Genomic DNA, 52,500 nt, shown 5'->3' on the forward strand with positions numbered 1-52,500 from the left:
CCTGTAACTACCCATCATTAACGATCAAATCAATGTACAGACGGTAACAGGCAGCCGCCAGCCGCCGTTCGATTCAATCACTGTTACACCAGAGATACCAAAAATACTTTAATTTATAAATTAAATCATTTACATCTTTTAGCCAAAAGGAAACAAAAAACATGTCTTTTTTTAAATAAACAATTTCAGTTCGGTTTCATGTTGATTCACGGAGAAACAGGAGACCTGAAATGGTTGCACAGAATCCAAATACAAAAATGTATTGAAGTTAATGTTGCAGAGGACCCGGCCTCCGCACGCTAAAAACACCTTTCCTCCCAAAAAACAGACGAGGTGGAGGTGAGGCAGCAGCAGCGTTACACTTTATTTTGATCAGATTGCACTTCGTCTCTTAAAACCTCCGGCTCCTCCTCTTTTTTCACTTCGGGAAGCTCGTCGGCCTCAGACTCCACTTCCTGTTTGACTGAGGCGGCGGCGGCGGCGACAGCACAGGAACTGTCCTCCTCCTCCTCCTCCTCTTTCTTTATGAAGGCGCTCAGCGGGTGGTCAGTGAGCACCTTGTTTGGCGACGGCGTGACGTCGAGATACGACGACGTCTGAGGAGACAAACAGCAGCATGTCAAATGACTGAAGGTTTAATTGTTATTATTTATGATTTATTCTTCAGTTTCTTACATTTTTATAATCTTCAAAGCAGGAGGGATGGAAGTTCTGTGAGAGAAAACACAAACATCAGTCAGACATAATCATCATTAAACACACATCAGTATTTCAGCCTGAAGGCTCTTCCAGACTCCACTGACATTTTGTCTCATTTTAGAAACTTGACTCCAGTTAAACTGACTGGAAGACTGGATGTTGTACAGCAAGAACATTGAACACTCTCATTGAACACTCACTTCAGAAACACTTGGGTCCATAAAATGTGAGAAAATATTTAAAAATGCACGTCACAGTCCAAGGTGACGTCTCCAAATGTCTAATTTCTTCTAAACCGCAGAGACATTCAGTTACTGTGATACAAGTTAACAGTAATGTTTCTGTGGGGAGAAATGAGCTGTGATCAGTGGGTTGGAGATGTTTTCAGACTTGTGTGTGGTGGTGAGGGGTACCTTGTCGTCGACCCTGACGGCGTTCTTCAGGAACCAGTCCTCCTCCTCCTCCACCCAGTACGTCTCAAACGGCTCCTGACAGATTTCACACGACTGCAGGAGGAAAAACACAAACACGTGATCATTATATTTGTTTCTGATCGCGCTCATCATCACCTTCAGTAAGTCACAGGAAACAGAAACACAACATGTGACCTGAGTGACGTTTAGGAATGTTTTAATATCTGTTCTGTGTGACTTTTCTACTCGTCATCTCTCTGATTTGTCCCTGCAGGCCACCGTACTCTTTGACCACCTGCTGATCACTGCAAAGACATGATTATACTTTTATACCTGTATTTTTACTTCAGTAACCCTTAAGTTAGTATTACTACTTTAACTGAAGTAAAGATCTGAGTATATTTACTGTCTCAGAGAGTATATCATCAATGGGGTCTCTGATTGGCTGACCAAGGTCAGTCAGCAGGTCTCACCTCTCCCACTTGGTCCTTGGTGGCTTTCACACTCTGGAACTCTTTCTCCTTCGCAGCCGCCTGGCTCTTCTGAACCTCCTCCTCGTTTTCCTTCTCAAAGAAGTGACTCTTGGCTCGCTCCTCCAGGTCGGCAATCTCCTCAAACTCTATCCAGTCCTGATGAACACACACACAGATGAGTTTAAACATCTGGACGGACACATCGGACCTGCAGCATGGAGTGAAGGGCTCAGGGACCAGATCTAAAGTCAAGACTTCAAGGTCTTTCTTTTTTGAGGAAACTGAATTCAAAGACTTTTAAGACTTTTCAAGACCTGCAGATCCCCTGGGAAACCTCCAGTTGTTGTTCAGCATCAGTACTGCAGTGTAAGGTCACCGTGTGTGTGTGTGTGTGTGTGTGTGTGTGTACTCACCCTGAGGGTGTAGTACCAGCGGCGGTGAGTGATCTTCTTGCTGGCGACCTTCCCGGCGTGGTTCTGTCTGAAGTGCCAGTCCAGGTGGTCTGCGTACATGTCGGTCTGAGCGGCGGTGAACCTCATGCTGCACAGACAGCACTGGTTCCCAGAGTACAGCTTGGTCACCACGCTCTCGTAACGTCTGGGGGGGGGGGGGGGGGGCACAATGTGTTACAACACTGACCCATCAAACGGCAGAACTACAGCAGAGGCTGTGCACTCTGTACTCACTGTTTCATGTCATCGATGGAGAAGCTGGTGAGGTCTGGGACGTCATCCTCCTCGTCCTCCTGCTCCTCCTCCTCCTCCTCCTCCACTGCTGGAGCTGCAGGAGGTGCAGAACAAGATTCTGGAAAAATACATTTAGTTAATATTTGAACTATATGTAATAAACAGCAGCTTTATTAAGGCCGAGGTTAAAGGTCCTGCTGACGACAGCAGCGCCTTACAACACTCAAAAGGCAGAGATGTCCACTGACCCGAGTCGGCGGGCGGCGCAGCGTCGGGCTGCGAGGGCTTGATGATGCCGTTGGAGATGAGTTTGGACAGCAGGTCGTTGACGTCAACCTGACCGAAGTGGTTCTCTTGAGGGACAACCTGCGGATCTGCAGGGACACAAAGGCCACCAGTTAGCAACACCTCATTTCTTAATGTAAGTGTCCCGTGACCTGAAGGATTTTCTTGGATTTCATGTATTTACTGTCTTTAACTCTAAAGTCTGCCTGGTGCCCTCATGTCTAATGGTAACAAAACAAATGACCTTCCTCCTCATTTACATTAATATTCACTTCATTCTCAGCCATTCTAAATGAAAACGGCGGAGGTTCTTCAGGTCAGATGTGAGAGAGGAGGATGATCTTACTCTGCGGTCTGAAAGGCACTGGGTTCTGAGGCAGGAAGGGCTGGTTGAGGTTCCCCATCATGTTAACCTGAAAACAAAGAGAGAACATTTAAGAACTGAACTTCACATTCAAAAGAACAAATGAGATCCTGACGAACAAAGTGGCAGCTGTAGATGCTGCACATTAATATTTACTGATCTTTGATAATAAAGGTTATGTTCATGAACAGTAAATTATCCAACAGTTGAATTTTTGACTCTGAAAACTGATTCAATTTCACTCAAACACATCGACAGGTGCGTCACTCACCGGCTGCTGCATGCCGACAGCGGGGGCAGCGGGGTTGTAGAAGGGGGCCGGCTGGCTGAAGGGCGGCGCCGGCTGCATGTTGAAGTTTCCTGTCTGCTGCGGGTTCGGCTGAGCCGGGAACGCCATCGGTCCCGCAGGGAACTGAGGGTTCATGGGTTCTGGGAAACGCTGGGGGGCCATGTTGAAGTTCTGCTGGGGGGCGACTGGATTTTCGTAGATGGGCGGGCCCATCGGCCTCATGGGGGGCTGCAGGTTGTGTTGGGGAGCAAACCTCAGGGGGCCCTGCTGGCCAGGGGTGCACTCATAGAGCGGGGGCCCGCCCTGATGGGGCACGCTGGGGATGTCAAACCTGGGCCCAGGTCCATCAAAGCGCATCGGACCGGGGCCTTCAAACCTCATCGGGCCCATCTGGTTTGGAGGGCCCTCGAAGCGCATGGGCCTCTGCTGCTGGAAGCCCATCGGTCCAGATCCAGGACCAGGGGCCATGTTGTTAAAGCGCTGCATAGGACCCTCAAAGTGGCCCGGTCCAGGCCCCTGTCCCTCAAACCTCACTGGGGGCTGCTGACCGATGGGACCATCAAACCTCCCAGGGCCTTGAGGGTGAGGCGGACCATCAAATCGCCCAATACCGTCTCCGCCTCTCACTGAACCATGAGACATGTGGAGGCCGTCACATCTCCCGGGTCCATCAAACCTCTCTGGCATGTTGTGATGAGGCAGTCCGCCACCATCGAACCTGCCGGGACCTGGGTGGTGAGGCCCGTCAAACCTGGACGAGTCATCGTAGCACCCGGGGCCACCACCTTCGTACCACCCCGGAGGGTGCGCTCTGGAGGGGCCCATGTGTCCAGGCCCATCATATCTGGAGGGGGGGTGTCCTCCGTCATGAGGAGGCGTGTGTCCTGGGGAGTCGCTGTGCTGTCGGACTGAAGACAACGGTCCTCCACGCGCCGGCGCCTTGAGGATGGATTTGGGGGGAGGGGGGGGATGAGGGACATCCAGATTGAGGGGCCCGTCGTCGGAGTGCTCACTGTTGGGGCTCTCGAAGCGTGGGACCGGGCTTACCTCTGCCGAGTCTTTCTGGTGTAGAGGCGACAGGCGCTCACGCTCGAACCTTGGGGCGGGGGCGTCCAGACCGGCCGGGCTCGGACAGTTCCTGTGGACCACGGTGCCAGAGGGTGGGGGTCCCTCCGGCCTCCTCGGGTCAGGGTGTCTGGAGTCGGCAGGTGGGCCGTACCTCCGCGGCGCGTCGTAGCCACTCTTATGCTCCTCGCGCTCGTCGTAGCGCTGGCGCTCCGTCAGTGGTGAGTTCCACTCTCTCTCACCTGGAAACAGACAGAAACTCGTCAATCTCACTTAAGATTGTTTAAGATAGAAACTACAGCGAAGAGATCTAAATAAGGACCAAACAGGGTTTCACCTAAACTCCTCCTCTCTAACTAATTACCGACTACAACTCCCATGATCTCCTGAGAGGCTGACTGTGGTGAAATGGATCTGATTCTGCTGTTGCTGTTTGTGAATAACTCAATAAGGATGAGTGTGTGAGCTTGACCCCTAATTAAATGTGTAAACTGTGATCTCTTTAGAAGAGTCTCTAACCCTGCTGAAGTATCACTGATCGAGACCCTGACACCCCGCAGCTCCAGAACCTGACCTCTGACCTCTCTGTGGATAAAGACGACAGATAACAGATAATATTTGGCTTCACAGATCAGTTCAAATGGATAAACACATCATGGGTACGTTCAGAGCAGTGGACTCACTGGACTCTCTGGGGTCGGCTCTCCTCCTGAAGCGAAGGCCTGGTAGAGATTTCAGAGTGGGAAACTCTTTGCCGTGGTTGTACTCCTCGATCATGGGGCCGAGCGGAGGCCGCGGCTCTTCGCGCTCCTTACTTCGCCTTTCACCTGTAAGAGTCATTAACAGACATCAGTGACTTTAACGCCTAAAGACTTCATAAACAAACGTCACATTGTTCCTTTAAAAGTGCAGCTGATTGTTGAATAAAGGTTGACGAGGGAGAAAAAAATGCATTCGCAAGTTTTGCAATTCTTGCAGAGCTACAATTCACAAGATACCAAAAATCTATTTTTGTTTACGTTGATGGAAAGAAAAAGTGAGAACTCAACCTGGAAGACACAGTGCAGCGAGCACAGTGGACAGTTTGGCACTGGGTGCATTTTGGATTTAAAAATGTAATAATTAGCTAGTGTTTAGTCAATACTTCGTACGCCATCACCCAGAGACTGATGTTTAATCACCCTCAGCTCACCTTGTCTGTCCCGTGGCGCCCGGCTGTATTTATGTGCTGCTGGATGTCCGGCGCTCCGCCCGCCTGTCTTCTCACTCAGCCCACCTTCCTCGCCCTCCTCCTGACTCTCCTCGCCCTCCCACTCCTCTCCGGCGGCTCGGTGGGTCACCTGCGTCTTCCTCAGCTTGGACTTGTGCTCGTAGTATGACAGCTCCGCTGCATCCATGCCGCCATGGGGGCGAGGCTGAGTGGAGGGGGGCGTGGTCAGCAGCGGCTGTTTCTTGGCGGAGAAGTTGCCGGAGTCGTCCCAGATGTCAGTGTGCTGCTGCTTCTCCTCCTGATACTGGAAGAAGTGTTTGATCTGGTGAGCCATGTTCAGGAAGTCCTCCTGGGAGATCTCCCCGCTCTCCAGACGCTTACTGGCCTGCAGACAGACATGAAGACGACTTAGAGGGGGAAAAAAAACACTTTTCCAGTAGTTCATTTGTTCCCAACGTTTTGGGCCAAGTTTTCTGAAAGAGCTCAGCGATGTTTGGCACCATCTTGTGACAGGAGACGGTACAGCAGTGACTACATATTCACATTTGGGGGTTAGATTTTCTGTGTTAAAAACATGTTATAACAGTGGAGGTTTTGAGGCTTTTAAATCTTTGATATTTTTCTACGCTTCTATAACTTCTGCGGACTTTGCAGCGTGCAGTAAATCTAAGTGAGCGGTGTTTGTGACGTACCCTCCTTAGCAGGTCCTTCTTGGAGGCAGAGTTCAGGACTTCAGGTATCTGCAGGTTGGCGTCCACACTGAGGCGATGCTTCGGGGTTCGGGGGGTGGTGGGGCGAGTCGGGGTGCCGTACTGTTTGTGTCTCTGAGGTCCGGGCTTCACATGAGAGTCCTCTGGCAGCTTCAGACTGAAGAGGAAACACAAATATGGTTTTAACTTGTTTAACTGCTTCAGAAACACCGACAGAACTGGAGAACTGCTGCGATCATTAGCTGATCCATCGACAACAGAGAACATCAACCAGTGACTTGGTTTGGAGAAGTGTGAGGGTTTGCTATTTGTTTCAGTGCATTCTGTTTTCTATATTCTACATTCATTTATCACCAAGAAACATTTCACATTCACATTTAAAGAAGCTGAAACCAGAAACAATTAATGTTACATGGTTCTCAGATGTTGAACGCAGCCAAAAAAGATCAAATACGTAAAACTGGTAAAATTCTAAAATGAGGAACAATCTGATCAAGTTGCTTTGAATCTGAGCAGACTCATTTTGGGATGATCCAGAGTATCACACCTCAAGTACACCATGTAAAGGTTTGTTGAGATTGGTACCGTTTGTGAAGACAGAGGTTAACAGATGAATGTGTATAGAATACTCTGGTATGATCAGTGCAGTTCACAGACTAGGAAGATAAATGTGAGTGAAGTGATGGACTCACTGTTTGTTCTCCTCCCAGCCGCTCCTCCAGCGGTGAGGAGCGTCCTTGGTCTCCTTGCCGCCTCCATCGTGGCTCCGCGGGGAATGAGAGTCTCTGGACTCGGAGTGCCGGTCCTCCACTGGCCTCTTTGACCTCCTGCTCTCAGATTGGTTCTTCTTTGGCACAAGCCGGTCCTCTCGGCTGGGCTTGCCGTGTTCTGGTTCGTCTGCGCGGACCCTCCTGGGTTTTCCGGGTTTGTGAGAGGGTGATGGGGACAGGGAGCTGCTCCTGGCTCTGCTCTTGGGCGACCGCCTGTCCTTCCTCTTTGGGGAGGCGGCAGGGGAGCGTGACCTGGACCGTGAGCGGGTGCGTTTCCTGGCATGTGTTCGGGCGTTGCCTCCGGTCTTGAACTCGGCCTTCTCGGTGGACTCCTCGCGGTCGTGTTTGGTCACTGAGCCGTTCACCAGCTTCCCTTTGCTGGACCTCTGAGGCTCTGCTCCCCGTGCGGCCTCCTCTCTCTCCTTCTTGTCGATGCATCTTTTCTTCTCCTTCAGCTCGTCGTCTTTGGCCTCTCCGGTCTTGTCCTGTGTGCGTTTCCTCAGCCTGGGATCTTTCTTTGTGCCGTCCGCTGACTTCTGAATCTCAGCCTCCACCTGTTTGTTTTTACTCTGGACACTTTTGGCCATCGGAGACGGAGACTTGGGCTTGGGCTTTTCCTCTAACACTTCTTTCCTCTGGGTCCTGGTCTTGTCTGGACGGGTGGATTTCTCAGGTGTCAGAGCAGGACTTCCTGTTGTGGTTGTGTCGGCTTTCTTCCCAGCAGGATGTTCTTTGGGATGGGAGGCAGCTGGGGGGCCGGTGCGGTTCAGACGGGGGTCTCTGGTGGGCGGCTTGGTATCTGTGTGAGTATGAGGAGGTTTCCAGGGTCGGACCACGGGTGCAGTTTGGTTGACTGGCTTCAGCGCTGAACTCGGTGCTGCTGGAGTGGAGACTGGAGTGGATGTTGGTAACACAAATCCACCAACCTGCAGATGCAAGAAACAAGTGTTGGTTTGTTTTGTATGTGAACCATGTGGAGGAACAGAAACGTTTACAGAAAAACTCTTTCAACTACACCATCACTGACAAACCCATATTCATCACACTAATTGAGTGCCAAATAACTAGGGAGTTAGCGAATAAGTACAAGAAGACTGAAGTTTCACTTTGTTTTCACTGATCAGTTCCTTAAACCAACTTTCCAGCACTTACACTGTGGCAGACTGGAGTGAGTACTACAAAGTGTGGCTGAGCAACCACATAACTCCAGGATGCAGCAGGTAGAAGAATACAGCTGTGTTTATGATGGCAGTAGTGGTTATAATGTCCCGGAAACATCAAGAAAAAAACAAGTGGAAAACATTCCGTTTCACCATTTTACCAAAATGTATCAGAAAATATCCTCGTCATGTATGGCAGATGACGGGAGCCTGAATGTGCTGAAAACACTGCTACTAATTTCATATGAGGAAGACATCTTCCTGACTAACAACTAGAATCAAAAAGCAGATCAACTACATCTTAACTACACCCAGTCCTCACGTGTCCTACCAGCTGTGCTTTGGTCTGCTCCAGCTCCAGCTCGATCTTCTTCTGCTGAAGCTCTAGAAGCTGTTTCTGTTTGGCCAGCAGTTGCTGCCGGATCAGCTGCTCCTGGGTCAGACTGGACTGGCTGACGGCAGGGGCCGGCAGAGGGGTGGGTGCCGGTGCCGCCGCTGCTGCTGCTGCTGGCGGCGGCTGCGGCTGCTGCTGCTGCTGCTGAGGCTGGGCGGGGGCAGGCTGCAGAGAGGACGCCTCCTCAGACTGGAGACAGAGGATAAAGACAAAAGGTTTCAGTCAGAACGCAACCAAGAGGAAAAACTTCAAAGATGACATTCATTTGATGACGGGAGTTACTGGTTAAGATTTTACATTCTACAGGAGACAAAATATTTTTTCTTGTACCAGACTAGTGACGGAAATCGAAACATTTTTAGAAAAGTTCAGCAATATTGTCTTTGTTCCTTCAAATTCACAAGTGTGAGTAGTGAGTCAAATTATGAACATATTGAGGAATGAGAAGTCTTTGCAGACAGTTAAACATGTTTGCTTAATTGTTTCAGCTCTATATGCATGGCATTGTGCTGGACAAACTAACACAATAGGAACTTCAAGTTCCTAAATCATGTTTCTCCCTTCTGGGGGTTTCAGGTCATGCTATACTCTACCTGGCGGACTAAAGCCACTCAGACCTTCTCAGTAAATGACATGTGGATGCACATATTTCTGCATTGTCCTGAACTGTCACAGAGATAAACCACACTTTGTCTCATGATAGACTTATTTATTTTAGAAAAATATAAATCTTAAATAAAGTTCATCTGTTTTAAATGGAGCTTGGATTTCACCGCAAGAGCAAGTTTTTGTTTAATCTCAATTAAAAAAAAAACTTTGCCAAACATTTAAGGTCCCAAGCTTTACCAGCTGTGAAAGAAGCCAATGAATCTATGAGATCTTCAGGTACAACAAGAAAGCAAAAGCAGTCTGATGTGGTGTTTGTCGCACATACACACCTGTTTTAAAAACTTGGGGTTGACATGAATGCTGGCACTGGCGTTGACGGTTGGCGGCAGCGGCTTGATGGGCCAGGCCGGGTCCACAGAGTTGACCCGGACATCCAGCGCATACAGTTTCTTCAGAGGAAACACATCGTCCCACGTCGATCGTAACTTGAACAGACTCTTTCTAGTGTTTTCATCCACCTACAAACAGAGGACATGACTTGGTCCACAGCTACAAACAAAAACCTAAAACACACTTCAGAAGCATCACAGAAAAGGCTACAACAGCACTGTAACAAGTGTTAGTACCATGTCCATTACAACTACAAGGGGGAAATGCACTTTAAACTGTTTTAACACTTTCTGGACAGGTTAAAAAAATAACTAAGTGTTTGTAGTAAACTTTTATTAGCAGGACTATGTTATGGCTGAAGTACAAAGGAGCAGAGTGCAGGAGAACACATAAAAAGCAAGCAACACAACAAACAGGAGGGAAGTGAAGTGGGCTGCTAAGAATTTTAGTGCTTAATTTTTAACAATGCTAAACGGCAGCAAAGAGAACTGTACCTTTTCAAAGACACATATAAATGAAGTCATTAGGTTTTTAGCAAACACTGCAAGGTACTCTCCTCCAACATTCTTCACTATGGAATCCACTAAGTACAAAACTGGAAGCTTCTCGGAAGATGGGGCCTGGAGCAATAGAGAACTCAACAAGTTTAGAAAACAACAGGGGTTAAACCAACATTTCAGAACAAATGCTCAAATTACAATTTGACAAGATTAACAGGGGCTGGCTGCCCTCCCCCCTCCCCCCTCCCCCGAGTGGACATTTTAAATTAGTGTGGAAAAACAAAAAATAGTCTGCATCAAGTGAGGAAAAATGTTGACACATCTGGTTGGAGAAAAAAAAAAGGGCATTTCCAGTCCAAACGATTTTTCTTCATTCTGGAATCAAAATAACACTGAAGAAAAAATACTCCAACAAACTCCTTCATAGTCACACTGAAGGAGGCTCTGTGATCCATCCAAAAACAAGAAACTGCAAAAAAATCTTCAATAGTGAGTCAGTTCAGAGTCTGCAAAGACGGGTCTCAGAGGACAACGATCTTTGCCCAAAGTCAGGAGAGAAAAAGAACAAAGGGTTTAAAAAGGGGGGGGGGGGGGGTCGGGTCCAGTCCTCAGGAACCTTTTTACCTCCAAAGAGGGCTTTTCCTCAAACTCACTCTTTGTACTTTACCCAGATGACACATCAGCGAGTTTTACCCTTTTACTCCACACCCAGTGAGTTTTATTCACTCTTTCAAAGTTTTACCCTGAAAAGGTTTTCTCCCTTCAGTTGTTAAAAAAAACAAAAAACAACACAGATAACCCATTAAAGAATAGGACACGTGATCTGTAGGCATTTAGTTAAAGAGGCTGCAAACTGCGTTTAAACTCTGTACACTTGAGCAGACGTCTACTGATACCAAACTGTGCAGCATCAGTTGAGTTAACTCTGTTTCAACCAGTCCGAACAAGCCGGGTCAGACTCAGACGTGTCAGTAAATGTAAACCAGAGTCATACCAATAAATTACACTGGGAAATAAAAAATGACAAAAAGCACATTTCACATTTTTTATTATAACATTTTAACCATTCAATGACATTTCAGTAATTCAAAATTCACTAATGAATTAATGCAGAGAAACGTTTTTCTGATCCGATCAGGCTTCAGGCGACCAAAGCTTTGTTTCACCAGGCGTCAAAGTGCAAACACTGACCACAGTAACTGAGCGAACTGCTGACTGAGAAGCATTTCTATAGAAGGTGGAGGGGCTTTAAAGAGGCTGTATCTCCTGTGTTTAACAATAGCTACCTGACAATATTTATTAACAATAGATTAGACTGAAAACCATTTAAAAAAACATCTATGTGCTCAGGAAACTGACTGCAGGGACAGAGTGACGAAGGGCACAGAGGCTGTGAATCATCAGGGCTGCAAATGTTAAGTCAAAATCCACCGTAAACCAACAAGTTAATTCTATCAGCTGAAGGGCTTGCTTTCCTGGGCTTATTATGCAAGTCTTTACAGGCAGTTGGTAATTTATGGCACTTGTAAAACATTCACTTTGATTATCTAGCTGTTACTGAATATATACAGCAGGCTGACCTAAAAGAGTAAATTGTGATGTATCAATCTAGGACCTTTATATTGTTTAAATGAGCATCAATACAGTATTTGTTGTTCTTAAAGACCATATTCTACTTCACAACCACATATAAGTTAATGATACTGATTCAAGGCTGCAGATGTAAAACACACTCAGTGACAAATTTTCCCACAGAGGGATTAAAAAAAGATTATCTTATCTAAACTCAACAATAGATTTAGAGCCAATTTACATATTCTTAAGTATAAAACAAATTAAAAAGGTACTAAACAGCTATTTGTTTTCTTTGGCTTTGGACGGTACACTCAGTTCTTCAGGTGTTAAAACATTGTCTCCCGTCTTTCTTTATCTCCCACTCTCCAGCTGTAAAGCACTTTGTAACTGCTGTGGTGTACAAATAAAGTTTGCTAGCTACTGTCACTGTGCCTTTTACTGTCTCAGTGTGCCTTTAATGAATTAACTAAAAACACTATTTTCTTCACAATACTACAGTGCATTTCGACCTCGAAGTTCTTGGTTAACATTAACTTCATGGTCATGTTTAGCTCAAATAATTTTATCCTGACCTTACAGTAAACTGTTTTACGGTGGACTTTAACTTCGGGCCAGACAGCACACCAAGTTAAAGCTAATTTCACATCAGTGCGGCGAGTTCCGACAAAGAGTGACTGTTCAAAAATAACTTCCTGTTTTGAAGCAAACTAAATACGTTAATGAATGAACGAGGTTTTCACTTTAATACACAGAAACTGAGTTAAAAGAATGTAGTGCCACTCGATAGTGTTGCTAACCAGAACAACAACGATATGTAACGTAACTAGGTGACATGTCGTGCAACACAACGCCTGCCGCCATGTTTAGCTAACGTTAGTGGCTAACGTAGCCGACAGCACATCGTCGACTGGGCCTACTACATTCAACGACATAAAGCATCTGAAATTGAAAGTATTCTATATTTATAAAAACCTTGCTTATTTGCGCTTCAATAATTGCGACGATATCCTTGGCGAAGTTGAGGTTTTCCTCGGCCAGAATGGTCAGCATGTTGATGTGCGGCTTGCTGTTGAATGTCAGGTCTTCCAGCGAGGACTGATACTCTCGGCAGGCATCTTCCCTCGCCGCTTTGTCGTCCATCTTTGAGCTGAGCGACCCGGGAAAACCTACACCAGCCTTATCAATACCATAACCACTGACCAACAGGCAGTCCATGAACTCATGTAGGTAACTGTTCTGCCCTGACTCGGTGAAAAATAACGCCGGGTTTGTGGTATATTTTGGCCGCCGCCTCTCGTCCTTCTCTACTCGTTTTCGACGACAACAAAATGGCGACTGTAACTGAAGGCCTCATACGTCACATAGAATATTTAATATCTGACATGACGTTGGTGTACTCCCATTGGCTTGTTTCAGGCCGCACGGACCGGGTTTTTGATTTTCATTGGTTCGATAAAATAACAGCCACACAAATAAGCCAATCAGATCGAAGCAGTGTGAGCTTATTATTGCATAACGACAGACACAACACAATCACACGAGGCCAAAGCATGGCGTCTCACTCCAAACCGTGGTTTTCAAGATTCATATTGCGATATTAGCAAATATTTTCAATGGAATAAATATAATTTACAATATAATGATGGGATATATTAAAATGTATTAAAATATCAAACGTGTAAACGTGATGTAATAGGCCTATAGACATGTGATCAGCATGCCGCTACATAACATGTATGCAAATGTTCAACACCTCCAGTGTCTTGAAAAGTGACATATGAACCAAAGTAATAAGATTACAAGACTGAGTTTAGCTGAATTATTGTATTTTTAGTTTCATATTCTGATTAAAGGGACATATTATCAGTCACTTTCAGACCACGTCCACACACTAACATCTGAAAAACACCCCAGAGAGCATTTTCAAAAAGAAAAACATTGGTTTTTGGGACTTAAATATATTAAAATAAACAAATATAAATGAGCAAGACCTGAACTGGACAGGTGTGTGTGTGTTTTTACATAACATCAGTTTTTTCCAGCATGAATCCAGCTGAAACTCTGCAGATGTGTGAGAGATGGACTGCACTTTCTTCTGCATGTCAGGCAGTTTGGTTCTTTTGCTGTCAAACTCTGAAATACTTTTTATTTTTTTCTTTGTGCAACACCAGATTTTACACTCAAGTAGGATTTTGACATAGAAACTGAGAGTTAACAGCATTTTACATATAAATAACTTTGAAAGAATCTGCATTTGTGGCAAGTCGACTTATTTCCACATGTTGCGATGAGCCACTCATAAAGACAGAGAGTTAACAGCTGCCATGTAAGGCTCCATACTAACTGTCTGGATATTATTAGACACAGTAATCAAACACCAGACTGGGTGGAGAGATGTTGTATGTTACAGTAAAAGTACTAATACCACTCTGTACAAATACTCTGTTCCAGTAAAGTCCTGCATGTAAAATGTTCCTGCAGTAAAAGTCTGTGAGTATAATCAGTCAAATGTCCTTGAAGTACTCCAGCAGTCAGATGTCCCCTGTGACTGTCCTCCTGTGTCTGTCCCCCTGTGACTGTCCCCCTGTGTCCGTCCTCCTGTGTCTGTCCACCTGTGTCTGTCCTCTTGTGTCTGTCCCCCTGTGTCTGTCCCCCTGTGTCCGTCCTCCTGTGTCTGTCCACCTGTGTCTGTCCTCCTGTGACTGTCCTCTTGTGTCTGTCCTCCTGTGACTGTCCCCCTGTGTCTGTCCCCTGTGTCTGTCCTCCTGTGACTGTCCTCCTGTTATAGATTCTGTCATTAGAGGATTATTCCTCCTCATTAATGTGAAGCAGGATGTTACTGTTGGAGTTGGTTGAGGTGGAGCTCATTCTGAACTATCAGCTAATGATTATTAGCTCATTGTGGATGAATCAGCTGATTATTTTCTCCATTAATCCATCGATTGTTTGGTCACAATGACCCAGAGCCCAAAGTGACGCCTTCACAAAGCTCCACATTATTAACAAGACATTACAGTTATTAACAGCATTCAGAGGGAAAGCAGCACATCTGCATCTGAGCAGCTGGAACCAGGAAATGGTTTCACACCAAAAATCACTTCAACCAGCCAAATAGTTGTATCCATTAATTTTCAGTTCCGCCTCATTTGTAAAGTAGTTACTGGTTCAATGTAGTGGAGTACGAGTACAGTACTTGAGTAAATGTACTGAAACTCTGTGAGACCACTGAAGAGCTCATGGGCTCAGTGAGTTCACATTAAACACACATCATGTGTTCCTGTCTGTCTGCCTGTCTGTCTGTCTTCATGGTCCCCTCAGGATGAACTGTAATGACTCTGGTGATCCTCTGACTCTTCATCTAGCGCCATCATCAGGTCAAGATGTGTCCAATACTTTGGTTTGTGACCAAATACCTGCAGAACTGATGACGTTCATCAGCCTGACCCCATCGTGAAGAGAGTCAGACTGGTTATCGGCCAGTCTGCTTTTAAACATCTGACAAATTCTCACATTTTTTTGAATGACTCCTGTAGCGCCACCATCAGGACAAACTGTACACGTTCAACATCATCAGCATGTTGGTTCTGTCTAGTTGGACTAGTTGATATTGGTTTTCCTAAAAAAGATCTAGAACATCTGTGAAATCCTTGAAGCACCAGTGTTTATTTTCTGGAGGCTGATCTGATCCTTTAATTCAGTTCAGAGTGCTGCAGTTTGATGTTTATTATTAACAAAACAAAAGATCCTGGAAATGAATTTATTACAGAACTGTAACACAGAGCTGTGTAACCGGTGGACCAACTCTGTAACGGAGATGCTGGTCTGCAGATTTACATCCCGACGATGGTTCGTGTATGAGTCTTTAAGTGTCATGTAATGTCAGCCATGCCTCTAGTTGATTAAAAATCATTTAGTCTGAAAAAAGACGCATTTATCAGAGGCTGCATGACGTCCTCAGTTAGCTTCTTTCATCAGACCAAGAGTCCAGTGGAGTCTATCGTCATCAAGCGACGACAAAGATTTAGTTCCATAAAGAAAGAAAGAGTGATCGAGTCTCAAACAGCACAAACGTTGTTTCACAGGAGAGGTTTCTGTTTTTCACACTGATTTGAAGTGGGCGGGTCACACTTCCGTGCACCAATCAGAGCTTAGTAGCGTGATCACACACAGCATCACTAGAGTTTAATAAACACGTTCATCGTAGAAAGTTTTTTCCCGAAACTTTAACTTTGATTGCTGATTATTAACTCATGAACGTTTCATCTAGGAAGCTCATTTCCACATGAATTCGCAGCTAAATATCGTAACTGCTGCTGGAGCATCAGCTTTCAGTTGATGTGTTGAACTTGTGATCCAACAGCTGCTTATTTCCACCTCCAGCAGCTTCAGAGCAACACGGTCCTCCATGTGGAGTCGTGTTTGACTCTCCTGATGAATGAAGTCCAGTATTCTCTCTCTGTTAGCTCTGGTTCTGGTCTCCACCACCTCCTGAGGGAAACATCTGGCTCTGTAGCTGCTAAATGCTGCACTATGTTCAGCAGACGGTCTGCTGTCTGTGAACCAGGACAGATAGACCAGGAGCCGAGAGAGAAGCAGGACAGACCAGACCAGGAGCTGAGAGAGAACCAGGACAGACCAGACCAGGAGCTGAGAGAGAAGCAGGACAGACCAGACCAGGAGCTGAGAGAGAACCAGGACAGATAGACCAGGAGCCGAGAGTGAACCAGGACAGACCAGACCAGGAGTCGAGAGAGAACCAGGACAGACAGACCAGGAGCCGAGAGAGAAGCAGGACAGATAGACCAGGAGCCGAGAGAGAACCAGGATAGACAGACCAGACCAGGAGCAGAGAGAGAACCAGGACAGATAGACCAGGAGCCGAGAGAGAACCAGGACAGACCAGACCAGGAGCTGAGAGAGAACCAGGACAGATAGACCAGGAGCCGAGAGAGAAGCAGGACAGATAGACCAGGAGCCGAGAGAGAACCAGGACAGACAGACCAGACCAGGAGCAGAGAGAGAACCAGGACAGATAGACCAGGAGCCAAGAGTGAACCAGGACAGACAGACCAGGAGCCGAGAGTGAACCAGGACAGACCAGACCAGGAGCTGAGAGAGAAGCAGGACAGATAGACCAGGAGCCGAGAGAGAACCCGGACAGACAGACCAGACCAGGAGCAGAGAGAGAACCAGGACAGATAGACCAGGAGCCAAGAGTGAACCAGGACAGACAGACCAGGAGCCGAGAGTGAACCAGGACAGATAGACCAGGAGCCAAGAGTGAACCAGGACAGACAGACCAAGAGCCGAGAGAGAACCAGGACAGACCAGACCAGGAGCCGAGAGAGAACCAGGACAGACAGACCAAGAGCCGAGAGAGAACCAGGACAGACCAGACCAGGAGCTGAGAGTGAACCAGGACAGACAGACCAGGAGATCAGGAGATCTCCCAGATCAGATCATTCTGCACATTCTGACTGATGTAACTCTGAAGGAACAGGAAGCCGACAGAGAAGAGCTGGAGGTCAAAGTCACGTCTGAACTTGTTTTACTGGTTTCACACGTTCTCTTCTGACATGTTTACATCTGTTTTTACACGTTTCCTGAACTGAACTCTTTGGTGCCAATAATAATAATAATGATAATGATAATGATAATGAACATGGGAATTTAAACTACAGCCGCAACAACTAATCGATTAGTTGGTCAACATAAAATGAATCTGCAAGTATTTTGATAATGGATTCATTGTTTGTTATTTCTCTGTTTCAGCGATCTGAAGACGTCACTCTGACGGGCGTCTTTCACTATTATTACATAGAACATATATTCAATTATATTTGACTCCCACTGTGACACAATGAGTTATTCTCCTGAACTGAACACTTTGTCTTTCCCTTAACTGACAAGAACATATTTATTGGTAATGAATAGTCATTAGTTAATGTGGGGCAGGGCTGCTGCACATCTGGATCCCAGATTTTACATCTGAATATGTAGATTTTTACAAACAAAAAAACCGTCTCAGAAGCTGCAGCCACTAAATGGTTTGTTTTGATAAATGACTTCAACTATCGAGAAAATGACTCGCAGATTAACTGATAATACAAAGAATTGTTGGTTGCGGCTTCATTTAAACCCAAATAATTATTCACTTATTATTGGCAACTTTATGATTGAGAATTGATTCAGAATCTGCAGAGAAAACATCAGCCAACATTTTAATAATCATCTCTATTGATGACCAGCAGCGATGTCACCCGGCTGGTCCTACAGTCACTGTGCCCCCCCCCCCCCCCAAAGATTCAATTAAAAAAATGAAAAAACAAACATCACAAGTTATTGGACTCCGTCCACGCAGACAGGAAGCTGGGAGGTTATTCAATAACAGACGCACACAGGAGGTGAATGAAAAGTGTCCCACATGTAGGAGGTTTACCATCAGACACTCTGTCTCTTCTGAGAGTCTGTTTCAGCAGTTCTTGTAAGAGGAACGATGAGTCTGGAGACGACGGTGGAGTTTTCAATCGCTCGCACTGTGAATCTTTGATTGATCCTCTTGTGTCTTTTGTCTCTGCATCTTCTCCTCGTGGTCCACAGGAAGACGTGACCGAACATCACAGCTCTGCTCAGACTGACAGTAAAACATAAAAACACCCTCTTCTTAAATGAAGTTCTGTACTGGATTTGACATCGAAGCCGAGCTGCAGCCAGGCGATGAAAAGCTCAAAGCGGAGGAATGAGGAATGTTCGAGGCATCGAGGGACGTTTGGGGGGGGAACAACTTGAACAGGAAGGTAGGAATGAGTCACTGATGGCCAGGTGAGAGGAGACCATCTGATCGGGTGTCAGTTTCCAGAGAAAACATCTTGTTTTGGCTGTTAAATATCAGCACAGATATTTGATACATGGACAGCAGTGTGGATGGATTATGAGACAACGGGCCCCTGGGCACAGACATGAAGAAGGCCCCCCCGACCCCTCAGACACAGGACCAAGACCCCTGAAAGAGGCGTAAAACGACTACAGCCGACGCGGCCAGTCTGCGGGTCACAAATAGTTATAAGCCGTGTCTGTGGTGGATTTGCAGGTGAACCAGAGCTCTCAGCTTCTACACCAAACGTAACGACACATTACTGAGTTTGTGTATTTGTGGTTGCAGATTAAAAAGACCCTGATCTGTGCCTGGTGGGCCCGTTCAGTAATCCATCCACGGACCACAGACACACGATATGAAACACTAAATGAAAGCCACCGCGCTGGCCTCAGACCGGCAGTCTTGGTGTCTTTATGTTACTGGACTTGGAGGACAGGGTGACCTGGAGGCTGACGGGCTGCTGGTTCACTTTCAGGCGTCCGAGTCGTCGCTGCTGTCGCGGCTGATCTCGATCTGTAGCGACGGCAGGTTGTCCAGCCGGCTCTTCTTCATCTTGTGGGACACACGCTCCTGTTTCTGTTTGATCATGGCGCCCCACATCTTCTGCAGCGTCGAGTCGTCTTCCTCCTCCACCTCCTCCTCCTCCCCTCCGTCGCCCCGTCTCCTCCTGCTGTCGCCGGCGTCGTTCCGGCCCGAGGAGGAGGAGGACGAGAAGAGGCCCGACGGCCGGCTGCTCGATCTGTGCTCGTGACGTCCGGCGCCGCCGTCGTCGTCGCTGGAGCCGAGTCTGCTCCACAGGCCGCCTGCAGATGGGAGGTGACGGGGTTAAAAACAAACGCACATCAGCTCTGTTGAGCTGAAGCTGAAGGAGAGACACATGCTATTAATAAACACCTTCAAATTTGTCTCCGATTCATCGTTTGGTGTCTAAAATGTTTTGTGAGATTCAGTTTAATGATGTCAGAAGCTGAACGAAGAATGTTTCACACAGTCGATTCTTTTTCTGTTGATCAGATAATCGATCAATACACCAATTGTTTCAGATCAAGTAACAATTAACTGGATAATAATAAACCATCAGAATTAATAGATATGAAGGGCTGAATATAATTTGGGATTATACTAAGTTTGCAGGGTAAACATTATGGATGGTGCCCTACACCAGAGTTAGGGATTTAAACACCACATTTTAGGGGCACAATGCCACATTTTTAAAGTAGTAAATATTTATATATAATTCGGGATATGGGAGTGCTGTAACAGATTGGTAGAATACTCCCCAAATGTGATATTTGTCAAAATCACACAAAATGTTTTCTTCAGGTCTTGGAGGGGCTACAAATTTCCAGATTTGAGATTATAACAAAAAAAATCTAATGTAGGGGCAATAACCTACAGTTTATGATTTGGAGGCACAACAACACATTTTGGGCATACAGAGCAAGTGTTGACTTTATTATGACACATTTTTGGGGGCTGGATTTGTGTTTGGCATAAAAGAGTTTGCCAGAAAGACATAGCTCCATCATTATTTCATGTTTCTAAAAACTAAATTTGGAAGATGACAGTCCAGGTGGTTTTAACATAACGCTGGAGGTGCTGTGTGTGTTTGGGGAAAATGTTAGATGCTTTGTTGAAAGTTTCAAATCCCTGTTAAGACCTCAAAAAAGCAAATTTTGTTTCCTTCATACTTGTCTTTCTGTCTTTGGATGAATTGGAGAAGAGGCCTCTGTTGTCTTGACTGGCCACGCCCAGTCTGCGATGGACGTCTCTGATTGGGTCTCTGGCCGGAGGCGTCTCTCTGGGGGAGACGGGGGAGGGGGAGCGTCGTCCCTCTGGAGAGTACCGTCTTTTCCCCAGCCGCTGCCGTACGTCTACAAACAGAGCAACAGTCAGTTTCTACGTTCTGAGTTTTCTCAAGGCAGGTAACAATCAGAGGCAGCCGACCTGTCTTTCCACTGGTGGCCACCGGGGGGGGCTGTCTGTGCTGAGAGAGTCCTTGTCTTTTCTCTTCCAGCAGCTGCCGGACGTCCGTCACCTTGGTGGGCGACGCCGATTTGGGTCTGCTCTGTGATCCTGTCCCCCCGACCCTGTTCCTGCTCACAAGACAGAGAACAGAGAAACTTTAAAACTGACGAGAAGAACGCTGATAACTGAGTTTCTGCAGGTTCACAAGTTCAACAAGAGTTCATGGACACACCGGCCAAAACATGGGGGCATGACAGGAACCCAGTGGGCACGATAGAATGATGCATTAGGACTACTTCATACATAATTATTGATTTGAAGGGACCTGGTCTCTGATGAGCAGCAGAAAGGGGATGAACCAATGAAACGCCTCCTGCAGCTCAATCAGCTGTTAGTTTGGAGGTGGAGCCTGCAGTCACACACACAAACTCTAAACATGTTATTACGCTTTGTGTTTCAGACTCTGACCGGATGCTCTTCAGGTGAGTGTCCAGCTCGTCGGCGTACATCGTCATCTTCTTGCTCTTCTTCGGCGACGGCGTGGAGATCATCTTCAGCTCCAGGTCGTAGTCCATCTCGTCCGACTCCGACCAGGGAGACGGGGAGCGCTCCGCCTGTCTGTGAAGCCCCGCCCCCAGAGGACGCGAGCCTCCGCCCCTTTCGCCTCGCTCCTTGTCCCCTCGCTCTCGGTACTCCACCACCCTGTCGTCAGAGTCCATGTCCTCGTCACCGGCCTCCTCCTCCTCCTCCTCCTCCTCTTCCTCCTTGATGGGCTCCTCTGGCAGGTTAACCAGGTCAGCTGAGGAGAGACGAAGAAGAACAGAGTGAAGATTATTAATGAGGACAGTCAGCGCTGAGAAACGAGTCTGAATGTTTTCTACAAAAGCTTGTGTTCCATTCATCAAAATAATCAAGTTGGACGACTTAAAGCAGCGCAGTGGAGCAACGCGTTGATCTGCCGATGGGTTCGCATTACTCCACTACAGGTGGCGCTAACGCTCTGACGAAGGCAGAGAAGAAGAACACCACCTCTAACTGGTAAACATGGATGTTAACAAGAAGACTCCACTGAGCAGCTGTTCCATCCAGTACTGCTGACCTCCAGGTTTCTTCAGACGGACCAGTTTGGATTATTCTGCTGTTTACCTCAGTCAGGACTGACAGGATGAGCGTGGCTGACGTTCAGCAGCTCTTTAAAGCATCTGAACTGCGCGTTGTTGCTGTTTACCGGAGTGTCGGTGTGTGTACGGCGGCGTGTGTCCCATGCTGTCTCCGATCAGAGGCTTCTTGCTCTTGATGACGTCTCGCTGGATCCTCCGGTTGTGATACCTCCTCTTCCTGAAGAGACCGAGGACATACGAAGGATTATTATACATCGAGCTACAGACTGTCTACAGATAATGAGATAATGATGATGAGTCTTCTGTGGAGTAGTAACTGCTCTACAACAGAGACCTGCTTCACAGACTGCTGTGAGACAAAGAGTCTTTGAATAACGTGTGAACTTATTGTCTCATTAGCAACAGAGCTTGTCGTTTGTTAGTTCGGAGCTTTATTCTCTCTCTTCAATAACTTTCATTGGACAAAACGCTCTGTGCCAGCTACAGCAGTGTCCCGTCAACAACACGGGGACAGTCCTCCACCTGATGGGCCAGCAAATGAAATCAGACACGACTGCTGTGTTTTATGGAAGGAAAACAGAGCCTTTAAATAAACTGATCAGCGATCAGCGTCCGAGTCTCACCAGGAGTTGCTGAGGATTCCCTTCATGCCTCCATAGTTTGGGTTTCCGTACTTCATGTAGTATCTGCTGCGACGAGCGGCGCCCAGCTCCTTCTTATCCTCTGCAGACACAAACAGAAGCTTTATCGAGCCGGCCGTCTCCACAGGGCTCACCAGCTCAGCAGTGGTGGAAGTGTCTGTGTGTCTGTCTGTGTGTCTGTCTGTGTGTCTGTCTGTCTGTGTGTCTGTCTGTCTGTGTGAGTGTCTGTGTGAGTGTCTGTGTGAGTGTCTGTGTCTCTGTCTGTGTGTCTCTGTCTGTGTGTCTCTGTCTGTGTGTCTCTGTCTGTGTGTCTCTGTCTGTGTCTCTGTCTGTGTCTCTGTCTGTGTCTCTGTCTGTGTCTCTGTCTGTGTCTCTGTCTGTGTCTCTGTCTGTGTGTGTGTGTCTCTGTCTCTGTCTGTGTGTGTGTGTGTGTCTCTGTCTCTGTGTGTGTGTCTGTGTCTCTGTCTGTGTCTCTGTGTGTCTCTGTGTGTGTGTGTGTGTCTCTGTGTGTGTGTGTGTGTCTCTGTGTGCGTGTGTCTGTGTCTCTGTCTCTGTCTGTGTGTCTCTGTGTGTGTGTGTGTCTGTGTGTGCCTGTGTGCGCGTGTGTCTCTCTGTGTGTCTCTGTGTGTGTGTGTGTCTCTGTGTGTGTGTGTGTGTGTGTGTGTCTGTCTCTGTCTGCGTGTCTGTCTGTGTGTGTGTGTGTGTGTGTGTCTGTCTCTGTCTGCGTGTCTGTCTGTGTGTGTCTGTGTCTCTGTCTGTGTGTCTGTCTGTGTCTCTGTCTGTCTGTGTGTCTGTCTGTCTGTGTCTGTGTCTGTGTGTCTGTCTGTGTCTGTCTCTGTGTCTCTGTCTGTGTCTGTCTCTCTGTCTGTGTCTGTCTCTGTGTCTCTGTCTGTGTGCGCGTGTCTGTGTGCACGTGTGTGTGTGTCTCTGTGTGTGTCTCTGTGTGTGTCTCTGTGTGTGTCTCTGTGTGTGTCTCTGTGTGCACGTGTGTCTCTGTGTGCACGTGTGTCTCTGTGTGCACGTGTGTCTGTGTCTGTGTGTGTGTGCGCGTGTGTGTGTGTGTGTCTCTGTGTGTGTCTCTGTGTGTGTCTCTGTGTGCACGTGTGTCTCTGTGTGTGTGTGTCTGTGTCTGTGTGTGTGTGTGTGTGTGTCTCTGTGTGTGTCTCTGTGTGTGTGTGTGTGTGTGTGTGTGTGTGTCTGTGTGTGTGTGTCTCTGTGTGTGTGTGTCTCTGTGTGTGTGTGTGTGTGTGTGTGTGTGTGTGTGTGTGTGTGTGTGTGTCTCTGTGTGTGTGTGTGTGTGTGTGTGTGTGTGTGTCTCTGTGTGTGTGTGCGCGTGTGTGTGTGTGTGTGTGTGTGTGTGTGTGTCTGACCTAGCGTGGCGAAGCGCAGGAACAGCTTGTTTCCTTTGAAGGGTTTGACGGCCGGTCGCAGCTCGTTCCTCAGCAGAGAGTCTCTCTCGGCGCCCGACAGGTCGTCCATCTGAGACACACGGACAGGCGGCGGTTCACGTCATCCCTCCGTTATCAGAGCTGATCAATAAAGACGATCGGTTTGTGTTTGAGTGCACTCTACCTGACCGCCCTGCTCCTTTTCTTTCTGCTCCGCCTCTCCGTCGCTGTCTTTCACCTCGATCTCCTCGCTGCTCTTCTTCACCGTTTCCTCCTCGTCCTCGTCCACCTCGCCCTCTTCCTCTTCATCATCCTCATCATCTGACCCTCGACCCCGACGACCTGCGAGGTGCAAAACACGCTTCGGTTTTCTACAAATTCAGTTTCCCCCTTTTAAGAGCCCTCCGAGTGCATCTTTGTACTGACCTTTGCTCGGCTCGCCCGACTGCTCGCTGCTCTCCGTCTCCGTGGTAACAGCCTCCGGGTCCGGCATCCGGCTGCTGTTGACGAGGGCTCGGACGGATGTGTTGTCATCCAGCCAAACCACGTTACCTAGGAGACAATCGGGTGGTGTTCAGACACACGGGAGGTCTGACTCACCTGGTCCTCGCTGATCTTTGTCTTTCCTCCGTTTGTCCCTCAGATTAAACTTCATACATGAACTCCAGGAGGACTAACTATGATATTCAGGAGTTTGTGGCTTTTTTCTAGATTTGTCATCGTCAACTACAGAGACGACCTGAGCCGGTCCTTAGGATCAGCAACAGGGCTCAAGTAAACCTGATCGAATCAAAGGTCCTGTCTTTATTGACCTCCGCGGTCTTTTGTCCTCCTCACCTGCTGACTCTGCAGCATTTCAATGAATATGAGAGTGAAAAATGATTATTGTCAGATACCAATTTAATCAACATTCAAGTAAATAGAACTATCGCATGAGACTCAACTTACATTGACAAATAAGATGAACCAAAGTGTCCATTGGTCTGTCGCTGCTTTCTGACTTCCTGAGAGGCGTCAGCGTTAGATGGAACTGAATCATTTTGAACACAAGGACGCATGTCTGCATGTCTGTCCTCACATTTCTCATCTCTTTAATGTTTCTTTTTTTTCTCCGTCTAAAGTCTTCGTCCTGCTGGTGCTCATGTGAAGAGACACGTTTCTTAAGGAGAAATGTTGTTGTCTCACTCTGGAAGAAGAGCTGAGACATGACTGGTACTTCCTCTCTTCTGGTGTGTGTGTGTGTGTGTGTGTGTGTGTGTGTTACACTCACAGGACATGTCATCGATCCACTCGATGTGGGCCGGAGGATATTCCTTAAAATATCCAAAGACGTCTTGCGTGCTCATGTCGTCCACGCCGGTCACGTAGATCGCCTCCAGGCGCAGTCTGGGGATGGCTGAGCACCACAGAAGAAGAAGACAACAGGTTGAACAACCAGAGGCTTAACTGACTGCGTGGTCGTGAGCAGCTCAGCTGGCTGTTGGCCCTCCTCTTACCTTTCTTCATGACGTCTTTATCCAGAAAAACGTTCCTCTGACCGACGCTCTCCTCCACACAGAAGTGGAAACGTCTCGCTCGCTTCTCTTTTCTCTCAATCGCCTCCTGATAAACACACACACACACACACACACACACACAAACACACACACACACACCATCACTTCCTGTACTTTCAGAACTTCAGCTGGTCTCTGCAGTGTTTGTGTTGTCAGCATGTGAAGCTCCAGCGCTGAAGTGGAGGCCTCTAACAGGCAGTGACAGAAGGAAACCGAACAACATGTTGACAACAGCTTTTATTTTGTATCTTTATAAGTGGGAGCACATTTTAACTTCACAAAAAGCCAAATGTCCAGCGGGGAAATGGACTTATTTAGACTTTTAGAAGTTACTTTGTGTCCAACGATCTCAACTCTAGTTGCTCTGCTGTCACAGCAACACCTTCTGTCTCAAGTCTCTCTCCTCAACATGTGAGTATGTAAAATAACTGTTATACACGTGTTCGAAAACAAATGCTTAGATATATATATAAATGCTGAAAAGTACACCTTCTCGTGTAAATGTGAATCTGTAGAAATTGTTCATCTCTAAAGTTTAACAGCTGGACACTAACTCCTTATTCAGTCTCACTGTTTGTGACCTGGAGGCTTCAGGTTTCCACACATCTTGTGTAAGCTTCATACTGGACTGTGATTGGCTCCAAACGAGTTGTGATGTCATAAATCCTGCAGGTACGTCCAGGTGTTAAACAGAGATTTAAGGTGAGCTCAAAGAAACTTTACTTACTTTTGTTTTTCACTTAAATATTGTAAATGTGTATATTCTTTATTTTTTATATATCTTGTACATACTCTCATTTCTAAATTTATGCTACTTTCTAGTCTTGAATGGGAGCACCGGTAACTGTATAGTTCCCCCCGGGGATCAATAAAGTATTTCTGATTCTGAAGATCAGGTTTCCATGAGTCCAGCAGGGGGTGTGTGCGTTAATATAACGTATAATCTGCTCTCTTTTAAAAAATCATCTTCTCCAAATGAACCAACTTGAGTGATGCATTAAGGGAGTTTAGTGAAGTGGATGGAGGACTGAGATCCTGTCGTACCTTTGAGGTGACATCAATCCCAGTGATGAACGCTCCAGCCTTGTTCTCATATCGCCGACTCGTATCCTGCAAAACAAAGCATTTCAATGACATTTGTCAGCATTTCATTGGTTTTAATTTCTTGTTTGGGGAAAGTTCAGTTTCCATCTCCACTTAGCGGTCCTTGTGTTTCAACCAAATTGACTTCACCAACACACATATCAGCAAGTGCTAAAAGTCACAAGTATGTGGTTGTTGATTGTTGTTGTTTTTTTTTTGGGGGGGGGGGGGGGGGTCAAAGAAGTCGCTGGAGAGCAATTTTGTAAATTGGATGACTTTCAAAATGAAAGCAATTAAACAATTTAAAGTAAAACGTGTTTATAAAGTGGATTCGAGACGTTTAAGACAGTCAGTTTGGCATAAAACTGACTTTAACTGATTTCTCCTACATAGCGTTACACCAAACTCCTACTCAAACAATCGGCATTTAAATTCTAATTTGACTAAGTAACGTTAGTTAAAATAGTGTCAACACGTATCCTGTCAAATACAAGGCAAGTTAACCTACGGCTAATGGAAGCCTTTACTTCCACAGCTGATATTAGAGACTCTCCGTTAGTAGGAAGATTATCAGACGACTAACAACAGACAACAGAGTTACCTCTAAAAGTTATCCTTTAAATTGGTGATTAGGAATAGGCCGAATCGATCACTGACTGTGTGTCTATCAGAATCGTCAAACGTTTTCTATAATTTTCAACCACCTGCGTTATTTTGCCCGTAAAACCTTTAACTTCCAGGTTACTTCACGGAGTTTGGTGGTACGATCACTCCATCCAAACACGGTGACGTTACGTGAGGAGGCTATCAGCAACAAGTAACTGAAATAAAGAACAAGCCACCTGCTAAACAAAGATGTCGTAAATTAAAACTAGTCTGTGTTAAAAGCAGCTAACCGTTAGCCCACAGCGGTCACGGTGCTAACAACTACTTCCCGGAGAGAGAGCCGGCAGTCGAAGTTACCACACGCCGACACTTCCCGCGGTTCCAACGGCCGCAAGAGACGCCAGTCCCCGGTCTGACAAGGCCTTGCTCGGACACTTACCGGCAGCAGCTCCTTCAGGGAACGGTTAACGGATATGTCCTCCGCCAGCTCCCCCTCCTCCACCTCCATAGGTTCGGCTTCGCGTGCATCTCTGTCCGACTCGGAATCAGAGTCCGATTCCGAGCGGTCTGACCCGCTGTCTGATTTCACCGACACCCGTAAGCTACGCACTGCCGCCATGGCGCTAGCTGCTAACAACGGCTGCTGCTGCGGTTGTTTTCGTAACCCGGCAATGGTTCTCTGTCCCACTTCTTCTTCTTCTTCTGCTGCTGCTGCTGCTGCTGCTGCTGCTTCTTCTTCTTCTTCTTCTTCTTCGGTGTTGTGGTGGTAACGTTACCTCGGAGCGTTAGCTCCACCTGGTGAATGTTATGTTCATTTTTTTGTCATATTTCACACATTTCATTTGATTTAATTACATTTATGACTGTTATTTATGATCGTATATATTGCCTTTGCATAAATATTATATCCCATATCCTATTGAGCCTTTATTATTTACTACTGATTAATCTCTCCATTATTTTTTACAATGAATTGAATCAGAAGATAGTGACAGATGTCCTTCACTGTTTGTCCAACACGACGTCTTCAAATATCTTGTTTTGTCCGACAACAATCTAAAACCCAAAGATATCCAGATATTTGACTTTTGAGAGTAATTACACAAACACTGTTGACGCATGCCTATGACATCACCTACATAACTTATCCGACCCTGTAATAATGCATCATATGTTATTTGTTGGTTATATTTTGTATTATTAATCTGGATCTAAAATAACAAAAATAATTAAATTGATGAAATAAATGTAGTGGAGCAGAAATATGACGTAACAGAAAATGTAAACACTGTAAAGTACTTTATAACAGACTTCTCTACACTGTAAAATCACTTATTGCTGAATTGTATTTGTGGATTTACAGTAACAAGTTACAACAGTGCATGTAAACAGCTGCATGAGGGATAAGATGTGACTCCGCTTTACTAATCACAAAAAAACAACTGGAAATAAAGATCAACATGAAACTACATGAAAATTCAACTCAAAGGCAAAACTCATTCATTGTTACAATATATTTTGAATGAATTAGTGGAGAAATAAACAGGAATATTGGATCACAGCTAACATGCACACACACTGATCAATAACTGGCTCCAGTTCTTTAAACATGAAACAAACGTCAGCGAAACAAAGTGTGAAAGTCTCGTCCTGCGGAAACTTCATAACGTCAGAATCACAGAAATGTCAGTTTCCATCCTGATGCAGAACCCTGAAGACAGACACACAGCGACATCTTTGTTTTTATGCTACATCGTCCCCTTTCAAAATAAATTATTACTCTTATTTTGTAAAAAAAATCTTAACACAGAAAGAGATTTACACCTGAAATCAGAGGGGAGGAGCAGGTTTTGTGCTTTCCGTGCAATCAAGACAATTACAGTTGAGCTGGTATCCAGTCAGTTCTCTGCGTCAGACGGCATAGATTTAATATTCATAAACAACATCCAGTGCTTTGAGTCATATAGTGCAAAATACACATCGGGTTTCTGTCGGTTTTTGCATCAAACGGCAGTTCAGCTTCTTCTTTCTGCAGGTTTACAGTCATTTTCAACACAGCTCAGGGTCCAACCTGTTAATAATAATAATAATAATACATGATGCTCATGTGATGTAAATATCTCCTTTTTGATCTCTAACAGAAAACGTTTTGCAGGTTTGACACACTGTCGGTCAACAGTTTGGTTGTGGTGCTGAAATTTAAATGTAAGGCGTGTAAACAGACATGATCTGAATCAAAGACATGACGTTTACGACATTCAGCAGAGTACCGTGTCAGTTTTTTAACTGTTCATCTCAAGCTGCAACTATTGATGCACATTTGATTTATTTACACTACAAATGAAATATCAGGAGATCTATAATCTATAGTGAATAAATATAGTTGTGCTCAGGGTCCCTGATTAATACGACATCATCAGTATTTAACATTAAAACAGTTTGACTGCAGCTGATGAAATGAGACACAGTTTGAACATCTCAATGTAGACCAGCTGTCACAGTAAATGAATGTGAACACACAACAGACTGAAGCCTGCTCAGGTCAGTGTGTGGTCTGAAACACACAAACATCTGCATGGAGTTTGGTTTGGAGGCTAAAATGGAGGCAGACTCTGCTGTAATGGACCTGCTAACACAGCAGGTTTACATGGATGTAGTCCAGCAGGAGCCACAAGACTGTAGACCTGATCACGTGTCCTGCACTCAAAAACTTCATCAGCCAATCAAATCCTCTGCAGATGATTTAAAGAGCAACTTAACAGCAGCTGGTTCAACTCCTCACCTTGGTACCCTGTGACATCACTGGTGGGTGTGTTTACAGGTGCATCAGAGGGCAGAGACACTCAGGAGGTGAGTTACTCTAAAGATTTAAAGATGAAACTCAGCTGGCTGTGTTCGCAGGTGGGAAGCCAGAGAGGGATCACAAGATAAATAAGCATCAAAACGATGGCAGCACTAACTTAATTTAATTTCCCTGGTGTTGCCAATAAAGTCTGAGTACATCGTGAGGACGTTTACAAGAGATCAACTCTGTATCAGCGGAGTCCAGTCCAGACTCACAGTCTTTAATGACCACATGATCCACACAGTGACTGGAGCTTTCTGCCTGTTGTATTATTGTGTTATTTCTACTGTTTTACATACAAAGATATCTGCTGACAGTCTGAAAACTAAAGAAGTTCCTCTGAACATCATGTTGCCATGGATACCAGGTGTTCTGGATCATGGAGACCCCAGGGGGGACGGGCAGGTCTGAGAGACGAGTTTGAGTTGTCGTTGATTTACAGAGAAGCTAATGAATCACAAAGACACGTTGGAGGTTTCTGTGGTTATGTACAGCAGCCTGATGCTGGGAGCACAGAACCGATGGAACCAGCTGGTCTGGCATGTGACATCATCAGTCCAGTTACAGACTGCAGGTGGATCAGAGACCTGCTGGTGGAGAGGAGGTGACTCAGGTCTGTTTAGTGACACCTGAAGTTGCTCGATGTCCTCTCAGATCCATGTTCATCATTTATGTTACAATCTATTTATAATTCTGTCATTTCATTATGTTTTTCTATTCTGTAACACCACATCTACTTCCTGTCCGTCCTGAAGAGGGACCCCTCCTCTGCTGCTCTTCCTGAGCTCTCTGAACATGCTTCCCCTTGAGGTAATGATTTGTGATGTTGGACTATAGAAATAAAATGGACTTGACCTCAGATGCCGTCAGCAGAGTGAAGGACTGTCGGTGACTACAGAGCTGTAAGAATCTGATCACATGTCAGCTGAGAACTTGAGTCACCACCTGGAGGTTTTATGCCTCCACCAACCAGTCAGGTCTCCAACCACGTCAGTCCAGACTCAGACAACATCTGCAGTGAAGACTTGAAGGAACTGAATTAAAGATATAAAGTGTATTTCTTGTCTAAATGTAAGTTATGACCATATTGATGATACGTATGTTTGACTCCAGTGAATATACATAGTTGAAGTGATCGATGAAGGATTATCATAGATGTGTGAACAGGAACACTTGTCCTTGATTACTGTGTGAAGATGGATTCTTCCAGAGTGTGAAGCGTCTCTATGAGCTGCAGCTGAAACTCAGCGTCACCGTTAGCTCGGCGCTCCGACGCCTTGTTTACGGTCACGTGACTCAGAATGAGGCAGGAAGTGACAGGCAGGACGGACGAGACGGGGGACAGCCGGACTGTGTCACTGAGTCGTCACAGTCAACATGTGTGTGACATCTGGAGTCGTCCAATTCATTCTTAAATTATGGATAAAAACACATTTTGAGGTCACAGTGACCTTTGACCTCCAAAGTCTGATCAGTTCATCCTTCGGTCCAAGTGGACGTTTGAGCCAAATTTGAAGAAATTCCTTTGTGAGATATTAAGTTCACCAGAATGGGACGGCCTAATGACAGTGGGAAGGTAACCAAGGTAACCCAGGTAACCCAGGTAACCACACATGAATAAAGGTGTTGGTGTATATGGGCGTGTTTTCACCAAATCAAAATATTACAGAACACAGGAGAGCTGAGCTGCCAGCAGACAGCGATGACATCACCCTGATGACATCACTATGACATCATCACAGTTATTGTTTTTACAGGCTGAGACTGTGTGTGTGTGTGTGTGTGTGTGTGTGTGTCGACATGCACAGTCTTGCAGGTCTGATTTCCTCTGAGGTTTCTGCAGCAGTGAAGGACAAATGTTGAAGTGTCCATCAGTGTCTTCACATTGATGTCCTCCTCCTCTTCCTCCTCCTCCCCCTCTCCCTCCCCCTCCTCTCCCTCCTCCTCCCCCTCTTCCTCATCCTCCCCCTCTACCTCCTCCTCCTCTCCCTCATCCTCCTCCCCCTCTTCCTCATCCTACTCCTCCTCTTCCTCCTCCTCTGTGTGGAGGCTGATGTTTGTCTGGACCTCCTTGTCGATATTCTGGAAAATGAAACATGAGAGAAGAGAACAATAAAAAGATTAAAAACTAAATCTGAACTATGACAAAAAGCTTTTCCCTCAGCTTTCAGTTTTCTTCCAGTAAGTTGTCATTTAAATGTCACCTGGTCTGAAACAGTTCAGTGGAGCTGAGGAGGCGGTCTGAGGTCTGAGGGTCAGTTCACATCACCAGTAGAGAAGCTAAAACATCAGGATGTGCAGACGGAGCACTGGACTCACAGTGAGGAGAATCGGAGATTTCAGAATAAAGTTGTAATATTTTCAGAATAAAGTGGAGACTTTAATAGTCTGTCGCAGTCTGTCTTTATGTGATAAGTTATATCTTTCACCAATAAGCATCTTTTTTGTCAGAGGAAATGAAAGCAGCTCTGTGACGTTCGAGTCAGTCACCAGATTTGTTTTGAAGCAGCAGCTGGAGTCCAGCAGGGACCTGGTCTTCTTCAGACAGCTGTCCAGTCCAGTCGTGGCATCAGGAAGTGATTAAAGCTCAGAGGGCTGGAGATGATGCCGGAGTCTACCTGTCCTACAGGATCAGACCCGGACCACCTGACAGACTCCTGACCCTGAAGTTTAGGGGAGTGGCCGTGTGCCGCTCTTCATCCAAAACCTGAAACTAACTGTTTGAAAGCACTTCTCATCCATGCAGGATGATGAGGATGTGAACTTCATCATCTCTGAGCTTCAGTGGGAAGCTTCCAGGAGGAGTGGAGGAAAAGCCTCAGGTGACGTTCTGGCTCAGTTTTAGTTTTCACCATTTAAACAGATTCTTCAACATCACATACGACACGAGCACGAGAGAGCACTCACCTCCCACTGCCGTCCTCACAGCTCAGTGTCCCTGCTGCAGGCAGACACCAGAACCACAGTCAGAAACACATAAAACAAGACTGCTTGACATCCAACAATAAAATGCTCCCTCTCTGACTCTAAAGCACTGGCCTGTATGAAAGGTGGCACACTGACTGGAGTGTGCATGTAAACACAGTCACAAAGAACATGTCAAAGAAGTTCATGCTGAACTTCCTACAAGACGTATTAGACGCACTGCAAGGCGACATCCTGCTTGCTGATTGGCTGTCATTTATAAATAAAACTGAACTGAATTGAACAGAAACACAGACTCTCTCCATATAAACAGACTTACTGCCGCAGAGTGACTCGTCTTGTCGAAACGAAACTTGATGTTGGATCTGGGAGAGTTTTTATTTTTCATCTCTGAAAGAGGAAACAAGTGTGACACAACAGGAGGCAACAAACGTCATCGAAGTCAAATAAACACAAACACGTGAGTGGGGCGGACATGTTGAATGTGACCGAAGAGCGTGTGAAAGGTCAGACTGTGTTACACAGGAAACTCAAAAGGTGTCAACAGGTGTTAATTAATTATTATGAATTATTAATAAATTCCCACTCCTTGCTCAGGTTTTGCACTATAACATGCACACAGCTCGCCCTCTCTCTCTCTCTGCTGAGCACATCTGTGTATTGATAAACCTTTCGTCTGGATGCACATGAGAAAAGTCCCTGGTGATTATTTTTAGTCTCTGTTCTGTTGTTAAACGTTCTGCACAGAACATCACACGTTCTTTCATATGGACATAAACACAATTCTAAATCAGGTGTCCTGTAATTTAAATATGTCACTTGTTATATATTTCTGTGTGGATGCAGCAGGACGTTATACTGAACCTGTGGGGCTGCGACAGACGGTGAGCGGACTTGAACTCTGACCTTCTACCATGGCAGCCTGGGCGAGCTAAAGACAGAGAGAGAGAAGACAGATTACTAATATTACTAATATTACTATTACAATGTGTACTGCGTCCTTAAAGATAACTGTTTTAGTTTGTTCCTCCACAGCAGAATGAAATTAAATGAATGAATGTACCTTTATTTACCTCAGTGGCACGAGAAGCAGGCCTGTATTTGGGACAGGCTTTTATTTCTACTTCCTCAGTTAATACAAACTCAGAACTCCCTCTGTGTTTATCTGCTGACTTGATAAATTCAGTATAATGTGTATTTCATTCTCCTGTTTCGGTTTTTCCCAATCGATGTAAAGCTGCTGCAACTCAACACTTTCAGCTGACTTTTCACATTAAAAGTCTTCCAGTCTGCCCATTATTGATGGGCTTTTAAGGTGGAAATCTACAGAAAAGTCTTGAGTTTAACTGACAGCAGTTCCGGAAAAACTGGGATTTACCCTCTTCTACTCTTCTAGCGCCACCATCAGGACAAACTGGGGCAAAATCACATGAAATCAATATTACTATTAATTGCCACATTTACGTCAGTAACGATTAACAAACAATATCTATCCTCTGTTGTTCGTATTGATCATCTCGACTGAACAATGAACTCAAAATCCTAACTTATAACCAATATTTCTGTTCTGTTCAGTGTCTGGCTGTCTGTATTTGTTGCTGTCTTTTCAGGTGCATCAGAGTGTCGGTGGCAGCCTGTTTTACAGGATTGCTTCCTGTATGAAGGAGTGAATCTATCGAACTCAATGACATGACTGAATATAGGTCCATTAGAGAGTTTCACTATGTTTTCGACAAACTGGCCAGCCGGAGGACAAACTTTACAGTTTTACCGTCAGACTCTAAGACCAGATAAATCATCGGGATGATCGTTCATGTTGTGGCTGTAATCGTCTCACCAGGTGTGTGTCGTCAGCAGGGATGCTGAAGCTGCAGGTGCTGGATGTCGATCTGGAAATCTTACTGCTCTCCTTCTTCATGTGAGTCCTGCAGATGACAAAGAAGACATCTTAGTGCCACAGTGCTGTTTTCTCATCTTTCCTGCTGTTGATTTACTGGATTTGTGTTTTGTGTTTCCGCTGTCTCACTGCTTCCTTTATTCCTTTGATAAGACGTCACACACACACCTGTCCCGTTGTCCCGCCTCTGGTGAGCTGGGATTGGACGGCAGCTCTGACCTCACCTCCAGCGTCGGGTGGCAGCTGTCGAAGCTCCTCTGCTCACTGAGGAGACTGAAGACGAAAGTGTTCAAGAATCACAGGCAGTGAAATTACTAAACTAGCTTAGCATAAAGACTGGGAGCAGGGGGAAACTGTTAGCCTAGCCCTAACAAAACACCGCCTCCAAACCTGTCTGATTTACAGGTTGGATGTTGTTTATTGGACAGGTGTAGAACTGTGAATGTAACAGGAGACGTTGTGGTTTCAAAATAAAACGTTACCTCCTCTGGTTGTGTTTCTCCGTTTGGCTGTCGACGCTCAGCAGACGAGGAAAGAGTCCTGACCGCCTCTTCACAGGAGATTTCATATTACACTGACATCAAACACAGAAAACACAGAGAAACTGTAGCGTCACTGTAGTAAACTTTATCACAGGACTGATTATTACGGAAGAGGATTATGTGTGAAATATATTTTTCACATGAAGTAAAAGCAATAAATCAAAAGGAAAAAGAGACATAAATAAATAACAACAGTACATAATAGCAGTCCTCATCAGTGACCTTTGACCTCTGCTCACCTCAGCACTGATGTGTGCCAGACCCCCCCCACTCAGACTGGTGGGCAGACCTGCCCCGCCCCGCGACATGGTCTCCATGGAGACGCTCCGCCCTCGCATCGCCCTCTGACAGGGACGAGAGAGACAGAGGGAGGAGGGATTACAATCAGAATCATATTACAGTCACTAATTCAGTATTATTCTGTTACTCTGTCAGTTCGATGGAGGGTTAATATCAGACTGGTCTCTGTGTTCAGAGTATATATATAATATATAATACATAATGTAATATATATGCATTTATATATTTACATAAGTAAAATGTTGAAATGAAACACACACACACACACACACACCTTAATGGACTCCAGCAGACCTCCGTGGGCGTGTCCGTTCTCACCTCTCCCCTCCTCCTCTAGACCTGATGTCAATCCCAGCATGCTCTGGGAGCGTCTCTGCAGGTCATCATGGAGGCTGTCCAGCAGGGCGGCCCGGGTACGCTCCTACACACACACACACACACACACACACACACACACACACGCACACGCACACGCACACACACACACACACACACACACACACACGCACACACACACACACACACACGCACACACACACACACACACACACACACACACATACACACACACAGGTGTATCAGCTGTGATCCAGGAGCAGCATGTAGATAGAAAACAACAGGGGACCCAACATCGAGCCCTGTGGAACACTGCAACACTACATCTACTCGATTACTGTACTCAAGAACAACTATGAAGTGTTTGTACTTCACAACGTATTCTCTAAACAAATTCCCAAATCTCTTAACTTAAAGTAAATTTGAGGCCATAAATCAAGAGATTTAAGTAGAGCTGGGACGTGTGTAAAACAGCATTTTAAGGTTTATTATAGATGTGTGTGAGTGATTGGATTAGACATATGTTTGCAACCTATTCCAGACTGAAACACTACTGTTGTTATTCAATATAGATCTCAGTTGATGATGAAGTGAAGTGTTTTCAGGTGTTCTTACCTCCAGTCGGGAGAAGCGGTCGCTCTTGTAGCAGGCCAGCTCTGCGTTGATGAGTTTAGTGAGAAGAAACTCTCTGAACTCTGGACCCTGAACACACAAAGGATATCAGCTGTACACTACACAAGTATTTCCTGACTGCCCTGTTCTGTATCACACTCCTCTTCCTCTCACCTTCTTAAAAACAGCTGGATGTGGGAGGGGCGGGCCAAACGGAGGTACGTCTTCTCGTGCTGTGACGGACACCTGTCAATCACAACAGTTTCTACTGTCACTGACAAGAACAGCATCACTGCTTTTCTCAATCTTTTAGTGACACATTAAAGTTAACTGCTTTGTTATTAACTATAGAAGTTCAACTGACTGGACGGACATTGACTGTTGACTGTTGAATCATCAGAACAAAAGTTCAACAACTGTGTTAGAAAACATCTGCTTCGTTGATGAAAAGTCAAAGAAGCCTGTGGACATAAGAATCGAAGGAGAGAAGTCAACTGGAACTCCCAGGGTGCATTTCAACAAGAAACATCCAATCACAGAGCTAAGAATTCTGTCACGTGAGTTGTTAATGTTGGGCGGAAACAATCTGCAGTTCAAATTAATTCAGTTTTAGATTTCACTTACACAACAGTACAATACAGTAACCACGGTGCTGAGGTCTGATCTCAAATTCAACAACCAAGCGTTTTGAATTAACTAGCACTCTTCTTCTCCACAATAATGGCAGCCGAGGCTCATGGGTATTGTAGTATTTAGAGCCATCCACCAAACTGACAGAAATCACCTGATTTGTCGAAGTGTAAATAATTCAGACAGCTGGTCAGAACATAAACCTGTTTGAACCTGAGTTTCTGTGTTCAAAATGAGGAGATTGTTTAAAAATGGGAAATGGGAAAACAGGACGTGAAAAAAAACAGCGGCTCCTAAAACTATGATGTCAGTTTTTTCTATACAACGCAGCAAAAAGCAAAAGACAAACCAAAGAGACAAACAAAGCTGCATTCGCATCAGTTTCAAACTGCTCTGCTGGAGGGAACTTGTATATTTAGATTGATGCAGATTCAGTTTGCTTCAGAATATTTACTTTACAAAGTCAAAGTAAATCAACAGTAAATATTTTAAATATTTCCTAACATGCTAAAGTTAGCAAACACTCTACAAACCTGTTAAACAGTAAGCGTCACATATTTGTGCTCAGCTGTACCTTGTAGGAGGTGTTGTTGGAGCAGGGCTCCTCCACCTGCACCACGATGAAGGCGTGCAGGAAGTTGGAGGCGATCATGTCCGGGACAAAAGGCGTGGCCTCTTCCTGGAACACCAGCGCCACGATGTCATTTCCTATGTGACGTTTCCTCTGAAGCTGAAGGAGAACCTCGTTGACTTGAGTTGTTACAATGTGACGCTGTCACGCTGCTTTATGTTGTAATCATCTCGTCATGCTGAGTCATGTTGAGTCATGTTGAGTCATGCTGAGTCATGTTGAGTCATGCTGAGTCATGCTGAGTCATGTTGAGTCATGTTGTGTTATGCTGACTCATGCTGTGTCATGTTGTGTCATGCTGAGTCATGTTGAGTCATGCTGAGTCATGTTGAGTCATGTTGAGTCATGCTGAGTCATGTTGAGTCATGCTGAGTCATGTTGCGTCATGCTGAGTCATGTTGAGTCATGTTGTGTTATGCTGAGTCATGTTGCGTCATGTTGAGTCATGTTGTGTTATGCTGACTTATTTTGTGTTATGCTGAGTCATGTTGCGTCATGTTGAGTCATGTTGTGTTATGCTGACTCATGCTGAGTCATGTTGCGCCATGTTGAGTCATGTTGTGTTATGCTGAGTCATGTTGCGTCATGTTGAGTCATGTTGTGTTATGCTGAGTCATGTTGGGTCATGCTGAGTCATGTTGTGTTATGCTGACTCATGCTGACTCATGTTGCATCATGTTAAGTCATGTTGTGTTATGCTGAGTCATGTTGTGTCATGTTGCGTCATGTTGTGTTATGCAGACTCATGTTGACTCATGCTGAGTCATGTTGTGTCATGCTGAGTCATGTTGAGTCATGTTGTCTTATGCTGAGTCATGTTGTGTTATGCTGAGTCATGTTGCGTCATGTTGTATTATGCTGACTCATGCTGAGCTATTTTGTGTTATGCTGAGTCATGTTGCGTCATGTTGAGTCACGTTGTGTTATGCTGACTCATGCTGAGTCATGTTGCGTCATGCTGAGTCATGTTGCATCATGCTGTTGCTGTTTGATGCTGGTCTGAGTGGTCTACCTGCTGTGTGTCTCCCTCAGTGAAGGGCAGCTTGGTGGAGACGTGGAACATGATCTCCTGCTGTCTGTGGACGGTGTAGATGGACTGGGAACCCGTCTGACCGTGGGACACATCCAGACCGCCCCGAAACCTGCACAGAGAGAACAGGGACAGTTTGGATTTACCTACCCCTTATTCACCTTTTTTAGTTTCAGTCAGTTCTGAGAGTCTTTCTGTTGTCTTCTTCCTGATCTTGAGGACAGAATATTTGCAAACCCTCTACAGACACAGCAACTTATTAACATGTTGTGTTATGCTGAGTCATGTTGGGTCATGCTGAGTCATGTTGTGTCATGTTGCGTCATGTTGAGTCTTGTTGTGTTATGCTGAGTCATGTTGCGTCATCTTGAGTCATGTTGTGTTATGCAGACTCATGCTGAGTCATGTTGCGTCATGTTGCGTCATGTTGTGTTATGCTGACTCAAGCTGAGTCATGTTGTGCTATGCTGACACAGCAACTTATTAACAAGGGTTATCGACCACCTTTCTTCTTTCTTTCATTTAAATCAATTACGTTAGTTTAGTTTTTTTTATTATTCATTATTTGACATTTTGTATTGTGTCACATGTAAAGAGATGTGCTCTCCGTGTTCTATAATAAAAATATAATGTTATAAATAAAACAAGAATAAAAATTATAACCATAAACGTTTTGCTGCTGCTCCTCACCCCCTGAAGTCCTGCAGCTCCACTGTGTCTCCCAGTAGCTGCAGGAACGTGGTGAAGGCTGGCGTCTCCTCGTTGTTCCTGAACAGCTCCTCCTCAGACACCTGGTGGACAGGTGACAACACCATCAGACTCACAACATCCAACCACAACACGTTCACATCCGTCACACGTGATCCAAACCATTGGGAGGCAAACAAATCATTGTGATTTTACAAAAGAATTAGGACAAATTTGAATATGATGTCAAAATTATCATCAAATGCACATTAAATTATACTTGGCCGGCATTTTGTAGAAGAGATGCAATAAGCCGTCTTCACAGCAGACATTTTGAATCATCATAGCAGAGAAAGCACAGGTGTAATCAATAAGCTTAAAGATGCAGCACTCTACTGTTGCTATCTTCACTGTCTTTAACCTTAACTGAATGTCTGCATGCGGATCAGTATGGAAGTCTGGCTTTTAAGGACTGGAAAGGAACTCTGAGTGTAAACCTGCGCAGCTCGCATGCTAGCATTAGCTAGCACCTCTTTACAAATCACACACTGAAGCAGCAGACGATACTCACTTGAGCTAGAACAAGCAAATACAGGTGGGGAGGAATCGTTTATGTTATTAGTTCCACCTGTTTGAGGTCAAAGTGTCAAAATGTTCACAGAGAAATCTGTTGAATCGGTCAAAACATCTCAGACAGTCAGTTGGTACCTGTCCAAAGCTCTGGTAAATTACTCCAAACTTGAAGGTGTTGTTGACCTCGTGCTCGTCGTAGTTTACTATCAGCTGAGACGCCTGATGACAGACAGACAGACAGACAGACAGACGGAGAGATACAGACAGAGAGAGACAGACAGGTATGATAAAGTCAGTGTAAAGGATGTCTTCTGTCTTTCAGTTGAAAACATGGTGAGGTGGTGCAGTAGGTCTCACCTTCGGGTAGAGGACGGGGCTGAAGCGCAGACCTGCTGCTTCATCACACAGCAGCTTCAGGAGGAACAACACACTCACAATAAACACACACAATCACAAACACAAAGAAAGACGTCTGAACTCATTTTACAGCTGCAACAGAGTCAACGACTGAAGCTCGCGGTCCTCACTTCTCTAAACGGCCGTTTGAAGGCACCACAAGTACAAGTGTGTGTGTAAGTGTGTGTGTGTAAGTGTGTGTGTGAGTGTGTGTGTGTGTGTGTGTGTGTGAGAGTGTGTGTGTGTGTGTGAGTGTAAGTGTGTGTGTGTGAGTGTGTGAGTGTGTGTGTGTAAGTGTGAGTGTGTGAGTGCACCTTGGCGAGCTCTGGTACACTGGGGATGTCAGGCAGCTCTGTCAGAGACAATCTGTGATAGACGCTTTTCACCCGAGACCTGAACGGACAGAAGAGACAAACCTCAGAGACAGCAGAGTCCTGAACCTGGTCCAGAACCCGACGGGTAACCTGCAAAAAAAGGCTTAAAGCAGGTCCAAAGACTCAACTTTCAGTGTTACAGCTGAGAGTGAATGAGATGCAGGCGGGCAGCCAGCGTAGCTTCAATCCTTTATTTGAAGTATTTTTTGGGCACTTTATTAGGTCGTCGAGAGAAGTGAAGAGAGACAGGAAACGTGATGTGGTGGTTAGACGGTGTGCACCTTCGCCACGAGACCAGCAGAAGCCCCAGTTTTATGAATCAGTGAGAAATGCAAATGTCCGTCTCTAAGCAAAGGTCTCACAGTGGAAACACAGTAGGTCAGGTACTGTTAAATCTCGCTGTGACCACGGTCCCCACATCGTTCTAGCAGGACATCAATTACACTTCATTTTGGAGAGTTGTGAAGATGTTGGTGCCACTTTGCTGCGAGTAGGATTGTTGGGGTTCATAATAACATGAAGGATGGCTGAATTCCATGTGGCTGCTCCAGTTTCAGCCTCTTATTATTGTGTGAAGCGTACATCTACTCAAGTACTGTACTGTCCTCCACGATACACACTGCACGTACTCCAAATATATATAAATATATAACCTGAAACCTGAAACATGACACATACCTGATGATAACATGGAGGGACTCCTGATCCTTCTCCTCTTCATGTCTCACAGACAGCAGCAGGTTTCCAAGACTGCTGGACGAGCAAGAGAAGTTTAAATGCTCCTGAGAGAGAGAGAGACAGACAGACAGACAGACAGAGACAGACAGAGACAGACAGAGACACAGACAGAGACACAGACAGACAGACAGAGACACAGACAGACAGACAGAGACAGACAGAGACAGACAGAAACACAGACAGACAGACAGACAGAGACACAGACAGACAGACAGAGACAGACAGAGACACAGACAGACAGACAGGCAGACAGAGACAGACAGAGACACAGACAGACAGACAGAGACAGACAGAGACACAGACAGACAGACAGAGACACAGACACAGACAGAGACACAGACAGACAGACAGACAGAGACACAGACACAGAGACACAGACAGACAGATAGACAGACACAGAGACACAGACAGACAGACAGAGACACAGAGACACAGAGACACAGACAGACAGACAGACACAGAGACACCGACAGACAGACAGGCAGACAGAGACAAGCAGAGACACAGACAGACAGACAGAGACACAGACAGGCAGACAGAGACCGACAGAGACACAGACAGACAGACAGGCAGACAGAGACAGACAGAGACACAGACAGACAGACAGACAGACAGACAGACAGAGACACAGACAGAGACACAGACAGACAGACAGACAGAGACACAGACAGAGACACAGACAGACAGACAGACAGACAGACAGACAGACAGAGAGAGACACAGACAGACAGACAGACAGACAGAGACACAGACAGACAGACAGACAGACAGACAGGCAGACAGAGACAGACAGGCAGACAGAGACAGACAGAGACACAGACAGACAGACAGACAGAGACACAGACAGACAGACAGACAGAGAGAGACACAGACAGACAGACAGAGACACAGACAGACAGACAGACAGAGAGAGAGACAGACAGACAGCTGGTTTTCATCAGATCATTAAACAGAAGACTTTTGACTGAATAACTGTGTTGAAAACTTGACAAATAGTCATAATGTCCTCAGTAGTGTGTTCATCTAGTTCACCAATCAGAGCTCAAGATATATCAACCTGCAGGTAACCATAGCAACAGATGCTGGTGGTGACAGTAACCTGACTCACCCTGCCCAAGAAGTGCTTCCTGTACGCCCGTGCAGAATCGTTGATCTCCTCCAGTCGGTACCCATAATCCCCTGGGGGGGTGTCTTCCTCCTGTCTTCCTCCCAATCCTCCCCCCTCCTCCTCCTCCTCCCCCTTGATCTCCAGGGAGGTGGGAGGAGGCGCAGGAGGAGGAGGAGCCTCGGGATCCTCGATCCAGTAACCTCCGAACTCAGGGAGGATGACCTGAGGGTACGGCCCCCCCCTCTCCAACACCTGCAACACACACACAAACACACACACACACACACACACACACACAGAAACATCAAACATCAAGGTGAGATCTTATTTAACGTCATCAGCTGTGACTTTAGATTGATTTCATCTTGACATCACATCTGAAGGATGGAAAGTTTTACAGTCTAAAACATCTAAAAATCAACGGACACTCAAGCAGGTGAGGATCTCAGTGGGATTCTTCCACTGGATTTTGGATTATTGCAGAAAATAAACTTTGATTCTTAAACGTTTTGTTCAGCAAGATAATCTTCACTGGTGTCGTTCGGCTCATGTGTTTCGGATGCAGATTATGAGTTCTGTGTTTAGAAGAAACAGATGTGTTGACGTTCGGTCTCACCTCCTCGATCCTCGGGTAAGGGATGTAGTCGTCCTGAAAGAGACGGACAGAGAGGTTACACACATGACACAATATACCTGGACACACACACACACACACACACACAGGTGAATAAAGTGCCCAAGTGATGATGCTGAACATGACAGATGGTACTGTATGAGTTTTAGTTCGACCAATCACAATCAATCATCAATCAGTTGTTTGTCCAATGGGTAACTGACTGCGTTGTTTATGAGACACCGACATGTTTCTGTCAGGGGCCAGACTAAGACTCCTGGAGCCAGACCTGGTTCGGGAGCTCGTTGGAAAGCGCCTGGTGGCCGGGTCTAAGCTGAACCGACACTGTGTGTTTTTATTGATCTTGTTCGTTGTGTTAACTCATGCTACACGTTTTGATCCTGAACCTGCAGCTTCTCTGTTCACAATGTACGGATCAACTGAGCGGCCACGATGTGGAGTAAAACGGAGCGTGGGGTAGAAAGGAGTCTGAGGTTGGCAGGTCTATTGGCGCGGCGTCAGCAGTAATGACGACGTTGTACGGGACAGTTGTGGTGAAGACCAGTTGATCTACGTTCACAAGCTTTGGGAGGTGACTGAAAGAATGAGACCACAGATATAACCGGCTGAAATGAGTTTCCTTCATAGGAGACAGGGTAGCTAGCTCAGACGTCCGGAGGGAGCTTGGAGCCGCTTGAACGGAGCCAACTGAGGTGGTTCGGGCATCTGATTCGGATTAGGAAGTCCTACAAGACCCCGGGCTGGACCCAGAACACGCTGGAGAGATTATATATCTCATTTGGCTTGAGAACACAGCAGGAGGAGCTGGAAAAGGTTGCTGGTGAGAGGGGCATCTGGATCCGGCCATTGATGAGTCCAGGTCCAAGATTTTACCTCAACAAGTCCAAAGTCACAAAATGGATCTTTCATTAATGTTTTAAAATGCTCTCAATAGAAAATAGACGTTGTGGTTTCACTGTTAAGATGTGTCGTTACATTCAAGGTGGACCAGAGACCGGACAGCACAGTGAGCGCAGAGACACCGGCTACGTGAACAAATGAATGAGATGAAGCAATAAAAAGTGGGAGTGGATGGATATGAGGACAGACGGATGGACAGACGTGCCTTCTGTCTCTGAGGGATTGTCTTCATCTCGGCAGCTTCTGGGACCTGCTGCATCAGAGTCAGGAAGAGAGGACAGCATTAAGATTGTCTGTGGCTCTCAGCTCCAAGTCTATTGGTTCCTACTGAAGAATGACCTCACAAATACACAGTTTTTATTTATTTACAGCTCAGGAAAATAGTGCATTTGTTGGGAACTATTTTCAGCGGCGGATGAATCCACATTTGGTGCTCTGGTGAGTATTTGGGGCAGCAGGATGGTGTGTGTGGGACTGAGTCACAATAAACTAGTGTGTGTGTTCATGGTAACATGACCAGACTGATCCTCTAACTGCTTGTAAAGCTGCTTATCTATCGCTTCTTTTAAAATGATCAATAACTGTCAGTACACTTTGAGCATTTGGGCATTCAGACGTGGCTGTAACACACGAACATGAATCAGCACACAGCAGACAACACAGCTCCAGCTCCGTTTAAACTAAGTCAAAAATATAACTGCGGTTTGAAAACCTGGGGAGCCTGAAGAAATACTGTGTGATGTTTCGGTCTTTCTAGGTATTAAAGCACCCCGTGAATACATTAGTAGTGCTGGCTCTGTTTCACCTGCGCCCTCATTTCATTCAGCTTGAAGCTTCATGAATATTGAATTAATTCAGCTTCTGTTGTTTGTCAGAGGAGGAGAAACTTCTCACAGTGGATTAATAAAACATTACATTTTACAGAAAACGTAGAAATAATTTGTTCCATTATTTATTAAAACACACACACTGTGGTTATCTTAACAGCAGGATTCAGCTCTTACCTCCATCCTGTCCATCATGTCAAAGAAATGAGCCGACTGGAGACAGAGGGACATGTGAGTTAATGTTGAAAGTGTCAGTATACCTGTATATCTGTCTTTATGAGGACCAGTTTGAGTTTTAACCTGGAAAATGAGGATGTTTTACTCACTTCTGTTTGAGGGTTAAGTCTTGGCTTTAAGTTAGAATTAGATTAACATGAGTTCTCATATAAAAGCTGGTATTCACATTACAGCCAGCAGCAAGAACAAATACTAGTCCCTTCTACTTGTTAAGCTACTGTCAATAAAACTCAACACTTCCTGCAGATGTTTCGCAATAAAACCATACCAGAAAAGGGAGGGATGATTATTTTTATTTTCCGCCTTCTATATTTAGATAAAAGAAGAGATTTCAATTTCACAAAAAGATCATAAACAGAGAACATATTATATGGATTACATGTACTGTTATATCTATATACCTGCATTTATGAATATGGAATTTAACAAATAAAATAAAAAGATTAGTAATACACAGTTGATAATTAAAATGTGTGTTATCACCAAGGATGTCAAACAGTACATGCTTCTAAAATAAAAATAAAATAAATAAATAAAATATCTTTTCTGATTTTCTTAAAAATACTGTAGATCTAAATGAGCTGCAGGGAGGCTTTTAATGTGAAACATCTGCGCAGGAAGCGCTGAGTGTCACTGACGGAACTGGAAACAAGAAGTGAATGAGAACAGTGTTGCTGTTTAACGGAGGAAGTGTTTTGAGCAAAGTGAGTATGACGTGACTCTGTTGTACTGAAGGAGTTAAAGCTGTGGAAACGGACATTATACTGAAATGATCCAGAAAACATGAAGGAAGCAAATTACTGTAAAACAGGAGCAGATCAGAAAACAGGGAGGCTTCTTACTAAAATATCATCAAATACACTTTTAAAACAGGGACATTAGAAATAAAGGTCTGTCACTAATACAAGCCTGTTTCAAATTAAAGGCCTGGCTCTCTCTGCAGTCCAGATAAATAAAGGAGAATGTCTGTCAGTGAGGGTCCTCAAAAGCACAGATGGACAGAAGTGTGTGTGTGTTACCTTCATGGTGGGGGGTGCAGTGCGCGGGGGAGAGGGGGGGCAGTCTGAGGTGGGAACATTGGAGACGGTCAGGAGCTCCTGTTTGCTGAAAATAAAAATAACAACAATCAATAATCAGTTATTCAAATTAGACTTCACCTGTGAGACTCGATGATGGTGTTGGATTCACTCATGGGGGTGAAAGTAAATCCACGTCCAGGTCTCCGGTGGACTGAGAGTCTAAAACGGAGGAAGCTATTGTAGCTTATTAGCTGTGTGTCACCGTCCAGTTTTAATGAACAGAAGAGACCTGGTTTACACACGGTTATGAAACATGATGCCAATACAGCTTTAGCAAACAGGCTAACAGGCTGACTGACAAATAGAAAACTAGCTAGCGTGGACAGTTGTTTCCATCTTTATTGAGTGAAATGATGAAAAATCCTGAGAACTAAATGTCACAGTTCAGAGAAAATAGAAGCTCAGAGACGTTGTGACTGACGAACACTAGCATGTTCTGTGCTGACTAGTGTGTTAGCTGTTAGCTCGTCAGCTACACTAGCGCCCCAACTAGCCCCGTGAGGAGCCGCTACGCCACCAAGACTCAAATATTTCACAATGACGCCTAAATCAATTTTGCTGTGTCACTTCCTGGTGTGACCAGACCTTTAACCCACAGATTAGATTCAACAGATTACTGAACTCTGTCTTTTCTCTGTCAGATTATTAAACCAGAGTCGGTGTATTATACAGACAAGTATTCATATATACAATTCAATATATATACAATCTAATAATAATGAAGTCAACTTGAACTCAATCCAATGAAATTATAATATATCATAGTGGTATACAAACTGACTTTGAACTGTTGCTGCCCACCATCACACACACACACACACACAGACACACAGACACACACACACACACACACAGACACACAGACACACACACACACACACACACACACACACAGAGACACACACACACACAGACACACAGACACACACACACACACACACAGACACACAGACACACACACACACACACACACACACACACAGAGACACACACACACACAGACACACACACACACACACACACACACACACACACACACACACACACACCCAGACCTTCATCACCCAGACCTTCATCACTCAGACCTTCATCACTCAGACCTTCATCACCCAGACCTTCATCACCCAGACCTTCATCACTCAGACCTTCATCACTCAGACCTTCATCACCCAGACCTTCATCACCCAGACCTTCATCACTCAGACCTTCATCACTCAGACCTTCATCACGCAGACCTTCATCACGCAGACCTTCATCACCCAGACCTTCATCACCCAGACCTTCATCACTCAGACCTTCATCACCCAGACCTTCATCACTCAGACCTTCATCACCCAGACCTTCATCACCCAGACCTTCATCACTCAGACCTTCATCACGCAGACCTTCATCACCCAGACCTTCATCACGCAGACCTTCATCACTCAGACCTTCATCACTCAGACCTTCATCACGCAGGTTTGTGCAGCAGCACATCTGAATATCAATTATTTATTAGGGGTGTTCAGATGGAGTTTTCTGGCCCGGAGCCTGATCCTGATCAGCCGAGGAGGTCAGTACCTGTTAGTACCACAGTCCCTCTCCCTCCTCTTCACTGTAAAGTTCAGCCTCACCGTTTGTGACCTGCAGGCTTCAGGTTTCCACATCACACTTGTGTTAGCTTCATACTGGACTCTGATTGGCTCAAACTAGTTGTGATGTCATAAATTCCGCAGGTACGTCCAGGTGTTAAACTGAGCTCAGAGAAACTTCCCTCCTCCAGCAGATGGATGTGAAAACAAACATCACGGCGAAGAAGACGAAGACGAAGACGAACTGGTTTGTGAGCGACTTTAAGCTGAAAATAAATGAGACAAATAAAATGCACTTTCTTGTGTTTTACATTATATTGATCATCATCAATATCATCATCATTGATCATCATCAATCACTTTCTTTCCTGCTCCTCATCCTCAGAGTCCTGCAGAGTCCTTTATGAATCCAAATTCACTTCACCAAACTGACATTTCACTGAAAAGAGATAAAACTGGAACGGCCAGAGGGGTCGATGACCTTGTGTAACTGTGTGTGTGTGTGTGTGTGTGTGTGTGTGTGTGTGTGTGTGTGAGGACAGATGAGAGGGACACAAAGCGAGGGATGCTGCATGAAAACCTGTGAAAGAAAACAAGACAAAAAGAGGTGGAGAGAAAGAAAGAGTGGAGCTGCAGCGTCACATTTAGGACGTCCTGACTGAAGTGCTTCAAATAGAAAAACACATCGTTGTAAAACAATTGTGTGTATTACAAATATTCACATAAGAATCACAATTTGTATCTTCTAAGAGATTCCAAACATGGTGTATGTTGTTAATAAAGTTATGATGGTGGAACAAAAAAGGCGGAACTCCTCGAAAGCACAGCGCAGCACCCGGACGATGAACAGAGCGCACACAGTAGAGCTATAGAAACTGGAGCTGCCAAATCTCATTCAAAATCCCATTGACATTTTCAACAATTCACTTTCTTCAAGTGTTTAGAGAAGGATGGTAATCTAATATCATTGTTTATCCAACACTTTTAAAAACGGGCTAAACATCACGGCTCGACGATGTGAAGCGAGTCCACGACGAGTCGAGTGTCTGTGGTCAGTTCCCATAACAACAGCTGCACAGAGAGGACTGAACGCTGCAGATGTTTCAGACAGCGGCGATCACAGCTGGGACAGGAAAGTTGGAAACTTCAGAAGAGAGTTGACGCAGTTTTATGACATCATGACTTCGGCTCTCTCTCTATTTTGAAGTTCATCTTCATAGAGAGGGTTTAGGTGAATTTTGGATTAAATGACTTAATAATTACCTTTGCTTCATCTTCCTCCACCACCACCCAGAGACTAACGTTAGCAGAGTGGAGCACAGAGAGTCATCAGCTGAGTCTTCACCGAGCTTTACAGTGACGCTCCTCGTTTATCTGTTCTGCTTCACTCTCAGCTCTCAGCCTCGTTACTGACTCACGAGAGAACTGATATGACATTTCTTTGTGTGATAACATTTTTATCCATATCGCACCAGACCATTTAGAGCGTCCAGGAACGAACAAAAAGGTCACCAAGAGACAACGAGAAGACGAGAACCGAGAGGAAGGAGGAGACATGAAACCTGCTGAGAGAGAAAAGGTCACTCTGTAACTGTGTGTGTGTGGCGACATTTGGTACCTGCATCCATCGTGGTGTAACGTGACAATACAGAACTCCACTCAGAAGTTAGTAACTTTTAGAATATATGTTCTGTACCACAATGTGTGTGTGTGTGTGTGTGTGTGTGTGCGTGTATGCGTGTGTGTGTGCATGTGCGTGCGCATGCGCGTGTGTGTGTGTGTGTGTGATAAAAACCTCCGGAGCTTCAGTTTAAAATAAAACCAGTTTCACTTTTAACCTGCCTCTCAGCTGGTTCGTTATCTCTGCTGACAGCTGCGTGTCACAGCCGATCACATCATCTCCAACAAACACACACACACTTGTTAACATGATACACTGATCCTCCTCCGGGCCATTCCCACAATGCAACACGCCTCCGGAGCCTTTCATCGCAAACAACAAGTTCATGACAGTTTGGATCCAGAAGCCTAACAGATCGTTTCCACCACAGGAAGTGTCCCAGAGGAGACTAGGGACACTCAGATCATCAGTTTTCTCATGTACAAGAGTTGCCTTTCAAACACCACCGTTGTTTGTTCATCCATCGTGGGTCTACTTTGTCTAATCTACACGGTTCTTCAGATGACAGGGGTGGGCAGAAGGGACTTTTAGTTCCTAGTTCATGCAACCTCTGGTTCCATAGTTCCTGGACCATAATCAGATCTGGAATCAGGAGATTCAGTAGATGGATATCAGATGTGCAGGATGATTACTCAACACTTCTCTCTACATCACTCTCCACATGTTTCCCAACACCTCCACCTGCTGCTGACGGTGGTTTCAAAGCAAAACCAACAGCTTGAAACAACAAATATACATCTGCCCAGTCTTCTCCAAAACGCTCGAAATACCAGTAACACCAGACAGCAAGTAGACTTGTATTGTTTAAACACTTACAGTTCCTTCATACCTTCCTGCCATATGGAAGCTTGACAGAGTTACAGCTGTTTCCAGCTGCATGTTAACAGCTACGTCGTAGTGTGTCACAAAACATTTACTGCTCATGAATTAAAGAAGAGGACATTTTTCAGTTTCCAGGTAATTTTCCAGCATGTGAAGTCATGAAAAATGTATCTGTGAATTTTTTTTTCCCGACCAGGAAGCCTGCTGGGCTCTGAGGGAACATCAAAGCTGGTCATTAATATTTCAATTGAACCCTCCAGTTCCTCCATGTGGCAACAGCAGAACACCAAAACTTCACCACACAGTTTATACTGTGGAGTTTCATGACCTGTCCCTTCAACTATAAACTACACTGCTCAAAAAAATTAAAGGAACACTTTGAAAACACATCAGATCTCGATGGGGAAAAAATCATGCTGGATATCTATACTGATATGGACTAATGTGTTAGGAACAAAAGGACATCGTTTGATGGAAATTAAAATTATCAACCTACAGAGGACTGAATTCAAAGACACCCCGAAAATCAAAGTGAAAAAATGATGCGGCAGTCTCGTCCATTTTGCTGAAATTCCATTGCAGCAACTCAAAATGGTACTCAGTACTGTGTATTGCCCCCACGTGCTTGTAAGCGTGCCTGACAACATCGGGGCATGCTCCTAATGAGACGACGGATGGTGTCCTGGGGTATCTCCTCCCAGATCTGGACCAGGGCATCACTGAGCTCCTGGACAGTCTGAGGTGCAACCTGGCGGCGGCGGATGGACCGAAACATAATGTCCCAGAGGTGTTCTGTTGGATTCAGGTCAGGCGAGCGTGGGGGCCAGTCAATGGTATCAATTCCTTCATCCTCCAGGAACTGCCTGCATACTCTCACCACGAGGCCGGGCATTGTCGTGCACCAGGAGGAACCCAGGACCCACTGCACCAGCGTAGGGTCTGACAATAGGTCCAAGGATTTAATCCCGATACCTAATGGCAGTCAGGGTGCCGTTGTCTAGCCTGTAGAGGTCTGTGCGTCCCTCCATGGATATGCCTCCCCAGACCATCACTGAGCCACCACCAAACCGGTCACGCTGAGCGATGTTACAGGCAGCATAACGTTCTCCACGGCTTCTCCAGACCCTGTCACGTCTGTCACATGTGCTCAGGGTGAACCTGCTCTCATCTGTGGAAAGCACAGGGCGCCAGTGGCAGACCTGCCAGCTCCACGGTGCCGGGCAGTGAGCACAGGGCCCACTAGAGGACGTCAGGCCACCCTCATGAAGTCTGTTTCTGATTGTTTGGTCAGAGACATTCACACCAGTGGCCTGCTGGAGGTCATTTTGTAGGGCTCTGGCAGTGCTCCTCCTGTTCCTCCTTGCACAAAGGGGCAGATACCGGTCCTGCTGATGGGTTAAGGACCTTCTACGGCCCCGTCCAGCTCTCCTAGAGTAACTGCCTGTCTCCTGGAATCTCCTCCATGGTCTTGAGACTGTGCTGGGAGACACAGCAAACCTTCTGGCAATGGCACGTATTGATGTGCCGTCCTGGAGGAGCTGGACTGCCTGTGCAACCTCTGTAGGGTCCAGGTATGGCCTCATGCTACCAGTAGTGACACTGACCCTAGCCAAATGCAAAACTAGTGAAAAACAGTCAGAAAAGATGAGGAGGGAAAAAATGTCAGTGGCCTCCACCTGGAAAACCATTCCTGTTTTGGGGGTCGTCTCATTGTTGCCCCTCTAGTGCACCTGTTGTTAATTTCATTAACACCAAAGCAGCTGAAACTGATTAACAACCCCCTCTGCTACTTAACTGACCAGATCAATATCCCAGAAGTTTAATTAACTTGATGCTATACTCTGATTAAAAAGTGTTCCTTTAATTTTTTTGAGCAGTGTATTTTAAAAAACATAATCAGTTTTTAGATTGATTTGTTTTCCTCCAGGAAACCATTCAGACACTTTCTATGAAAGTCTTCACAGAGTTCATCCTTCTCTTTTACTGTTGTGACAGAAACCTGCGACTCAAACTGATGTTGGGTAACAATCCGTCTGTGATCAGACTTTATGGCATAATAATAATAACAATACAGCTTAATTATACAGCACGTTTCAAAACATCTTGTCTCTTCATCCTCATCTTCAGGTCAAGAAAGAAAAGACCAGATTTTTTGATAATTCTCAGTTGACAAAAACACGACTGAACGTCTTTTGTAACTTGTTTTTCAGACTGAAGGTCACTGTCAGATATTACACCCAGCTTTCTGGCTGCAGACACGGAGCCAAGATGTTTTTGTAAGTTGAATATAGTT

At 45.4% G+C, this 52,500-nt stretch overlaps 3 protein-coding genes across 3 annotated transcripts in view; all 3 read right to left on the reverse strand.

The window, feature by feature from the left end:
* pcf11 (PCF11 cleavage and polyadenylation factor subunit) overlaps positions 1-12,893 on the reverse strand; it is a 13,052-nt gene extending 159 nt beyond the window's left edge. The window contains exons 1-18 of the mRNA XM_070917548.1: positions 12,565-12,893; positions 10,012-10,137; positions 9,457-9,645; positions 8,456-8,707; positions 6,887-7,890; positions 6,177-6,351; positions 5,467-5,869; positions 4,958-5,101; positions 4,794-4,859; positions 3,192-4,516; positions 2,903-2,969; positions 2,520-2,645; positions 2,272-2,389; positions 1,999-2,182; positions 1,586-1,741; positions 1,113-1,205; positions 676-711; positions 1-596 (exon numbers count right to left, since the gene is read on the reverse strand). The exon at positions 1-596 is cut by the window's left edge and continues 159 nt beyond it. Coding sequence (XP_070773649.1) covers positions 357-596; positions 676-711; positions 1,113-1,205; positions 1,586-1,741; positions 1,999-2,182; positions 2,272-2,389; positions 2,520-2,645; positions 2,903-2,969; positions 3,192-4,516; positions 4,794-4,859; positions 4,958-5,101; positions 5,467-5,869; positions 6,177-6,351; positions 6,887-7,890; positions 8,456-8,707; positions 9,457-9,645; positions 10,012-10,137; positions 12,565-12,807 — 4,947 coding nt within the window. The 5' untranslated portion in view covers positions 12,808-12,893 and the 3' untranslated portion in view covers positions 1-356. The remainder of the gene's footprint in view (positions 597-675; positions 712-1,112; positions 1,206-1,585; positions 1,742-1,998; positions 2,183-2,271; positions 2,390-2,519; positions 2,646-2,902; positions 2,970-3,191; positions 4,517-4,793; positions 4,860-4,957; positions 5,102-5,466; positions 5,870-6,176; positions 6,352-6,886; positions 7,891-8,455; positions 8,708-9,456; positions 9,646-10,011; positions 10,138-12,564) is intronic.
* Positions 12,894-17,896: 5,003 nt separating this feature from the next.
* ncbp3 (nuclear cap binding subunit 3) lies at positions 17,897-27,451 on the reverse strand. The gene is made up of 13 exons (XM_070917435.1): positions 27,272-27,451; positions 26,188-26,253; positions 25,084-25,189; positions 24,858-24,983; positions 24,014-24,139; positions 23,772-23,929; positions 23,570-23,678; positions 22,182-22,281; positions 21,666-21,775; positions 20,906-21,236; positions 20,417-20,565; positions 20,161-20,343; positions 17,897-19,272 (listed from the first exon to the last, which is right to left on the reverse strand). The coding sequence occupies exons 1-13, from the start codon at positions 27,449-27,451 to the stop codon at positions 18,941-18,943; spliced, it is 2,076 nt and encodes a 691-aa protein (XP_070773536.1). The 3' UTR covers positions 17,897-18,940.
* An 11-nt stretch (positions 27,452-27,462) lies between these two features.
* Positions 27,463-46,246, reverse strand: LOC139295397 (rap1 GTPase-activating protein 2-like). Its single transcript, XM_070917591.1, has 25 exons — positions 46,212-46,246; positions 46,074-46,158; positions 44,995-45,030; positions 44,196-44,243; positions 43,073-43,105; positions 42,457-42,708; positions 41,289-41,392; positions 40,551-40,629; positions 40,198-40,251; positions 39,976-40,059; positions 39,271-39,371; positions 38,563-38,692; positions 37,494-37,649; positions 36,464-36,535; positions 36,293-36,379; positions 35,616-35,762; positions 35,281-35,385; positions 34,982-35,073; positions 34,668-34,772; positions 34,440-34,527; positions 33,467-33,533; positions 32,585-32,618; positions 31,698-31,759; positions 31,562-31,647; positions 27,463-27,627 (listed from the first exon to the last, which is right to left on the reverse strand). The coding sequence occupies exons 1-25, from the start codon at positions 46,244-46,246 to the stop codon at positions 27,463-27,465; spliced, it is 2,307 nt and encodes a 768-aa protein (XP_070773692.1).
* Between the last annotated feature and the right edge of the window lie 6,254 nt (positions 46,247-52,500).

This window comes from Enoplosus armatus, chromosome 13 (genome assembly GCF_043641665.1).
Source record: "Enoplosus armatus isolate fEnoArm2 chromosome 13, fEnoArm2.hap1, whole genome shotgun sequence".
NCBI lineage: Eukaryota > Metazoa > Chordata > Actinopteri > Centrarchiformes > Enoplosidae > Enoplosus > Enoplosus armatus.

Excerpts from the sequence above, each read along its gene's own strand:
- LOC139295397 (XM_070917591.1), bottom strand. The coding sequence starts at position 46,246 with ATGAGTGAATCCAACACCATCATCGAGTCTCACAG. Across the intron at positions 40,630-41,288 it reads TCCCTCCATGTTATCATCAG|GTCTCGGGTGAAAAGCGTCT; the intron begins GTATGTGTCATG and ends CTGTCCGTTCAG. Across the intron at positions 27,628-31,561 it reads AAGAGGAGGAGGACATCAAT|GTGGAGCTAACGCTCCGAGG; the intron begins GTGAAGACACTG and ends AACATTCACCAG.
- ncbp3 (XM_070917435.1), bottom strand. The coding sequence starts at position 27,451 with ATGGCGGCAGTGCGTAGCTTACGGGTGTCGGTGAAATCAGACAGCGGG. Across the intron at positions 23,930-24,013 it reads GTCGGGCGAGCCGAGCAAAG|GTCGTCGGGGTCGAGGGTCA; the intron begins GTCAGTACAAAG and ends TGCACCTCGCAG. Across the intron at positions 20,566-20,905 it reads ACTCACCTGAAGAGCATCCG|GAACAGGGTCGGGGGGACAG; the intron begins GTCAGAGTCTGA and ends TCTTGTGAGCAG.